The following is a 72,089-nucleotide window of genomic DNA, read 5'->3' on the forward strand; positions in this document are numbered from 1 at the left end:
CGCCACCGGGCCCTCTGACCACCATCAGTAGACAATGCAGGTGAAGTGTCTTGCCCAAGGACACAACTACACTGAGAGTCGGAGTCGGGGCTTTAACCGTCAACCCTTCGATTTCAGGGCAAACTCCTACATCCAACGCCACTGTCGCCCCATTAACAATGATTCTCTCAGGTGTTGAAATACTTTATATATATATATATATACAGGTGCTGGTCATAAAATTAGAATATCATGAAAAAGTAGATTGATTTCAGTAATTCCATTTAAAAAGTGAAACTTGTATATTATATTCATACATTACATACAAACTCATATATTTCAGATGTTTATTTTGTTTAATTTTGATGATTACAAATGACAACAAATGAAAATCTCAAATTCATCATATCAGAAAATTAGAATATTGTGAAAAGGTTCAAAATTGATGGCCCCTGGTGCCACACTCTAATCAGCTAATTAACTCAAACCACCTGCAAAAGCCTTTAAATGGTCTTTCAGTCTAGTTCTATAGGCTACACAATCATGGGGAAGACTGCTGACTTGACAGTTGTCCAAAAGACGACCATCGACACCTTGCACAAGGAGGGCAAGACACAAAAGGTCATCGCTAAAGAGGCTGGCTGTTCACAGAGCTCAGTGTCCAAGCACATTAATAGAGAGGCGAAGGGAAGGAAAAGATGTGGTCGAAAAAAGTGTACAAGCAAGAGAGATAACCGCACCCTGGAGAGGATTGTGAAACAAAACCCCTTCAAAAATGTGGGGGAGATTCACAAAGAGTGGACTGCAGCTGGAGTGAGTGCTTCAAGAACCACCACACATAGACGTATGAAAGACATGGGTTTCTGCTGTCGCATTCCTTGTGTCAAGCCACTCTTGAACCACAGACAGCGTCAGAAGCGTCTTGCCTGGGCTAAAGAGAAACAGGACTGGACTGCTGGTGAGTGGTCCAAAGTCATGTTCTCTGATGAAAGTAAATTTTGCATTTCCTTTGGAAATCAAGGTCCCAGAGTCTGGAGGAAAAGAAGAGAGGCACTTCATCCACGTTGCTTGAAGTCCAGTGTAAAGTTTCCACAGTCAGTGATGGTTTGGGGTGCCATGTCATCTGCTGGTGTTGGTCCATTGTGTTTTCTGAGGTCCAGGGTCAACGCAGCCACATACCAGGAAGTTTTAGAGCACTTCATGCTTCCTGCAGCTGACCAACTTTTTGGAGATGCAGATTTCATTTTCCAACAGGACTTGGCACCTGCACACAGTGCCAAAGCTACCAGTACCTGGTTGAAGGACCATGGTATCCCTGTTCTTAATTGGCCAGCAAACTCTCCTGACCTTAACCCCATAGAAAATCTATGGGGTATTGTGAAGAAGAAGATGCAATACACCAGACCCAACAATTCAGAAGAGCTAAAAGCCACTATTAGAGCAACCTGGGCTATCATAACACCTGAGCAGTGCCACAGACTGATCGACTCCATGCCACGCCGCATTGCTGCAGTAATACAGGCCAAAGGAGGCCCAACTAAATACTGAGTGTTGTACATGCTCATACTTTTCGTGTTCATACTTTTCAGTTGGCCAACATTTCTATAAATCCTTTGTTTTTATTGGTCTTCAGTAATATTCTAATTTTCTGATATGATGAATTTGAGATTTTCATTTGTTGTCATTTGTAATCATCAAAATTAAACAAAATAAACATCTGAAATATATGAGTTTGTATGTAATGTATGAATATAATATACAAGTTTCACTTTTTAAATGGAATTACTGAAATCAATCAACTTTTTCATGATATTCTAATTTTATGACCAGCACCTGTATATATATATATATATATATATATATATATATATATATATATATATATATATATATATATATATATATATATATATATATATATATATATATATATATATATATATATACATAAAATATATATATATATATACACATATTTTTTTTCTTCTGCAGTTTTGAACAAGAATCACCAGGGGGAAGCATTTCGCCATGGAACACCCTTGTGGAGACATGTTCATGGTCAAGGACACCACAAAGTTATTACTTGACATCATCTTCTAGCAAAGCATATCAGCAGGAATGCTGGCAAAGACATACCTGAGTCTTGCTGGATTACAAAATCCAGTTAAGTTGCATTTCAAATAAAGAAATTTATTTATTTTTTTTTTGTGCAAAATATTTCTGAGAGATTTTCCCGCATGTTGCATATCCCAACAAATCTGTTTCATCTTTAATTCCAGAGAAACTAATTTACAGTCACCTCTGCGTGACTTAAAAAAATCAGTAACTTGGGATATCAAGAACCTCTGCTTTCTTAAATGTTTCTTTTCAATATAAAAATGACATGAGTCAGTTTTACATTGCTTTTTTTTTTAATTAGTAAAGAAGAACGAATCATGTTTTGTCAAACTTGGGACATTTGTAGAACTAACTTGCCTTCCATCTACATAAAATCTGTTGCTGATTTTTGCTGAAAGGTCCGTATGTCTACCTGCTTTTTCGGTCGCATCTCTTTTTAGAAAAAACTGTAGTTTCTCATCCAATTAAACATCTATTATGTAAGTTGTCAGCGAACGAGAGAGAGAAAGAGAGAGAGGGAGAGAGAGAGAAATCACAGCGATGAAAACGCTCTGAACACACAGCTGAATCCCTTATTATTGAATTAGCTTGCAAGTTCACATTATCCTTCAGAAAGTTAAATATATATATATATATATATATACATAAAAGAAAAAAAAATATATATATAGACAGATAGATAGATAGATGATAGCTAGATAGATAGATGGATAGATAGATAGATAGATTATTTTCAAGTTATAAACGGTCACCATGGATAGTAAAAAAACAAACTTAGCTTATCACTCCTTGAACCAGCCCCTCTTGACGCAAGGCTGACTAAGAGGGGCTGATTTAACTGAATGGGAGACAAAATAAAAACCCCTCCCATCCAGAAGATAGAAGCCTTTCAAACCTGCCAACTTCAGACCAAAGGCAACCTAACTAAGAAGAACAACGGTTGTGCGAACCTCAAAGTCAAAGGAATCTCAAAGAAGGTAAGCAAAAGAAAAAAAATACCACGTGGGATAATAATATATTTACAAGACGCCTAAGTAGTTGAGTCCTTCTTTATATTTAGATTTATATATATGCTTTTTTAGCTGTTTTCTTGAGGTAATATATATATCTATATCTATATATAGATATATATATATATGATACATTTTATATGTATTTATATTATATATGTTTTATAGATATTTATTTATTATATATTTATAACCAAAATATTGAAGAACACAACTTTCCTTTCATGACTGGAGTAAGGGGTGCAAATAATCTAAGCAAACCTTTTTTTTTTACCAAACATTTTTTATATTTAATAAGTTTTCATATTTTATTATTAACTTCCATTACCAAAATCAGAGCTAATGTGATAAAAATATAAAAACAGCAAAAAATATTTTTTATAATGGGTGGTGGTGATTGATGGTTTTATATTATTCAATTAGATTTTCAAAGTTTTCATATTTTATTATTAACTTTAAGTACCAAAATTGGAGCTAATGTGATTTAAAACATAAAAACAGTAAAAAAAAAAAAACAATTGTTATAATGGGTGGTTGTGATTGATGGTTTTATATTGTTCTATCAGATTTTCTCAGCTCATAGCCTATGCTAGTTTTATACAATGTATGGTAAAACCGTTTTACACTCATTTGGGGGGTAAATATTTAAACTATTGTCTCTGGGTTGTGAAATGCTACTGCCATCAGTTGGTATTTTAAATGATTCTGTTTGAGTGCTTAAATGGTAATTTCAGCAGATCACCACTTGTCTTTGTCTCAAATATTTATAAGCCCTAAGTGAGAGCAAAACTCAGATAAAAGCTCTGCAAACTGTTTTAATGCTGTCAGTTGATCATACTATATCAGAAACCCATTTTCAGGCTTCCTAATTTGAAAAACAAATGCAGTTGAGATTTTTAAAGACTTTTTGATAGAATAACAAACATGCTGTATGTTTTGTATTGCAGAAGAAAATGAAGCTGAAAAATTTATTAAAGAAGCTCGGCACAATCCTACGAGCCATTTTTACCTTCCTTTTTGCTTTGGCGGTTCTGGGAGTCATGGTATGGGCCTATGTGGCAGGCTTCCAGCTGGCTACATCCAAGTATGGGATCATTTCTTTTGGTTTTTATGGAGTCCTGCTCTCTCTTCATGTTCTGGTCCAAAGTCTGTTCGCCTTTGTTGAGCATCGGCGGATGAAAAGTCGCACAAAACCATACAGCTTCACTAAAGAGATTGGATTTACTATCTCTGCTTACCAGGAAGATCCCAATTACCTCAGAGAGTGCCTCAACTCTGTCAGGGCCTTGAAGTATCCCCCGGAGTTGATGCGTATCATTATGGTGATAGATGGCAACTCGGACGATGACCGGTACATGATGGACATGTTCAGGGAGGTTTTCTCAGACCAGGATCCAGGTTTTTTTGTTTGGAAGAACAACTATCATTCATGGGATCCCACAAAAGCTGAGCAGGATGAAGAAAGTGGGTCAGGAAATGGTGCTAACTATGTAATCGGTGAGGATCCTCAGAGAAAGGAAGTGGAGCACCTGATCCAGACCAAAAGGTGTGTGTGCATCATGCAAAAGTGGGGTGGCAAGCGAGAGGTGATGTACACCGCATTTAAGGCACTTGGATCATCAGTTGACTACATCCAGGTATGAACTTTTCTCAGATCCCAAAATGTATTTCTTAAGATCTTGAGAAAGGTAAGGTAGTTTCAATTTTTAAATGTTAACCATTTTTCTTAAACTCTTCTGGCTCTTCAGGTGTGTGATTCTGATACCAAGCTTGACCCGTTGGCCACTGTAGAGCTGTGCAAGGTGTTGGAGAGCAACCCACGTTATGGTGCTGTTGGAGGAGACGTGATGATCCTTAACTTGAAAGACTCTTATATAAGCTTTATGAGCAGCCTCAGGTACTGGATGGCTTTCAACATTGAACGGGCCTGCCAGTCCTTTTTCAACTGTGTCTCCTGTATTAGTGGTCCTCTGGGTAAGGAAATCCATTGCCATTAACAATAAAGAAATATCATTTTAAGTACTAATTCACCTCTGTAGAAACCTGACAAACTGTTCTTGTCTTTTTATGTAGGTTTGTACAGGAATGACCTTCTCCAGCAGTTTCTTGAATCCTGGTACAATCAGAAGTTCCTGGGAAGTCATTGCACATTTGGTGACGACAGGCATCTCACCAACCGTATTCTGAGCATGGGCTATGCCACAAAGTACGTCATTTTTTGCACTATCTAAACAAAAAGAGCTCAAATGTTAAAATATATATAGTTAACTGTAAGGGTTTTTTATTTCTTGTGTCTTAGGTACACGGCACGCTCAAAGTGCTACACAGAAACACCTGCACAGTTTCTTCGCTGGCTCAACCAGCAAACTAGATGGACCAAATCCTACTTCCGTGAGTGGCTCTACAACGCCATGTGGTGGCACAAGCATAACCTCTGGATGACCTATGAGTCCATTGTCTCAGGCATTTTCCCTTTCTTTGTCACGGCCACCATCATCCAATTGTTCTGGACTGGCTCACTGTGGGACATCCTTTGGGTTCTCTGTTGTATTCAGCTCATTGGGCTGGTGAAAGCAGCATACGCCTGCCTTCTTCGCAGAAATGCTGTGATGGTCTTCATGTCGCTCTACTCATCCTTGTACATGACCAGTTTGCTGCCTGCAAAGTACTTTGCCATTCTCACAATTAACAAAAGAAGCTGGGGGACATCAGGAAGACGGAAGATTGTTGGTAACTACGTCCCTCTGCTTCCACTGTCAGTGTGGGCCGCTGTCCTGTTAAGTGGTTTTGGATACACGATTTACAGGGAAAGTCAACAAGACTGGTCAATGCCTGCCAAGATAACGGAGACTAAGTTTCTTGTTTTTGGATCAGTGGCTTACTTATGTTACTGGCTGTTTATGATATGTCTCTACTGGGCTTGGTTCCACAGGTTATGCAGGAAACGTAGCCAAAGCTACTCTCTTAATGTGTAGATCTAAAGACATAATTCAACAGATATAAATTAATTTATTGTATTTATTTTTACAGTGCAAACTTAATAGGGAAAACAAGGACATCTCCTTTTTTTCAAATGTTTGGAATAAAATACAAATAATGTACTTATACTGAGATGCTTTAATGCATTTAAATGCATCTAAACTGAAGTTTGTGGGTTTATGCAATACTCAATCTGTCTTGAATAGGTGACGACAAAACAGACTGTCTGTTATAAGATTTTTGTTCGTAATATTTAAATCAGGGGAGAAGTGATTATTTGTAGAAAGACTTAATTTAATTATTTAACTACTGTCCATGAATTATAGCTGTGTACAAATTGGGAAGAATTAAGACGTCTTTTTTTTCATTGCACTGAATGTTGTACTGCATCTTTGTATTTTTGCACATTTACTTGAAACTTATTTATTACACTGTGAATATCCAAGCAGAAGAAGCCTGTTACAAATGCACTTTTGTCATAGAATTTCATGAATTGATGTAATTATTTGTGACATTGTTCTCATGGCTGTTCTTGGCTGTAAATATTTTGTATTGTGAAACTATGATTTCTTTTTTGATGAAAGAATATAATATAATAAACTTTTGTGAAAAAAGCACATATTTGCAAATTGATTCAATAGACTGAATTGATTAAAAAAAAGGACAGACATACTTTTCTGGCAAATTTCCAGTGTTAAGATGATGTAGTAATGATGGTAAAGGTATGGTGTATAGCCTCACCTGTTCTAAACATATACATGGTCAAACTCCCGATATATAAATGTATCCCTTTATTGTCCCACGATTGGGAAATTCACTCTCTTCATTTGACCCATCCCCTTGGGGAGCAGTACGCCACCATTGGGGGGCGCCTGGGGAGCAGTGTGGAGTTAAGGTTTTGCTCAAGAACTGAGAGCGTAGGCAGTGGGGGATCAAGCCGGGTACTTGCAACCTTGTCAGATCACAAGCGCACTGCTCTAACCACTAATCCAACACTTCACATATGATTATGCTAATAAAAAAAAACAAAGGAAAAAATAAGATAGCATATGAAGAGTCACATATTCCTTTTAAAAATAAATGCAAGATTATATAAAATAGGAAAACAATGTATGCCTTAAGGACAACACATCATTGATTTCTGCCGTAAAGATGCCTGATAGATGTTAACACAATTACATTTCCAGTCCTATAATTTAAATTTGGAAGGCAACATAAACAGCGAGATACATACCGATTCAGACATTATTGGCAGTATTACTATGGGCAGGGAGTTCAACATGCTTATTGGCCTGCTTTCAACAAACCCTTTTCAACAAGAGAGCCTCCTGTAATTTAAAAGCAAACTTTATTGATCTCACAGTTAAGAAATGTACTTGTGACATCAGCTCAATAGTCATAAAGAAGGAGCCAAAAGAAGGAAAAGGTGCATGGGGTATATACAGTGCATACAGTGGTATATATATATATATATATACTTAGATTGATAGATAGTTAGAGAGATCGATTTTTTTCAGTTATAAACAGTCTCTATGGACAGTAAACAAAAAACAAACTTACCTTATCACTCCTTGAACCAGCCCCTCTTGACGCAAGGCTGACTAAGTGGTGCAGATTTAATTGAATGGGAGACAAAATAAAAACCCCTCCCATCCAGAACATAGAGCCTTTAAAACCTGTCAACTTCAGACCAAAGGCAACCTGACTAAGAAGAAGAACGGTTGTGCGAACCTCAAAGCCCAAGGAATCTCACAGAAGGTAAGAAAAACAAAAAACTACCATGTGGGATAATAACATATTTACTAGAAGCCTAAGTTGCTGAGTCTTTATTTTTATATATATACACTTTCCTTTCATGATTAGAATAAGGGGTATAAATCTTAACCAAACACTTTTAATATTTAATAAGTTTTCATATTTTATTATTAACTTCCAGTACCAAAATTGGAGCTAATGTGATTAAAATATAAAAACAGTAAAAAAAAAAATTGTTATAATGGGTGGTTGTGATTGATGGTTTTATATTGTTCTATCAGATTTTCTCAGCTCATAGCCTATGCTAGTTTTATACAAATATGGAAAAAGCATTTTACACTCATTTAGGGGGTAAATATTTAAACTATTGTCTCTGGGTGGTGAAATGCTACTGCCATCAGTTGGTATTTTAAATGATTCTGTTTGAGTGCTTAAATGGTAATTTCAGCAGATCACCACTTGTCTTTGTCTCAAATATTTATAAGCCCTAAGTGTGAGCAAAACTCAGATAAAAGCTCTGCAAACTGTTTTAATGCTGTCAGTTGATCATACTATATCAGAAACCCATTTTCAGGCTTCCTAATTTGAAAAAAAAAAAAAAATGCAGTTGAGATTTTTAAAGACTCTCTGATAGATTAACCAACCTGCTGTATGTTTTGCATTGCAGAACAAAATGAAGCTGAAAACTGTATTAAAGAAGCTCGGCACAATCCTACGGGCCATTTTTACCTTCCTTTTTGCTTTGGCGGTTCTGGGAGTCATGGCATGGGCCTATGTGGCAGGCTTCCAGCTGGCTACATCCAAGTATGGGATCATTTCTTTTGGTTTTTATGGAGTCCTGCTCTCTCTTCATGTTCTGGTCCAAAGTCTGTTCGCCTTTGTTGAGCATCGGCGGATGAAAAGTCGCACAAAACCATGCAGCTTCACTAAAGAGATTGGATTTACTATCTCTGCTTACCAGGAAGATCCCAGCTACCTCAGAGAGTGCCTCAACTCTGTCAGGGCCTTGAAGTATCCCCCGGAGTTGATGCGTATCATCATGGTGATAGATGGCAACTCAGACGATGACCGGTACATGATGGACATGTTCAGGGAGGTTTTCTCAGACCAGGATCCAGGTTTTTTTGTTTGGAAGAACAACTATCATTCATGGGATCCCACAAAAGCTGAGCAGGATGAAGAAAGTGGGTCAGGAAATGGTGCTAACTATGTAATCGGTGAGGATCCTCAGAGAAAGGAAGTGGAGCACCTGATCCAGACCAAAAGGTGTGTGTGCATCATGCAGAAGTGGGGTGGCAAGCGAGAGGTGATGTACACCGCATTTAAGGCACTTGGATCATCAGTTGACTACATCCAGGTATGAACTTTTCTCAGATCCCAAAATGTATTCCTTAAGATCTTGAGAAATGTAAGGTAGGTTCAATTTTTAAATGTAAACCATTTTTTAAACTCTTCTGGCTCTTCAGGTGTGTGATTCTGATACCAAGCTTGACCCGTTGGCCACTGTAGAGCTGTGCAAGGTGTTGGAGAGCAACCCACGTTATGGTGCTGTTGGAGGAGACGTGATGATCCTTAACTTGAAAGACTCTTATATAAGCTTTATGAGCAGCCTCAGGTACTGGATGGCTTTCAACATTGAACGGGCCTGCCAGTCCTTTTTCAACTGTGTCTCCTGTATTAGTGGTCCTCTGGGTAAGGAAATCCATTGCCATTAACAATAAAGAAATATCATTTTAAGTACTAATTCACCTCTGTAGAAACCTGCAGAAACCTGGCAAACTGTTCTTGTCTTTTTTTATGTAGGTTTGTACAGGAATGACCTTCTCCAGCAGTTTCTTGAATCCTGGTACAATCAGAAGTTCCTGGGAAGTCATTGCACATTTGGTGACGACAGGCATCTCACCAACCGTATTCTGAGCATGGGCTATGCCACAAAGTACGTCATTTTTTGCAGTATCCAAAAAACTAGAGCTAAAAATATATAAATATATATAGTTAACTGTAAGGGTTTTTTATTTCTTGTGTCTTAGGTACACGGCACGCTCAAAGTGCTACACAGAAACACCTGCACAGTTTCTTCGCTGGCTCAACCAGCAAACTAGATGGACCAAATCCTACTTCCGTGAGTGGCTCTACAACGCCATGTGGTGGCACAAGCATAACCTCTGGATGACCTATGAGTCCATTGTCTCAGGCATTTTCCCTTTCTTTGTCACGGCCACCATCATCCAATTGTTCTGGACTGGCTCACTGTGGGACATCCTTTGGGTTCTCTGTTGTATTCAGCTCATTGGGCTGGTGAAAGCAGCATACGCCTGCCTTCTTCGCAGAAATGCTGTGATGGTCTTCATGTCGCTCTACTCATCCTTGTACATGACCAGTTTGCTGCCTGCAAAGTACTTTGCCATTCTCACAATTAACAAAAGAAGCTGGGGGACATCAGGAAGACGGAAGATTGTTGGTAACTACGTCCCTCTGCTTCCACTGTCAGTGTGGGCCGCTGTCCTGTTAAGTGGTTTTGGATACACGATTTACAGGGAAAGTCAACAAGACTGGTCAATGCCTGCCAAGATAATGGAGACTAAGTTTCTTGTTTTTGGATCAGTGGCTTACTTATGTTACTGGCTGGTTATGATATGTCTCTACTGGGCTTGGTTCCACAGGTTATGCAGAAAACGTAGCCAAAGCTACTCTCTTAATGTGTAGATCTAAAGACATAATTCAACAGATATAAATTAATTTATTGTATTTATTTTTACAGTGCAAACTTAATAGGGAAAACAAGGACATCTCCTTTTTTCAAATGTTTTGAAATAAAATGCAAATAATGTACTTTATGCTTTAATGCATTTAAATGCATCTAAACTGAAGTTTGTGGGTTTATGCAATGCTCGATCTGCCTTGAATAGGTGACGACAAAACAGACTGTCTGTTATAAGATTTTTGTTCGTAATATTTACATCAGGGGCGAAGTGATTATTTGTAGAAAGACTTAATTTAATTATTTAACTACTGTCCATGAATTATAGCTGTGTACAAATTGGGGAGAATTAAGATGTCTTTTTTTTTCATTGCACTGAATGTTGTACTGCATCTTTGTAGTTTTGCACATTTACTTGAAACTTATTTATTACACTGTGAATATCCAAGCAGAAGAAGCCTGTTACAAATGCACTTTTGTCATAAAATTTCATGAATTGATGTAATTATTTGTGACATTGTTCTCATGTCTGTTCTTGGCTGTAAATAGTTAGTATTGTGAAAATATGATTTCCTTTTTGATGAAAGAATATAATATAATACATTTTTGGGAAAAAATGCACATATTTGCAAATTGATTCAAGAAGCTGAATTGTTTAAAAAAGGACAGACATACTTTTCTGACACATCCAGTGTTAAGACGATGTAGTAATGATGGTAAAGGTATGGAGTATAGCCTCACCTGTCCTAAACATATACATGGTCAAACTCCTGATATGAAAATGTTTCCCTTTATTGTCCCATGATTGGGAAATTCATTCCCTTCATTTGACCCATCCCCTTGGGGAGCAGTGGGCTGCCATTGTGAGGCTCCTGGGGAGCAGTGTGGGCTTTAGGTTTTCGCTCAGGAACCCAGAGTCGAGGCTGTGGGGATCAAACGAGTACTTGCAACCTTCTCAGATCACTAGGCCAACACTTCCCATATGATTATGCTGATAAAAAAACAAAGGAAAAAAAGCATATAAAGAGTCACATATTCATTTTTAAAATAAATGCAAGATAATATGAAATAGGAAAACAATGTATGTCTTAAGGACAACACATCATTTATTTCTGCTGTGAAGATGCCTGATATATGTTAACATATATCAGGCATATATTTATGTAAGGCAACATCAACAGCGAGATACACACCAATTCAGTCATTAAGATAAGATGAGATAAGATTAACTTTATTGTTCCAAAGGAAATGATTAGGGTATAGACACTGGCTGCTACATAGTCTGAACTATATGCCACACTTCATTGACATATAAGAACATTGCTATAATATTCCATTATAAGACAATAAATAAATAAATGTTACATTACATATTATTGGCTGTAATACCATGGGCAGGGAGTTCAACATGCTTATTGGCCTGCTTTCAACAAACCCTCTTTTACCTGGACAAAGCAGGCAGCATTGTGATGATTATGTTGTTTTAATTTCTCTAGTCAATTTCATGTTATTTTTGCCAAATTGAATTCATTAGATATTGCATGAGACACAGATAGAGGCCTAAACAATCGATTTGAAAGTTTTTGAAAAATGAAGAATTGAGTGTCAAAAGATTCTCCTGTTATTTGACGATAGACTTTATTGATCTCACAGTGAAGAAATGTACTTGTCACATCAGCTCAATAGTCAAAAAGAAGGTGCCAAAAGGAGGAAAAGGTGCATGGGATATATATATACCATGGTATAGAAAGTCAAGGTGGTGAAGAATATAAATATTTCAGATTTCATCTTGACAACATGCTGGACTGGAGATGCAACAATCAGCAGTGTTGGGAAAGTTGTCTTTCTACGTGAACTAGTTCAAAGTTCAGTTCACACATTTTAAAATGAACTAGTTCAGTTCATAGTTCATAATTCAAAATTTTGAACTAAGTTCACAGTTCCAAAAAATGAACTAGTTCAGTTCTTTTTTTTTTCATATATTGCTCAATTACACCATAGCCTACTGTAGAACCACAGACAGCAATTATTTTATCAGTTGTAACACTGAAACTGTGCGTCAGATTTCATTTTCATATCCAGTTTTGAATCCTTATCCAACCAGGGTTTACATTAGCATTGAGGGGACAGCATTTCCCCATTGTTGCTTTAACGCTTTGTTGCTGTCCATTCACTTCACACTAGTAGCAGCTGCAGCTTTCACCCCTACAGTATATTCTCAAAAACATCAGGAAAAATGTGCTGCTTTAATGGTCTTTTTTATGAGGAATTATTAAAAGAAAAAAAGGAAAGTAGTCTTTAAGGTGCAAATGTTTTTTAATTTTAATATTTTTTTCAATTTGAAATTCCATTTCAGTACATACTAAAAAGGAATCCTGGAAAATTATACCAGGCAGGTTTAACAAACAAGTTACATGAATAGTAAAACCCTCAAGAACATTTTACTAACACAAGCTGAGGGACCAGGCTGAGGTAGGAATTTAAGGTTACTGAAGTGCGGATTTTTTTACTGAAAGCCGGCGGGCAAAGTTTGCAGAGAAATGTAAGATTGTTGCCATCATCCTCACCGACCACCTGGTCATAAACCTGTTTTAAGTGATCATACTGCTGCTTTTTCGCATCCACGGTCGCCTCCATGCTGCTGTGGCTTCCACGCTGCATTTTGTTTTGATGACGCACGCGGCTGTAGGCTACGACATTGGTAGCTGGTGTTGCCAGATTGGGTGTTTTTCCCCGCTACATATTATGGCCTGTTTACGGTGTGATTTAGCCGGGGTTTCGCCTGGAGGGCTCTATAGAAATTTGGCAACCTATTGAACGGAGTTGAACTGAAAGAGCGTGCCGTTCACAGACACCAGAAAGAACGAGTTCACAATAACGTTCATCAGGCAGTAATACAGTACGTTCAGTTCACGTTCGCCCAAAATATGAACGAGTTCATGAACTTTCGTTTAATGAACGCATTCAGGCACAACAATGACAATCAGATCATCTCAAGAGAAGACCATAGTTCTTGATCAAGTGTTTGCCTTAAATTGGTGAATGTACTATCTGCTGGGAAATGCTCTCAAACCTCTTCTGCCGATTATGAAATGAAGGATGTCTTAAAAGAAACCTATAATATATACAAAAAAGCCTTGTCATTGTTTTCATGATACTTCCATTCAACAGCAGAAGATTTCTGTCAGAGGTTTCTTCTGATTCTCTCAATACTTCAAGAGATCTATATTGTCCACAGAGCTTACTGCCCAAAGAACAACGGAAAAGAACGAACATCCAAAAAAGAAATGAACAAAATAGAAAGCTCCTTTACCATCTAAGAGTGGAAGTGTGTCAGAAGCAAATACAATGATATGAAAGCATACAGCTAAAAAATAAGACCAAAAAAAACTATAAACAGCAATAAAATATCTAAAAGGTAGAATAGTTTGTACACATTAAAGAAAACCAAGCCTAAAAGAAGAAGCAGTCTGCAGCAGGCCTGTCCTGTGGGCGGAGCAGAAGGCTGATGTGTGTGTATGGGGGTGCTCCTGTTCTGTTCAGGTGAGAATAATTTTCACTATTTCACCATAAAACTCAGGACTGTTTGTAGCAAAGCAAGAACGTTAAGATGCTTTTTGTTTTCCAATTAGGCTGTAATTAGTCTTTGTATCAAATGTAAAGTGTTAATTAAGCTTTCCATAAAGTTAATGGCAGAATTAATTGCTTATCATTAGCAGAGGTGGGTAGTAACTAGTTACATTTACATGAGTCACATTTTAAAAAGTGCTATTTTTAGGGGTATTTTACTGCTGTTATGTTATCCCTTTATTCAACACAATTAGTCCATATAAGAAAAAATATTTCTTGACTAATACTATTGCAAAGTATTGATGCTCTTAACTGAATGAAATGTTAGGCCTATTGTTACTCCTCTAGAGATAATCAAGGCTCAACGTCGTTCTTTTGGTTTTAACAGCCATTTATTGTGGACACGTCTTACAAAGCCCCAAAAAATGCCGTCAGAACTAAGAAGGGAAACAGAACCCAAATTAGCTCAAAACAAATATAAAGCTTTACACAAATAAATATAAGTAAAACAAAGTCATACCTCATTGGCCGCATAAACTCCAGAGGAATAAAGATAACTTATAAAGCTTTTCTTAGAAAATCAGTCTTAAAGCTTTCTGGTGAAACTTCTTGAAGAAACGTGCAAAAAAAAGAATTGTGAATCTTCCCATGGGCAACACGTGAAATGCGGAACAAAAAACATAGGTTCCTCCTTACATCTTAATGAGCTTTTTAACCAATGTACATAAACATACATTTACTGAAAGTTATTTATTTATTTATGATTGAACTTTTAATTTCAAAACTATTATGTATTAACTCTCGTTTTTAATTAAGTATTAGAATATTTAAATAAGTTGACTCTGATGGCAGCTACACTCCCACCAAATCACTTGTGATTTCCTTAATAACTTAAAAGAGTGTCTACCCTGCCTCCAACAATGTCACTTTCTTATGAATAGGTCTGTCCAAGTATACTTGTTTAGTCTGTCTCTTGCCATGGTTATCTAAGGAAGAGTCACTGATCAATAGCTGCACCTTTCGCACACATCCATCTTCACTTGGATAAACTGCTGTGACCTTAGCAAGTTTCCAGTCATTTCTTGGTGCTGGTTCATCTTTGATGACGACTATGTCATTGACTTTTGCATTTCTTCTTGTTTTCTGCCATTTTTGCCTTTGATGTTGACCCAACAAATATTTCTTTTTCCATCTGTTCCAGCACTCAGTGGCTAGGTATTGAAGTCTTTCTTTGACATAAAACGGGCCAAAACAAGCGCTCCCACGATGTGTGCATGGGGAGGTTGTTTCCATGCTCTTATTAGGCAGGTTTGCCATTTTCTGTTTTTCTGTTCCTTGTCTGGATTTCCTGCATTTGACACAGTTGTAGATATGGGATGATACTGCTTGACTACATCCAAGTATCCAAATGCCATTTGCTCTTATCTCATTTATTGTCATGCCCCGGCCCTGATGTCTCACACGTTGATGATAGTGATCAATCAGTAACCTTGTGATGTGGCTTGTCTTTGGTAAAATAGCTGGGTGCTTGACGTATGGATGAAGAGTAGCTTGCTCTAACCTACCTCCCACTCTGAGGACACCTTTGTGGTCGAGAAAGGGGTTGAGTCAATGGAGCTTATTTGTCTTGTCTTTCGTTAACTCCTTTCGGGACTGAAGCTCCTTGATCTCTTTGGAGAAGACTGAGCCTTGTACGATGGCTATGATCGCAAGTTCAGCTTCTTGTCTTTCTTCAAGACTTGTAGGTTCATTGGTTCTCTTTTGCTTTCTCTTAAACTATTTCCCAAATCTGATGAGCCTTGCAATAGCTTTGACTAGTCTTGACCAGCTGGAGAACTTCACAAAACGTTCCGCCAAAGAATCTATCCTTGGCAGCTTGTGGTTCTCAAATACTTTCCGTACTTCTGGGTCTTCTGATCCAACTTCTCCCACCTTAGCCTCTCCACTGGGTTGCTCACAATGTCCATCTTCTTTAACTTTAACGCCATCTTCCATTATGGAAATGAAACATAAATCCTCTTGAGAGAGATGAGAATCTTCCACTTTCTTTTCATTAAAATCAGATTTGAGAACTTTAATAACACTTGATGGCGTGAAAACTTCCTTGACCTGAGCGCGGCAAATAAAGTGCATCTCTTTAGTTAGCTGATCAGCTGGTGAAATGGGTGTCACTTCCTTAACAATTATCCTGTGACTACATCCAATAATGTCCCCATTGTCAACACAATGATCAACACCTCCGACTATTGTCCAGCCAAGATCTGTCCTTTGAGCAAAGGGCTCATTGTCGTTTCCTGACACAACTTCTCTTGGTGCCAATGCTTGCGAACAGTTATAACCTATTAACAAAGCAACATCACATTCAATAAGAGGGGCAATTTCTTCAGCCAGGTGCTCCAGGTGAGGCCATGCTCTTGCAGTCTTTGGTGTGGGAATATGGCTTAAATTGGCAGGAATAAAATCTCTAGTATATGTCATAGGAAGAGGGATTCTCTTTGAAGAGTAGAAACCTCTGATTTGTAGCCCCGAGAGCCTTTGACTTGGAACAACCATATCTTTAGATGACAATGTAGAGAGCTTTAAATGTACATCTCTCTTTTCTGTGTCCAGAGCATCTGCCTTTTCTCTGAGAACAAATGTAGTGTCGCTTTGACTATCCAGAAGGGCGTATACTAGCATTTCCTGTTCTGGATTGCTTACTGTGGATAACCAAACTGGAATCATTGTAGATGTGAGATTGCTCTTATCACCTTGGATAACACGGTTTGAGATTGCTTCATTTGATATTTCTTTACCTTGTTCTTTGGTTACTTTCACTTCACTCTGTTCTTTATCGCTGTCCCTGTTTCTTCTGGACTCTTTGTCTCATTCTTCGTGTAAACATGTTGGGTGTTTTCCCTTACAGGTGTTACAAATACCTCTTCTTTCACATTTTTTGGATTGGTGTCCAAAACTGAGACATCCAAAACATAGTCTTTTTAATTTTACAAACTTCACTCTTTCAGGTATGGCTTTCTCCATAAACTTCCGACAATTCTGAATGTTGTGATTTAATTTTTCACAGAAAACACATTTGTTTGTTTCTGTTCTCTCTTCTGTGCTGCTTGCAAATGCCTTAGCACCGACACTTTGAGCCTTTAAAGTTTTCACTTTCTCTGAGTCATTTGCTTTGAGAGCATGTAGCGATGTCACTGGGTTACATGCTATTTTAGCTTCTCTTGTGACAAAGTCAACAAAGTTGCTGAATGTTGGAAATGAACCTGTCTCCTCTTCAATCTGAATGACTATCCTATTCCATCTTGCTGTAAGCCAATCAAGCAACTTGTTGAGCATTCTCTGGTTCTCACTGCTGTCATTTAGAACCTCGAGACTCCTTATCTGAGACATTGCTGCTTCACAACCCCGGAGAAAATCAGAGAACTCTCTCAGTTCAGTACAGTCCTTTGTTCCAATTTTTGGCCATGATGAGAGCTTATCTCTGAAGGCCTTAGCAATTATGAAAGAACTTCTGTATCTTTCCTCTAGAATGTTCCAAGCTGACTGATATGCCGTGTCTGTTCCCAGCAGAAAGTAAGCTTCGATTGCCTTTCTTGCAGGACCACCAACATACTTTCGTAGGTAGTAGATCTTTTCACCCACTGGAATGTTCTTTCTTTCAATCAACATTTGAAAGGAAATTTTCCAGTCCTTGTATTTGATTGGATCACCATTGAAAACAGCAGGTTCAGGAACTGGTAGCCGGCTAATGCTGATGGTCTCTGCTAAAACCTTAGCTAGTACTGCTGTTCCATCTTCCTGTGTCGTAATGTTGGTAGGTTGCGCAATAGAGGTGTCTTGTGGCATGATGAAAGCTTGTGCTCTTGGATTGAGGTTTGAAGTTGGAAGCTTGGGTTCAGACTGGTTTACAACATTGTCTATACTTCTTTGTGATTGGCTCCTATTATGCAAAATATCTGATATTTCTTCATCACAGCTGTATTCCTGATCATAAACTTTCAGTCTTGCTTTAGCAGCATTCATTTGCTTTACAGTTTCTAAACGCTTAAGCTCTCTTCTTCTTTGCTCTAATAATCTTTGAGTTTCAGCATTTTCTGCTTCTTGTTTTGCAAGCCTTTCTTTGTTTTCTAATTCAAGCTCTTCAAGTTTCTTTCTCTCACACTCCATTTCTTCCATCATCTTTAGAGTGGCTTCCATGGCAGCCAGTTCTGCTGCTGCCTCTTGCCTTTTGACAGACAGCTTACTTGAGTGGCTTGAACGTACACTACTTGACTGTTTGGAACTTTGGTAACTTTTTGGAGTGCTCACAGAACTAGCTTCAGTACGGCCCAATGATCTCTTTTCTAGATCCCTATCATCTTCTTTTGCAGCCATATTTTCTTGGGCTTGCTTAATAATTTTTCTGGAAACTGCATAACATGTGTCCACTCTACGACGAGTATCTCTATCAGGTGTTTCAAAACTGCGCAGCTCCTCATAGACTTGCATCACTTCTCCTGATGTATGTTGAATTTGAACAATATGATTGTGCAAACTTGTTGTTATATGTGCTTCAAGTGCTCTTTTAGCTTGTTTAGCAGCAGTTTTCCATTTGTCATAACTGACCATGAAACGAGCATAAAGCTTGTTCATTTTTTCTTCATGCATCACTTGGCCTTTTTCAGTTAATTTTCTCTGTCTTGTGCTTTTCCTTAAGGCTTCTGCTGAAGCAGCTTCACTTGTGGTCACCTCTTCAGGGTTTCCTTTTTGTTGCACCTTCACAGCTTCAGTCATACAGTCTTCCTGCATGGCCATTTCACTGTCCATTTCGTTTATGTGACAAAGGTTTTCTTAAATCTAACTTAAAAATATTTCTATATTAAAATGTAGCTTCTAGCACTAACCTTTCATTTATAATTTTTTCCTTAAATGAACTTAAATTTAGTGTAACTTTAACTCTACTTAAATACCACCTTTTTATTTATTTATTTATTTTTTAAACTTAAATTATTTCTATCATCAGGATGAACTAAAATGTGGTATAACACCTTAAACAGAACAATAAATCTTCCTTCACTTGTTACAAAACACAGAAAAACTTTCATGTGAAACTAAATTATAACTTGCCTTTAAAGTACCTTATTTCACTCTTAAATTGTTAAAACTCTTGTAATAGACCTAAATAGCTTGGTAAAAATTACCGTGCTTCAAACAGAAAAAATTTCTTAAACTTCAGCTTGACTTTATGCAGCACTTATAGAGTCCCTTTCAAAGTTAGCAAGATTAATTCACCTCTTCACATTTAACTTATTTTAAACGTGTTACTTGGTGGTAAATTAAGCCCGCTGCACTCCTGGACATCTGCTGCCTTTGGTTCGGGTCATTTCAGCGTGTGGTCAGTCTTTCCTTTGATGCTAGAGAGTGACGTCACCCCTTAAGGAGCAGCTCCTTCGTCGGCTCTGCAGCGGCTGCAGGCTCCGCTCCCCTCTCTGCACTTCTCCAACCCGAAGCAGGCTGAGTTCTGACTGTTACTCCTCTAGAGATAATCAAGGCTCAACGTCGTTCTTTTGGTTTTAACAGCCATTTATTGTGGACACGTCTTACAAAGCCCCAAAAAATGCCGTCAGAACTAAGAAGGGAAACAGAACCCAAATTAGCTCAAAACAAATATAAAGCTTTACACAAATAAATATAAGTAAAACAAAGTCATACCTCATTGGCCGCATAAACTCCAGAGGAATAAAGATAACTTATACAGCTTTTCTTAGAAAATCAGTCTTAAAGCTTTCTGGTGAAACTTCTTGAAGAAACGTGCAAAAAAAAAGAATTGTGTCAATCAATCTTCCCATGGGCAACACGTGAAATGCGGAACAAAAAACATAGGTTCCTCCTTACATCTTAATGAGCTTTTTAACCAATGTACATAAACATAAGCATAAATTTACTGAAAGTTATTTATTTATTTATGATTGAACTTTTAATTTCAAAACTATTATGTATTAACTCTCGTTTTTAATTAAGTATTAGAATATTTAAATGAGTTGACTCTGATGGCAGCTACACCTATATCTACCATAAGTAGCTTCAGTGAACCAAAAACTGATTTGTTTTGACCAAACCATCGATACACTTAAATGTAGGGTTAAGTAACAGTTGTTGTTTGAGCAAAAGCTATGTTATTCAGTTAATCAGTAGCACACACACACACACACACACACACACACACGTATATATATATATATATTATATATATATATATATATATATATATATATATATATATATATATATATATATATATATATATATATATATATATATATATTAGTGCTGTCAATCGATTAAATTTTTTTAATCGCGATTAATCGCATCAATGCCTGAGTTAACTCGCGATTAATCGCATTTTAATCGCAAATTTTTTTTCTGATTGAAAATCATTTAAATACTCTCGATGACATACAAAAAATACATACAGGCTAGGTTTGTGCCAATGTTCTTTTTTTTAAATGAGAACAGGTCACAGACACTGATTTATGCCATAGAAACATATGGCAAGAAGATGGGGAGGCATGTAGCAAAAAATAACAAATATGTAGCCAAAAAAAAGGCCCTGAAAACAGGCTGATGTAAAAGACAGTCTTTACAGTTAATACAGTCTTTTGAACAAAGATAAGCATTTTACCCTACTGCTATAAAATGTAGTACAGTTAACATTAGATGTTAATTAACCAAGATAATAATGAACAATTTTCAATCAATACATCAAAATCAATAGACCGACATCACTAGATGGAGGTAGTCTATGCTCTAGAAAGTTACTTTTCAGCCTCTTAACAAAAATGAGAACACACACACACCCACCCACCCACACACAGACACACCCACCCACCCACACACACACACCCACACACACACACGATACCGACCTGTGGCGTACACAGACAGCAAGAGTACCGTAGCAGATTCCATTTCACCTCAGTAATCTGTTTTCTCAGCGTATTTCAGGTTGCTACTAGTTACCAGACACTCAACTTGTTTGTTGGTGGTGGGGCTTAAAGAAAAGGCACTAGCCCTACCCAGTGTATGAGCGTCTTTTTTCCTTGAGGAGCTCTGCTCTTGAAGCCTATGGAAAATGCATAGACTGGGGGAAAATAGCCCCGCCTTTCCGCAGGCTGCAGCGGGATGTACTTGGAAAATTTTACCATAAAACCACATAGCGTTAATCTCACGTTAAAAAAATTATCGCCGTTAAAATGGCCTCGCGTTACACGATAATTTTGACAGCACTAATATATATATATATATATATATATATATATATATATATATATATATATATATATATATATATATATATTTTTTTTTTTCTTTTTTTTTACAACAAATATTGGTTTAATAAGATTTATTTTGAAAAAGAAAAGTATTTCTTCTGTACAAATTTGTTATTTTTTTTATTTTAATCAACATGCAACATTTATGTTATAAATCAGAATTGATGATGAATTATTCTTTTATTATATATTATTGTCTCAGGAGCCCTTGTACTAAAAACTTAAAAAAAAAAAACTTTTTTGAAGCAACACTATTTACGTATCACCTCTGATTTTATCTTTTCTGACCAAAAAGGCCAGGGCCATTTTTTGGTTCAAGTCCAGCACTAATGATCTGTCAATATCCTCCCCTTGCAGAGTGCAGAGCTCTTCCCATGTAGTGGAGCTGAAACGGCCCTCCAAAGCTTTTCAATTTCTTTAGAATATATCCTCAATTTTCCTGTCACATCCTGTTCTTTTGTACAAGGAGGTTTTATACACAAACGGTGGTAAGAAATAAATTGCAATTAGGCATTGTTACTTTTAATAGATTGATCAATAAGGGGGACAAATTACCTTGAAAACATCTATTAGATTTTACTGATTTCAATAGAATAGAAACCCATGTTGGTTGTGATAACATTCCCAGCTCTGAGATCCAGCACTAACAGAATGTAGCATAAACACTGAAAATAAAAAATCAGTTTAGGAAAAAAGCTACTTGATCTAAGATGAAAAAAATTGTTTTGTTGGTTTGGCTTGTAACTAAGGGTTGTCCCCAAATTAACATTATTGCTACAAAGTAACAAATGTCTCTGGTTTCATAACTTTGGGTGGGGCAGCTTTATAGATAGTATTCAACTGACACATAAAAAAAGACATATGAACTATTTAAGATGGGATGTTTTTCTTGACACTTGGGAGGAGATTTTTTTAATTACCCTTTAGAGTGTGATAAAAGTATGAAAGTCACTTTTATAATGACGGAAAAAAAAAAAGATTTTCCACAGTGCATACAAATCACATATAAAAGATTTCCTTATCAAACCACTATCTATTACAAACAAACCTTTCTGTTATATTTGTCTTGGTAACATCAATAGAGACAAACCATCGCAGTGATTTATTCTGTGCTGCTATCCTGCTCCTGACCAGGCTAACAGCCAGGAACCAGGATAACTTAATCCTGCAGCCTTAACTGTTCAATCACATCAATCAAAAACCAATGAGTTTTCTCAGTGATTCCATTTTCTTCTTGTCTCGGTTATTATCAGCTGACATAAAAAAAAATAACACGCATAAAAATATCCTTATATAGTCAAGTACTGTAACTTACCGTAATTGTGGTAGCCTATAATTTCCTAAATGGACATTGTTACTGTTCAATTGTGTGTTTTAAAGACTGATTTTGTTCCATGTTTGACTGAAGGGCTTTCAATACACAATTGCTGTGTTGAAGGGATTAAATAAATATTTGCTGAAGAAGGAAAGGACCTGTCCATAAAGACTAGCCAAAAAGCTAGCTCCGAACATGTTCTACTGTATAATAGTGTCCCCATATTGAATTTTTCCCAGCCATTAATTATTGCGGTGCATGCGCTGCCTGTGCAGACTGCTGGGTCCCAAACTTCAGCACTGCACCGAACAGAGCCATGCAGGAGAAAATGGATGGATGAATGGAAGTATGGATTGTATGCAGTAGAAAATGCTGAAAATCTCATCAAATCTACTATTTGCTAAACCATCAGAAGTATATATTTGACATTAAAAGAATACATGCAGATCTTTTCCGACCACAGAAGAATGAACTACGTAAAGGGATTCTACAATATTGCACATAACCCGAATTAGGCTACACATTACAAAAGAAACTTTGGAAGAGCTGGACTAATTTTCATCTTTTGATACAGGTTTCCCTAATGCTATTGGTGTGTGAGACTGCACGCACATTAAGAAATAATGCCCTGTCTGAAGCACATGAAGGTAGGGATGGGCAAATGAAGATTCTGTGAAGCACAAAACCACTTGAGCCATTTGGTTTGAAAATGGTGTAATTACTTGAAGCTTTAAGATTGGTTGGTTTACAGTATGGGGGTCCCACAGGGAACAGTGCTGGCACTATTCCTCTTCACCCTCTACACTCCAAAATTCTCCTTAAACTCCCCACACTCCAGAAGTTCTCTGATGGTCCTGCCATAGTCGGCCTCATCACAGGTGGAGACCACTATTGAGTACAGACAATAGACTCAGGACTTTGTGGTCTTGTGCCAGCAGAACCACCTTCTGATTAATGCAGGGAAAACCAAGGAGCTAGTGGTGGACTTTTGCAGAAAGCAGACCGACCCCACTGACACCTGTAAACGATAGTGGACTCTTGTAATTACCTGGGTGTTCACCTGAACAACAAACTGGCCTGGACTCACAACACTGAGGCTCTCTACAAGAAGGGTCAGAGCAGACTCTTTCTGCCGAGGAGACTGAGGTGTTTTGGAGTGCAGGAGGTGCTCCTAAAGATCTTCTATGACTCTGCTGTGGCATCAGCCATCTTCTATGGACCCGTCTGTTGGAGCAGTGGCTTATCAGTAGCTGAAAAAAGCGGCTGGATAAGCTGATCAGGAGGGCCAGTGTTGTGATTTGATGCCCTCTGGACTCAGTGCAGGAGGTGGGAAACAAAATGACTCTAACTAAAATAACACCTCTGTTGAATAATGTCTCCCACCCCATGCACGAAGAGCTGTGCATGGGGTGGAGAGCTCTTTCTGTGACAGACTGCTGCACCCTAAATGCACCAGGGAGCGTTATCACTGGTCCTTCCTCCCAGCAGCTGTAAGACTTTATAACCATCACTGTTCCCAAGAACCTCATTAAGTTTTCATATTTATAGATAACATGCTGCTGTCATTTTGCAAATCTCTGGTATTGCTACTATTTTCCCATACAGTATATTGATTATATATTATCTATTTTTCAGATGCACAGTATTTATATTTGTAAAAACACTGTATAGTATGGTACTTTATTTGTTTGTTTGCATTTCTTTAACTATGTCACTTTTCTGTTATTTTTATACACTTTTTAAGGTCCACATTTGTATGACCACTTTTGCTATAATCTTTTGTTGCTGTAACACCACAATTTCCCTATTGTGTGAAAATAAAGGGAATTTCTATTCTATTTAATTATAGTGACCTATCCTGGTGAAGTGCAAACCTGTACTGCGATTAGACGGGTTAGTTTGGCAAGAAGGTTTCAGTGACGTGTGAACAATCACCTTCTTTTTGCTTTCACTTTGGAATGAAAGTGTCATTGCTTTAAAATTATGATACACAATAGACTGAATATCATATTTAATGTACTAACATTGCCTTTTAAATGTGTTTATCTTTTGTTGAGGAATAAATGCTGTTGAAAACCTGGTATTGGCTGGCTGTGCTCGTGCAACTATGGAAAGGCTTATTATTCAGAATAAGGGCAGCTAAATATTTCTATTGGGACACATTTTTTTTTAACAGTTTTTGGATTTAGTTCTTTATTTATGTGCTTGGACCGTGTATCGGTTGGGTTTTAAACTGGGGAACGTCATTGTCATATGGTTTTCTTCCATAACAAAGCAGTAGTGGTTCTATGGAATTGGAGTCTAGGGATTGAGGTGCATGTGAAGCTTCAGTGTCGTGCTGCCATCTCTACATGAAGGTGAATTTGTTAACAGAAAATCCCAACTTTCCGGTAAGACTGAGTTATGGATAGTTTTACCTGAAAAATTTTCAGCAACATGGCAGATCCCTTTATAAAGGCCTCCCTATATTTAAATTAAGGGCTAGATTATTTGCTGGCTGGAAATTCTGGGAATGCTGTTACAGGTGATAAAGTAAATTTTATCTGCTGTTTTACAAAGGTGCCATTAATGATGTCCTTGGGTTTTCTACATGTAATAGACTAAGATAACTGAGTCTACAGCACAAACACTGAATGCATGGAAAAACAAATAATATAAATCTAAAACTTTGGGATCTGCATATGTTACGTATTATCTTCCACTATTCATTTTTAAGTTATAAGTGGTTCATTTTAGAAAAATAACAAGTTACACCTTAAGGTAGAATAATGGCACTCCAGCTCCTTTATGTTCTCCTCTTTGAAAATCAGCCCCCAGCTACAGCTTTTGAAAGATTAGATTATATTCTTCAATTTATGATGTTAAATTAAAGAAGAAAAAACCAAACAGGAAAGAACATCTAGATGGAAAAAAAAACTGTTGCTTCTAGTATATCTAGTTTCCCTCTCTTTGTACTTATTTTGAAAAAAATAAATAAAAATAATGTATGGAATAACAGCATGCAGGAAACAAAAAAATATATAAATTATAAATTTGAATTTCATATATTCTATGCTTTTAACATTACAGTGTTTGTAAACTGAAATAAAGTCATAATTAAAAAAAAGTAACAATTTTCTATTTATACCTTTTTTTTATATCGATGATTTTCCATTTAATTGGCTCTTAAAGTAGGATGTTTTCAGTTAAGTTTAAAATATTTATTCATTCAGTGACTCTGCTTTTGTATGCTGAATGAGCAAATCAGGGTTCTACCTCATGGTCTGTCAAAGGAAGCATCAGTTCTGCATTTAGCTTGATTATGTACACCTGGCTTGATGTAGCCACACCTGTTATCCTGGCTTGACCTTGTGAAACGGATAAATCTAGGATGAACTCATTCCACTACGTCAAACCTGACATTATCCTAGATTTTATGATACTGCTTTTTTGAAATAGGTCTCAGAACATTTGTGATGGAAAATAATGCTTGATACACACTCGTTGTATTTTTTATAACTATGTAACTATGAATATACTACATATTAAACATTATTTTCACCCTTAGATCAAATTCATAAAGTATAACTAACTTCTTTCCTACTGGTAGAAGAAGTGTGGGACCAATATGTAATTTTTGACACTACTTTTTAATCACTGTACCAACAAATGACTAGACTAACCATGAAAGAGAAGCCTCAAAAATGTTTTTAAATGCAGTTCTGGTTCATCATCTGTTCACCATAAAATAGAACTGAAAAAAAGTTGATGATGGTTTTATATAATCTCAGCTGCACTGGGTGCTTCTGATGAAATAAAACTCAGCAGTCCATTATCGATTGATAGCTTTTTTGCAACCATCATTTTTGGTTTGTGACTGGAAAATTACATCACAAGCATCTGAAGGGAGGTGTTTGGATATTTTCTATGTAAACGAAATCACTAAAGAGACCCACAACATGACTAAGAGAAAAAATCACTTCACTGGTTTATAGAGAAATGTCTACAGATACCTTCAGCCCTAGATATCTAGGAACTTGTCTTACATCAGCAAAAGTTAAATGGATGCCTATCTCCTTGTTTCCATTTTCAAGGGTGGAGTCCTATCAGCTGGCTGCTCAGCAACAGTTGTTTGGCATCATTCATCTTAGATGAATTGTCACTATTAAATCTGCCAAATATAATCGGTAGGTCAATAGGCCGATCTACTATCTGCTTATCTGATATACTGTATGGCAGGTCAAAGAGCACATAATATACTCACAAAGCTCCTATTGTGTTGACGTGCCCAGTTTATTGTTAAAACAGTACCTGGATGAGGTGCTGTGATTTTGGACCGAAAACAGTTTTGGCACTAAAACAGGCTGGTCAAAGTATTACAGAAACTGCTAATTTGCTTGGATTTTAGCTCATAACCATCTCATGGTTTTACATAGAGAAGTCTGTTGTGTGGATAAACAAAATCGGAAAACTAGTGCTCTTGTAATTAGTTCCAGATCTACCCACAAGAAAATAAATTTGGTCGTAAGATTTCCAAAGGGTGTATTTCTTCTGTACACACTTGTAAGATGTACATGAGAGCACAGTGAGCCCAAACAGTATTACATAGTGATCTTAAAGGTCTCAACTTATATTTCTTCATTGAAATCAGGATTAAACACTGGAGGGATTCCAACAATAACACACATATCATAACACATATCATGTTCAGAATAACTCCTATAAGATGAGATGACACAAAATGAGATAATCCTTGGGCCAATAGACCAATATACCATATTCTACCTATCTGAAATAGGTAGAATAATAGATCTGGTTATGTGGCAGGTCACTCTTGGGAGTGGGTACACCCAAATTGGGTTAGTGTACCCACTAAATCGGAGAGGACAGGCTCTTTTAAAAAATTCTCGAAAATCCTTCAACACACCTTAAACTCTTGCTAGCTGTGATACAAATAAAGCTGTTACTGTTTGCTGTGTTGGCAAAAAACTCGGTATAGGAAGCAGGCACCCAATCAGCTCCAAGAATTTTACTGAATATCTCTTCCTTTTGTGAAAAGGTTCTACAGCAGGCTTTCAAGATAGATTCCTGTAGATCAAATTGAATTCTACATGGTATTATTCTGGCTTATGACAGCTTAGTCCTTCTCTGCTCAGTCTAAAAATGTAGTTTTTTTTTTTTTTTTTACGCCTCTTTCAAACTATTTGTTTTCTTTGTCAAACATTTCTAGATAATTTTCATTAACAGGGTCTTGCTTCTGGAGTGTTATGGACTGCCTACTTTAACTCTGTGTTGATGGCTTTTCTGTGCTATGCCATGTATTTATGAATGCATGTATGTTTAAATATATAGACAAAAGAGATAAAGCGATAGGGTTGTACCTCTGTAGTTTCCCCCCATTTCAACCGCAAGTTTATCTTTGAAATGTATTGTTGAAACCTAAACAAACAAGAATGATGTAAAATGACTCAGAGACTCATGTACCCAAAACAAAAGTTTTCCTTTGGAGATCTCAGTTTGGCCAAACATAATATCAGATGACACTGTACTTGGAGGTTCATACAAGTCTTATCCACATTACTGTGAGAGAAGCAAAGAAGGCTTCAGAAAAGTGGATGCTGCTTACACCATCTGCAAACCAGTGACAAAATTGTCCCATTACACATTTTACAATTGGATAGCCAATCTTTAATTGTTTAATAGTTTATTTAGTTATTCAGTTGTTTAATTATGTATTAAAAAATTGGCAGATGATTTAAATATTTTTTAAATAAATAAATAGTTTATTTGATAATCTAATGTGACAATAAAGGTAGCATTTATTTATTCTATAAATCTATGTCCCCATTAGACAGCATAGTGACACAATGGGAAGTACTGCTGCCTTGGTGTGAGTGTGTGTGTGAACGGTTGCTTGCCCTGTTTGTCTCTGTGTTGCCCTGCGATGGACTGGCGACCTGTCCAGGGTGTACCCCACCACTCGCTCGTAGACAGCTGGAGATAGGCACCAGCACCCCTCGTGACCCCAGCTAGGACAATTGGAAGATTGGATTGAGATGTCTTGAATTAGACAGGGTATATTTTATATTTTACTCCTTTAGGCTTGTTTTCCCATTTGTCTTTGTAGTACATCTCAAGCTTCATTAGAATGAATAAGATATGTCTTGCACTGCCATTTTCAGATCTCCCCAGATATTCAAAAAAACATTAAGGGTGGCCGCTCCAAATTATGTGGCTCCGAAGGCCCTTTTTTGAAATCTGGAATGAACCAGACTAAGGACTCAAGTTCGACCTGACTCCAACAATAAGGCTTAACATATGGGTTAAAACAAAAGCAAGCAGGAACTCAATCAGCAGATTCTTAGTACAAGCTTGACCAATAAGGTTGTTTCTGCTTCTAATAAGTGTGATCCTTTGGAGCCCAGTGGCTTTCTGTGACTCTTGACCCCTGATGTTACCCAACATTTTGGACAGATTGATTTTTCCCGACTTTAGCAACCATATCATGCTTGAGATTTCTTAAGGGCAATTGAAGATGACTGTCTATTGCCATATTTTGTTTAAACTTAATTTTGAAGTTGCCAGACTCTCTGTACTTTTATACCCATTATGAGTAAGGATAGAAAAAAAGGGAGGAGACGTTTGGCGCACACTAATTACATGACAAAGCCAAGAATCACTTCCTTCTTCTGTTAGTAGTTAACTTTCTCTCCTCCACCCTGTCTGTCTGGACTTCTCACTCTGACGTAAACTGTCACGCAGTTTTAGTCTGATGCAGGCCCTAAACACCCACATGGGGCCCCAAACTGCTATCACCTCCCTTCCTTAGTGATGTTCATCTGGCCTCTCAAAGCTCTCAGTCAAGAGCTGTGAGAACCTCCTGGCTACGTTTTAAGGATGAGAACACTTTCTGCAAACACGGCTGGTACTCTTGAGTTTTTAATCTTTTCCAGATGCCACTATATAGTATAACGTCTGGCACCATGATAGAAAATAGTTTGCAGAGAAGATGGAACAAACACTTCTGGTGGATTAAGAGACTTAACTCTCCTATTACAATATAATAAAAGAATTGTCCTTGGTGTGGCTCTGCCTGTCTTTTTCAGTTCTTTCCACATAAAACACTTTCTCTGCTTTTTATTCATCTCCTGTTTTCCCAGCATTGTATAAAAATACATTAATAAATTAAAATATAAATCTGAGATGGAGGAGCTGAAAAAATGTTTCTAGGCACTGATTCAGGTTATAGGAAACTAATTAAAAACTTGTATGTGTGATCATAGTTTTTTCTGGCCTTTAGCCCATCATTGTACTGCAGACCATAATCTATGTGTGGGTTGACTGCAGAGCGAAGACTCATACTGGTGGAGAACTAATTTACTGGAAACTATGCAGAACACACAGAACACGCCAGCTTTATTCAGAGGCCACAGCTTTTCCCAATCTTTATGAAGTCATTGGAGGCCTCTCCTGAGGAAATAGTCGTAGAGTTGTGGAATGCCAGCGCAACCAGTGGCTCACCAGGACTTTTGGAAAATGATCATTAAAGGGCTTTTTATGTATCCTTTGAAGGGATAATGAGCAACATTAACACTGTAGAAATCCATGCTACTAATACAGAAGATGATAACAATTTCATTTGTTGTGCTTGAAGGGGTTTTCCGTTTTATGTAATTCCATGATAAATTGTTACACCAATGGTCTAACCTTTTTTGTTATACCCCTATAAAGATGGCCTAGTTTGTACTATGGAGGACCAACTCTGCCATATTTAAAAAAAATACATAAATAAATAAATGCTCAATAAATAAATAAGCATATAATTAATTGCCCCCAAAATACAATAAACAAATGAATGTAGGTAGAAATTAAATCATAGAGTGAGACATAAATGTATATATTTCTTTAAATTACCTCTTTATTTATTTGCCTTTGTAATAATCACCTTATTTATTTATTGTCTGGTATGATCTTCAACTTTATTTATTTATTACTTATTTTTTAAAGTATTTATTTATGTCAATGATATAATATTTTTGTCTGTTTTATTCTTCCTTTTTACTTTTTTACCCTCTTTATTTTTCCAACACTTATTTCTGCCTGTCGTGTTTACATTTCTTGGCATTTCTGCCTCATTATGCAAATGAGGAGGGGCTGTGTCTTAGAGGGTTATGAGGCAATTAATTCTATGCTTATTTATTTATTTAGCATTTATGTATTTATTTCTAAATGTTGGTCCTCCATATATACCATGCAGCGACATAGAAAAGAACAAACAAACTATTTTGCACCCAGTAAACAAACGTTTTTGGGAGTAAATAATCCCCCCCCCCCCTCCTTGTTAGGCATCAAGATAAACAATTAAAAAATGTTTACATCTCAAAATTAATCACAATTGTAAATTATCGTTTTGAAGAGTTGGAAATACATCATATTTGCACCAAATTGTATATTTTGGCTGCTAAATAAACTGCTCAGCAGACAGTTTCCAGCTTTTAATTTATTCTGTGTCCTGTCATGCTACTTCAGGCATAGAGAACCATTGAAGCAGGCGATTGGCCATATGTAATGCGGCAATTTTACTCTATAAAATGTACATCTCAAGACAGTATCATAACTGTTTGACTGACTTTTTCAAATCCATATCAGTTCAGCATTAAAGTGGGCAGAACATATCGATATAGTAACCTGTGTTAGAATAACCTTCAACCATTTGAAGTATATGTGTTTGAGGTGTAGATGCATAACTATATTTGAACAATAAAGTACCAACAGAGGCCCAGTGAAACAGACCTTCTTATTCTTGCTTCTTACCTATGAAGCAATATTGGAAAAGTGCTGCATGACATTTTTTTGCATGACAAATGCAAAAAAAATGCATGACCAGGCCACCTTGGCCTGGTCATGACATTAAACAAGCTTTTATTAACCAAAAAGTATGTTTTTACCATGGGAGTAGGTTTGCATAGGGACAGGGGCGGATCTAGAAAAATATTTATGGGGTGGCAAGAGGGGGGCAGGAATTTTTTAGGGGTGGCAACATATGGCATTTTTTTACACTGAATTTAATCACAGTTATCACAGTTTGGTGAGAATAGTATGTACAGTACTAGTGTTTCATGTGAAACAGTTCATATTTATAATACATCGTACAATGAGATCCCACTTAATAGGAGATTGAAAAATGATAACACTACTTCTAGAGGGGCATTATGACAGGAAAGGTATTAAGGTAAGACACAGGTGCTGAGTCGCAAATGTGTGAGATTGACTGTCAGAGAGGCAGCTTTGCAGCATTTGCACAAGAAGAAACTATAGAAAGAAAAAGTTAACTATCAGAGATCTATGGACTGAGCTATACTAAAGTGAGCATTACTACACAGTAGAAATAAATGGGTCAAGGCACCCGAACAAGGTACTGGACATCTATGTAATGTTTACTCTGAACACAGATTTACCCCATTTGTTCCTCAGTAACTTGACATACAGCAGTTAAGGCAACATGAAAGGGACATTTCATGCATGTAAATATGCTGTAGATAGAGCTGCATATGGAGGACCAACTCCGCCATATTTAAAAATAAATACAGAAATAAATAAATGCTCAATAAATAAATGAGCATACAATTAATTGCCACCAAAAATACAATCAACCATGGGCGTAGGTTTGCATAGGGACCATAGGGACATGTCCCTACCAAAATTTTGGACGGACCCATTTGTAACTACCAATAATTGGATGTGAACAACATGTTTATAATTTACTATACAGCAGCTGCTTCTTTTCCTCTCGCAGCTTCTCTGCCTGGTAGCTGCAGCTGCTGCTCTTTTCTGTCCCTTTCACATAGCAGCGCATCAACTGTGCTGCGCGGTTTAACTCTCTGATTATTCTGCCTTAAGTTCCGCCTTCTCTCTTTCTGATTGCGTGTTTTCTAGTCTGTATGTGCGCGCGCGCGGGTGCTTGGAGCGCAAAAAAAAAAAGACGCTAAAATAAATTAATATTGGGCTACGAAACTAGTCCAAATTAAAAAACTTATTATCTACGCTAAAACAGGCGAAAGCTTCTGATTGGAGTTCTGTAAAGAAGCAGGAGAGAGTTTTTTGATTTGTGGAACTTGAGAAATGTAAGTTAACAACGTTATGATTTCTTTTATTTTATCTTTTAATTAGATAGCCAAAGGCTCCTTAAAGAAGATCTTTTAAGAAATGAAACCAGGTGAAACAGAAACGTTTAAACGTCTCCTTTGGAGGAGTTCTGGATGGAGAATATTGACAGACAAAAACTTTTTTTTTTTTTACTTCTAAAATGCAAAATGTTTACATATTTTTTTACAATCTTGGTTATAATTCCTGCTCTAAGTGGGTCGCTCTGTCGGCTAAAGGCATATTTTATTGGCCCTATACTCCAGTTTACGATTAATCAATTACTAAATTAGTTCACGATTATTTAAATAATTTGTTAATATGATTGTTTCAGCCATAGATAAAATACATGGAATTAGCTACACAGAGTAACCACAGCCCAGATGTACAACTTCTAATATTAATATTTTAAATGCTCAGTGTCAGTTCCTCTTCTAGTTCCAGTGCACATGTAAATACAATACATTTATTTGCTGTCCCTTGAATGTATTATTTTGCATGATCCAGAGAGAGCATATTAGAAAAAAAAATAAGAGTGGGTTTTACCTCTGCACAATTCTCTATCTTCAAAAGAAAACACAGGATAAATCCACATATTATAGACTATATGTGGTTAAACAGACACTGTCTTAGTCGCAGGTAAATTTAAATGCAATCCTTTTCAAAGTGGAAAAAGTCCTAATTCCACATTCATCAGAGCCAGTGATGCTTTAAATATTGATAAACAGCATCTAGTGCATGTAGTGCTTATAAGATTTGTATTAATGTAGCAAGAAATGCTGCTGTTCTCTTTAAACAAAATGAGCCCTGAAGCTCACATTAAGCATAAAAAAGAGCATGCATATTTTTGCAAAGGACCAATGAAACTGAAGAATAGTGTCCCTACCAAAGTTGAAATCAAACCTACGCCCTTGCAATCAACAAATAAATGTAATTAGAAATTATATTATAATGGCAGGCAGAAATGTTAAAAGGGCAGGCAGAAAGAAATAGTGGCGAAGAAATAACTAGGGTAAAAAAATACAAAGAAAGAATAAAACAGACAAAAATATGATAACATGCACATAAATAAATACTTAAAAATATAAGTAATTAAAAAATGAAGTTGAAGATAATAAATGACAAAAAAACAAATAATGTAAATATTAAAAAGGCAAAGAAATAAAGAAGCCAATTAAAAGAGTTATATACCTTTATGACTAGCTGTATAATTTAATTTCTACTTACATTTATTTAAAATGCAAAGCAGAATGCTGCATCTTTAGACATGGAATATTCAAGCCATGGCCAAGAACTGTACCACTCCCTGTGGAAGCTTCTTTTTGCTGCTCCATGTTGTGTCTTTGGAAATGTCTTTAAATCAGGCTGCACTGCTGCATCACCTTTGCATTTTGATATATCTTAAAAAACAAAAAGTGCCAAATATGATTATCTAATGCAATTGAACAGTACATGGACATAGCTAATGCATATGTGGCATTACATATATTATCCCTCTGTATGGCAATTTATATAGAAGAAGAATAAAAACATACCATGTGGTCCAGGGAGAATTTCAGGTCTACCCTCTTCCTCTCTGTCATCTTCCTCCTCCTCCTGATCATTCCCTGCGTCTGTTCCTCTCTCTGAATCTGGAGCCTCCTCTTCATCTCTCACTGATTCTTCTTTTTCCTCAGCTCCTGCACTTATTTCCTCATTTCCTTCACTCATTTCTGTGTCTCCTTCATGTATTTCCTCTTCTTCGTCACTTATTTCTGTGTCTCCTTCAGTCTTTTCCTGCACTGACCCTCCTGGGCTCTCCAGTTTACTGCCTTCTCCCTCATTTCCCTTGCGCTCTTCCTCTTGTGTACTTGTTGGAATTTTCTTTGCAAAAAAGCTGGTTATATCCCCACTTTTAGCCTTCCTTTTCATGGCTAGGCCTATGAAGTAATATTTGCATGCAAAAGTCAATATGTGAAAACCTCTGGTTATCCTTGTATTTCATTAGCCTACACTGTAGGGCCATGGAACTTATAAGTTAAAGGAATAGTACACCCAAAACATGATTAGCCTTCATTTTCTACTCACCCCATGCTGAACAACACCCTGGAGTACTTTTTTGATATCTCAAATGCATCTGGAGATCTGGGAGGCTTCTTGCTGTCTGCTGACATTCAAATAATGGAGGTCTATGGTGACCGAGACAGAAAGGTCCATAAAAGTCCACAAAAAACGTGTCAATATTCCTCCATACTGCTCGTCCAATGTATTCCAAGTGTCCTGAGTGGGTAGCATCCAGAATTTACTCGAAACGAAGTCATTTAGAATGTTTTTAGAGCATAAACAGTAGTGTATAGGATTTCCTGAAAGCGCGCACACGCGCGCTCACGACGCTACGGAAGCCGGCAGACCAAACCAGCGCATTCAGCTCGGCAAAGAACTCATGCTCTTCCTCAACACTGAAGTCCTCAGATATTTTTCTTTCGTTGTTTCTTTCTTTGCACAGGTAAACAGCACATTTCTTCTTCTATGCTTGCATTATTGGAAGAGCAGACGCTGAATGCGCACTTTCATCTGGTTTGATCTGCCGGCTTCCGTAGCGTCGTGAGCGCGCGTGTGCGCGCTTTCAGGAAATCCTATACACTACTGTTTATGCTCTAAAAACATTCTAAATGACTTCGTTTCGAGTAAATTCTGGATGCTACCCACTCAGGACACTTGGAATACATTGGACGAGCAGTATGGAGGAATATTGACACGTTTTTTGTGGACTTTTATGGACCTTTCTGTCTCGGTCACCATAGACCTCCATTATTTGAATGTCAGCAGACAGCAAGAAGCCTCCCAGATCTCCAGATGCATTTGAGATATCAAAAAAGTACTCCAGAGTGTTGTTCAGCATGGGGGTGAGTAGAAAATGAAGGCTAATCATGTTTTGGGTGTACTATTCCTTTAAGTTTCATATACTACAATACCTATATATATGGTATATATATATATATATATATATATATATAGGTATTGTAGTATAGCCTATATAACAAATATAAATGAGAAAGATTTATCACATTCACACACCAGTTATGTTTAGACTACTTAATTCTATTGTATTTGTTATTTCCCCAGTTATAACCTGGTTTCATTGCTGCGATATCTGAGAGGAATTGGATTTATAGGACTGCTCAGCTAATCAAATCAACACTGTAGCCTGCGTGTTGTAACGTAACGGCGGCATAACGGTTACCATCAGTAAATCAGTTAACGTTATGGATACAAAAAATATTTTGTATTTTTTTATTAAGCTGTTTTTTTCTTAACATTAATCAAAGGGAAGAGTGCTCTTACAAATCCCGAGGGAAGGATTTGACCGACACACTAGCTGTTTTTGCTAATCGTCTTTAGCAGATATTGACTACAAATGTAACTTTTAAGTGAAACGTGTGTTTAAACTACACCTGGTAAAAGTCACTTCACCTTCAGATGCCCTGGGACAGCTCAGTCTCTCCAGTTGGTTTGCACACTACAGAGCCACCGCGACGCTGCAGACTGTGTGTGTGTGTGTCAGACAGACTGAGCGCGAACTGCGCTCTGCACGTTTGAATCAGGGGTATAGCTAAGTATTTGAGGGAAGGTGGCAAATAATACAATAAAAATAAAAAACTAAATTGCAACCTTTTGGTAAATGTATTGTTTTGAGAAGCCTGTGAACATAGTGGCAGGTTGTTTTTACAGGTACAGCTTTTGGATCATCAAAGTTAGGGGGGCAGCTGGGGGGGCAAGGCTCTATATTGGGGGGTCAGCTGCCCCCCCTTGCCCCCATGTAGATCCGCCCATGCATAGGGACCATAGGGACATGTCCCTACCAAAATTTTGAACCGACCTAATTGTCCCTACCAATAATTGGATTTGAGCAACATGTTTATAATTTACAGCAGTAGTTGTTGCAGCAGTGGCTTCTTTTCCTCTCGCAGCTCCTCTGCCTGGTCTCTCCTGTCCCTTTCACCTAGCAGCGCATGGAACTGTGCTGCGCTATTTAACTCCACTCTCATTGGTTGTTCTGCCTTAGGTCCCGCCTTCTCTCTCCTTGATAGCCTGTTTTCTAGTCCGTCTGTGCTTGGAGCACAAAATTGAAAGTTTATTCACACTAGAATGCCGCGGTTACTACAATTAATATTAGGCTACAAAACTAGTCCCAATAAAAAAAAAGGAATATCATGTGCACTAAAAAACAAAAACCTTTTTTTTTTTTTTTTTAAACGAAATATTCTGAGTCAGCCAGGAGTTCTGAAGACTGCTGGAAAAATGGGCAAATAAAGGCTGTAAGCCATCAACATTTCTGATTCTTAGCCACAGCCAATTAAGAAAGAAAATGTGAGGGTTTCCTTTTTACCGATATTTAGTTGTTATTACTGTTTTCATTTTTTGATGACTCTTTCAGGTATAATTATTAGCAGGTGTTATTTCTTTTATAGAGTAGCCTATAAGAACAAGAAATGGTGCCTAAACATCTGCTATTTTTTGTTTAAAAAGCATAATTAGGGTTCCACATAATAATAGTAATTTAATTGACTATTTATACTTCTAGAAATAGGATAAAGACAAGAACAAACAGAGGAAGAATATTAACATTGATTTTATCTTACATAGATTTCCACACAGTCTATAAGTAAATTAGTACAAACATTAATGTCTGGTAAAAATGCTTGAATCTGACTGTTTATTTTGGATATTATTAAATTACAGATAAGATAATGTTATATTGTCTTTTATAATTGTTAAAAGTGATTTTATATTTTAATACACTTAGGCTCATGCTCAGTGTTGTGTAAGCAATATAGGACAATGATAAAAGGTTGTGTTACATTTAATCCTTTACTATTAAAAATGCACTTATACATTATATGATTATAGTAAACACAGATATCCAGTAATAATGATGCAGGGCAGCTTGTAGGTGAAGCAGCTGGCCCTTCAGTGCTTCAGGTGATGTCTAAATAAACCAGGTGATACTAAAATATTTCCTCTTGATGAGTTCTGGATGAAGAATATTGACAGACAAAAAATTTTTTTTTATCTTATATATTATATATATATGTTGTATTTTTAAAATTTTGGTATAATTACTGATCTAAGTGGGTTGCTCTGTCGGTAAAAGGCATATTTTACATTTGTCTTATGTTTTAGAGTCTCTATTCTCCAGTTAATGATGAATCACTCACTAAATTAGTTGACGATTATTGAAATAATCAATTAATATGATTCATTTTTTCAGTCCCAGATAAAATACCTAAAATGGGCTACACAGAGTAACTACAGCCCAGATGTTCCACTTTTATAGTGAAGTTAATATCTTAATGAATGTTTTATTTTGCTTGATACAGAGAGAGCATAGTAGGTAAAAATATAAGAATGGGGTTTAACTCTGCACAATTCTTATCTTCAGAAGAAAATACTGTATTTACCTTCTCTCTTAGTCGTTCAAATGAAACCATTTTCAAAGTGGAAAACAGTCCTAATTCCACATTGATCAGAGCCGGTGATACTTCAAACATTAATAAACAGCATCTAAAGAGTGTAGTGCTTATACAATTTTTATTAATGTAGCAAAATGATGCTTTTCTCTTTTAACAATGAATTCCTCTTATCAGTACGGATCCTCACACCGTGCATAAAAAAGGACATGCATATTAGGGTTGTCAAAAGTATCGATACTCAAAAAAGTATCCGGATACAATACTCATTTTCAAAAGTATCGATACAGCCATCTAAAGTGCAGAATAGTGGAAAATGCACTTTCTGAACACTGTGTGATTGAATAATTCTGTGCATTTTTCAGTTTCAGACTTTTTTTTATAACAGGTGCAGTTGCTGAGAATTATTTTTGTTTAACTGGTTTGGCCAGTGTCATTGTTATGTCTGCAAAACATAGCCAAGGAAGGAACACTTAATTTTAATTTTGTAAGTTTTTGTTATCAAGCTTGGTTAATATTGTGCACAGCATACAACCTCAAAATATTATTCTTATTGTTTTTTTTAATTTATTTCTTGTATTTTTTTTAGTAATGAAAATATTTCTGTTGAATTTTAGAGTCTTTGTTTTTATTCTTGTGGTATCGAAAAGGATATCGAGTATTGAATATTTTACTTAGTATCGGTATCGAGTTGAAAAGTTTAGTATCGTGACAACACTAATGCATATTGCATAGCACCAATGACAACCGACTGATAGTGTCCCTACCAAAGTTCAAATCAAACCTACGCCCTTGGTTTTTACTATATGTTTGAGTTCACCTTCATCTTTAACACACATCAAAACCAAGCGGAGGAACAGACTGGATGTCAAGAACAGCCTGGTATCAGCTGTTTTTCACACTGAGCTATTGGCACTCATCAAAGCCAATCAGGTGTCTGGATGAAAACAAATAAAACAAATTAAGTCAGTCTGACCATAATTTTTGTTCCCAGTTAATCAAGTTTAAATGTGATTATAGGGAATCTCAATTTTTATAAACACAGGTTTATAATAGGATTTTACTTTGTATTTATTTTGATTCCTTACTAACTTCCAGACAACATATTTATTTATTTATTTTTTGAGAAGGAAAGCATACTTTTATAAAAAAAAATATTAAAAGATTAAGTAAAATAGTCTTTATTTCAGTTATTGTATGTTCCACTTTTGGACAATCATCAATACTTTTTACTGAGACAGGAACTCAAATTACAAAAAATTGCCCAAAGAGGAACAGAAGTCAAAGAAATTTGGGAAACACTGATCCAGAAGGACCTGCTCTAATTTCTAAGGTTAGAATATACTATAACTTTACTGCTTTAATAAATCTGTTACTTTTCTGCATTTTGCCACGTCCTCCTCCTCCAGCACCTTTCTTTTTTGTCTTTCTCCCTCTCTGCACTGCCTTCCCTCTTCTTATACGTTCATAGACAGGGTTCTTTGCTATTTATCCTCACTTGCACTGCATGGTAGCTACACATCACAGCAGCCAGCACCAAACAGACATCACACAACTTCCTACACACTCTGCTAGCTGTATCCCTCCTCAAATGCTACTGGCCGAAGTGGCCTGGTCTGTCACTCTCTCTGACAGGCACGCCACTGCTAACTAAAAAAAAAAAAAAAGAGAGAGAGAAGCAGGCCAGCAGGCCAATCCCAGGCCAGTGCTTCCCAGTGCTTCAGGAAAACTCCTGATTCTCCCTTTGGCCAACCCAGGTATGCGTGAAATGGACCAGCTGTGTGAAACACCTTTAATCAACAAAAATTGTGAATTAAATGACGATGCAAACCGAAACTTATCCAACTGTTGAGAAATAATAAACAGCAACATGCACTAGCTCCTGAACAGTAGTACTGTAGGTTGTGTAGCAAAAAAATATGCTCAAGTAAGGGTAGTTACAGTACTTATGAATTAGCTACATCTTAGGATATTTACTCTTTGTATAAAACACTTTTGAGTTTATATAATTAGACATGGAAATAAGCATGATGTGCTCTTCTTATGTGAATTTTTTATTTCAGCATACATGCCACCCTGAGCAAAATCCCTACTGCTGACCAAGATATCTAGTAGAAACACTTAACACTTAAACCGGTATCCACATGAAAAGAGGCAATGAGAGCTTTTTTTTGGAATTTTTGATTTTCTTTAGAAACACCTATTCATTTTTAATTTTTAGCTTTGGAAAAAAAAAAGCGTACTGTGTAAGTTTTAGCCACCAGCGGGGGATTGACCAGTATTTTTTATATATATTTTTTGCTTTAGTTGCCCTAAGGCAACTGGCGACACTGTACTGTCACAAAATTCTCTCCATGTTTTGGACTCTCATAGCGAGACATTTTGGCCATCATCCACAGGTGGCTGCAGGTGCAAACTACACAACAAGTTACAAAAACATGTGCGATGCTAATTCCAAAATACGCAAATACTAAGAAAAGCAGGCAAAATAAAATACTGCAACCACAGAAATAATAAAAAAATAAATAAAAATAGTGAGAAAGCAGATTGTAGAGTAAATTAAGAAAGTGAGAGCAGACCAAACACCAGAGGCTGCAGACACATGCAGTGCCTTATTTATGAAATCGTGAAAGGATTTTAAGGAAATTGTTGCCAAAGGGGCACCTCATGCTAAGGAACAATTCATTAAAATTTACAAATGATCCAGATCATATGCAAATTTTAGTTATGGATACAAGTCAAAATATGAGACAAAATTTGCTGCTGCGATTCCTTTTTTTTAGATTTGACCATTTGCATAATTTCCTCATTTATTTATTTTAATTTCTTTTTTCGTTTTTGCCTCTATTTTCAGTGTCAAACAGAACACCTCTGATGTCATCACTCTAAGCAAAGGCTCTCCTCAGGGCTGCATCCTGAGCCCCCTGCTGTTTACAGTGATGACACAAGACTGCATCCCCTGGTTCACCACCAATCGCATTGTGAAGTTCGCAGATGAAACTACGGTGGTGGGCCTGAACAGAGATGACAACGACCAGGACTACAGAGAGGAGATGGAGCAGCTGGTGAACTGGTGCAAATATAATAGCCTGACTCTGAACATGAAGAAGACGAAGGAGATCATTGTCGACTTCAAGAAGAACCGGGCTAACCACGCTCTACTGCTCATCAACAGCTCAGCTATGGAGGTTGTATTAAAGCTGTACTAAATGAAAAGTATACAATCTGTGTATACAAAATGACAATAAAAGTTGTCTAAGTCTCTCCACATAAAAAAATAAAATAAAAAAATATAAAATACACGTACATAACCCTGTATCCACTCCCGTGAGGGAACGTCTATTAAACTCATACGAGCCCATTTATCCTTGTGCACACTTTTTAAAAGTTGCTGTTTGCATCGCTCATACAGGCATACTTTCAAAAAGAAGATTTGCAATATTTCCACTATGTCAGAATCACCCATGCTAAGTGAAAATGGGGACAAGCACGTAGGAGGCCCTTATGTAAACATATTACCAGAATGATTGACAATTAGGAGGACCGCTTATTTTGATGATCCACCCGGAAAAAGAACATCCTCCTTAAGTTTCTTTTGAAATTTACAAATGTTCTTTTTATTCTAAAAATATATAGTAATGTAGGTATATTACACTTTTTTTGAGAACTTTTATAGAAAAAATAACATACACCAGTTGTGTCTCTGTCCACACTGAATGTGTAATAATTGGCACAGAACGCAAATGCTATCTGGTTGGCTGTGTTTGTAAAATTAATTGCCATAATAATTGCCAAAATTGTACTTTAGAGAAACAAATATATGATGGATTAGTTGAGTGTATTATCTTTTTTGTTCTCTGACAACAAGCCAGACTTTTGCTCAGTTTATTTGAAACCTTTTGACAATTAACTAGGAGTTCTATCAGCCTACGCCAGAGCAATCTGCAGTTGAAGCACTGATGTTTTTAGATAACATGGAGGTCCATCCTCCTCGTTAGTGGAATAATTTTGTCTTGTATGGGTTTTGTGTTTGGCCAGTTGAATCATGATGAGTGTTCTTGTAAAACCTCTCTGGAAAGAGTTGTAGATGCTTGTGAGCTGAAACTGCAAAATTAATTCTCTGCTCAGCGATGGCCATTTTCTTTAAACAAAGATGGCTTCCTTCAGCCTTCTTCAAACCAAATGTCCTCTGTGTCAAAAAGCTGAAAATTATAGTAATTAAAGTTGTGTCCTTTGTTTGTGTCCTTTATTGAGGTGATTGCTACAGATTGCTATATGAGCTATGAGCTATGATTATCAGAACAAAAAAAAAAGACTCCTCGATACTGTAGATGTAAAACTTTCTGAAAAAATCAAGCAAAATTCCAATTTCCCGTGATTTAAGTCTGTTTTTTGGTTGACAACTTTTATCTTTGCTAGCTCTAGTGTTTAGAGCAAGCTCAGACAGCTGTAAAACAGCGCTGTGGGTCACAAGACTGAGGGATCTGACACTCAAGTTACATAGGCAAGTTCATGAGAATGAGATCCAAGTGATGTACATTGACCTGAAAAACAGCATTTACTTTAAGATTTGTATTATTTTTATCTTATGTAACATTATTTTATATCTGTCAGAACAGACCTTTCCAGTTTCGAGGTGGGGCCTCCATATATGGGACATGATTGAACAACCAGCACTGATCAACCTTTGCTCCTCTCAAAGATAAAAGGTTTATTTATTTAACTGATTACTTTATTTTGATTATGAATTAGTTATTTAATAATCTTGGTGTATGAAAATGCCAAAGTGCATCTAAATAGCTAATGTTTTTAGCTTTCTATAAACACATCAAAAGGGGCAAAATACAGAAGAATGATAATTATAAAATACTGTATTTGCAGAAGGTATGGTTGAGTTAAGAAGAAAGAAAAAAACCTTAGACAATAAAAGCCTATTTATTTAGCATTTAATGTGAATCAGGTGTATTAATATTCACAAACTACTTTTGCATCTTAACGTCAGAAGTTGTGCGCAAATCTCATTTGTGGCTTTATGACGTGTTGTCTCATAACACTACCGAGCCTTTAGTAAGTTTGGACTGAAAAAAACAAACAAACAAACAAACAAACAAACCTCTTAATCGATAAGAAAAGCATGCCTTATTGCTCTGTTATGTTTGAGATATTTCAGAGGAGTTTTGCTGATGTAATGCCTTAATGATGTTTAGCCAGGCCTCAACATTAACTGTTGCTTTTAGTAAAGTACACAGCGGGCCCCAGTTAGGAATTATTCAACTAACAGTAAGAATAAAAAAGAAGAAATAAAGTAGAATTAAATGAATGACCATTTTCCAACATGACTAAAAAAACATCTGAAACCAAAAAAAAAAAAAATCACACCCATTCAGTCTGTAAATCCGGTCAGTTGTGTCATAAGATCAGTTGCCCTGGCAAATAGCAGGTTTATGGAAACATACAACGTTCTGCTTGAGTCATGTCTGACTATTTTTAGGTATGCCAGAGGGCTTTATAAGGCCCTGCAGGTCCTAGTCTCTGCTTACATTGTGTTTTCCACCAAGAGAAAACTCATTCTCCCTCACACTGTAATGAGAACATACACATTCTGATAAAGGACTTTACGTCATCAGCAAATGTAGATAAACTGAATAAAAACACAAATATATTAATTAAAAAAGGCAAGTTTTTCACTTAAAAAAAAAAATAAATGTTTTGTTCCTTTTCTGTAAAAGGGAATCTCCTTATTAAATCTGAGGCTGTTCAGAAGAGTTTCCACATGCTCATTCATCAGCTTTTATCAGGGTACTACAGTTAAGTTCCTTAGACTCTCTAAGTTGACTGTATTATTAAGCAGGTCTGGCCGTCTTGTATGTCTCTGTTTGCTCTATAATGCGCCAGTCCACTGAATGCAGAGTTTGAGCTCCTGCTAAACAAATAAATCAAGTCCTAAATCAAACATATAAAGCCAGATTTCTGTTGCTGTTTGGCCTTTCAACAAGCCAAACTACCTGTCACCTTCAAATCTATTATTATAATTCATTGATGTTTGACTTGTGTGGCATGGTCCTATATAGCCATTTTAATTTATTGTCTGCTGCTGTATACTGCTTGTTTTATATATGATATGATTGCTTTCTGTTTGCACTCTCACTCATATTTTACAGAAAATGTGACGAAGAGGATAAGCACCAGTTTGCACTACTTTTTTAAATGAATCAGACTCAATATGCCCATGTATGATGTGCAAACAATACTCAGTCCAGCTGTAGATTTTATTTTGTACTTGTAAAGGAAAAAGAGCATTTTCAGGGTATTTTTTTTTTACAACTAAAGATTCTATTATAAATGCTTAATGTGTTTAGATTTTTATAATGTATATATATAAAAAATAACTATACTATATATGTTGTGTATGGCGGAAATGAATGTTTTAGATATATGAAGGTATGTTCATATTTAGTAAAACATTTTACAAATAATTATGGTAACTTTTGAAAACAAAGTTCCAGCATGTATTGAGGATATTTCTGTATTAAAAATGTTTTCTATTGGTTTATGATAATTGAATCTTTAAAGTTGTGTCATTAATCACAAATCTTAACAATTAACAGAAATAAAGGCTATGAAACTCACTCTATGAGTAATCAATTTACCTGGTGAAATTACTTTGGATGTCATGATAATATTGTAATTTATCAAATATGAAAATCATACTTTTATAAGGACTTTCTAGTCTCTGTACTTAGTTTGTTGCTGTAATTAATTGACCCTCATTTCACCAAATGAGTTACGTATATACTTATTAGGTCATTTGATTGAATTAATAAACTTTATGTTGATTAATGCAATAAATCAACAAAATATTATAATGTTATAAATAGGAGCATTGCTTCTGACTTCAATTTATTCTTCTACATTTGTTATTTTGTGGGATAGCCTTAATTGAAGAAATCTTTTTTTTTTTATACTCTTGCACTTTTTTCTCACACATAACAAGGGGCTTAAAAGTTCAAAAAGTTGTCTTGCAACTTTGCAATTTAAACAGAAGGATCAACATGTTTCCTTTTTATATTTGTTAAAACATCTAAAGATTATCGCAAACAAAACACATTGGTTTACATGAGACCTATCTAATGGACATTGTGACAATTAAATAAAACTAGAAAGAAATATTTTATTTATCTTTTAATTCTGATTAACCATAGCTACTGATTAACTTAGTAAAAAGTTAGGCGCATCTCCTCTTGTCTCCTGACTACGGATATGTATTTAGCCCACTGCTCTACAGTCAGTTAAAACATGACTTCTCCACCATTTATTGGTCAAATCATATTGTTCATTATGGAAGTTAATTGACAACACTGCAGCAACAATGAGACATCATGCAGGACTAATGAGCAACAGCTGTCCTTTAGTGTTTCCTTTGATCTCCCCATAGAATGTAGTCCTCATGAGAAATGAATAAATGCATTTTTATTCTCGGTGTGACAACAATAACCTGATCTTGATTGTTCACCTTGCAAATTATCTAAGATCTGTGCAAGAAAAAACTAAACCATTATTTTCTCTCCATTGGCAGCAAGGAGGTGAAGAGAGTTTCTAGCTTTAAATAGCTAGTGGATATTTTGGATGATCTGAAACAACAGCACGATGAAAAGCATATCAACACATGCAGGACCTGGATTTTTAATGTGGTTTTCCAGAAGCACTAACGTTGACCAGCAGGCACTCCAGTAGGTGGTAAAAAGAGCAGGGAAGGTGACTGGGACCACTTTTCCAGAGACCAGCATTATCTACATCACATGCTGAAAGAGCCCACAGAAGCATTTGTGAAGCATTGGTGACATCCAGGTCATCGCATGTTTGACTTTATGCCCTCGGTAGGAGGTGCAGGAATATAAGACCCTGAAACACCAGACTGGTCCACAGCCTGTACCCTCAAAACTGTTTGAGAGTTCCCCCCTTCCTCTCTCTACCTCATCAAATACAACCAATGAATTCCACTGTTAGAAATGGTGTGAACTGGAATTTGCATTACCGAAAGAAACAGGTTGCTACTCAAATAACAATTTCTGTGTTGATATTCTTTGTTGTCCTAAAATTATTCCTTACACTTACGGTGTGGTTATACGACCCGGAGCAGGTTTTCACACTACTTTTTCACTTTACACATTGCTATATATCTACCGGTATTATGACAATGGCAATAAATCAATTGAAATTAATTTAATTGAACTGAAAAGAATGTGAGAAACTATTTGAGCTTATTTAAAAGCTACTGTACATATACCCCTTCATTTACCACTAATCTGCTGAAGAATCTGTTTTTAATGAGCATGAAGCTATTTTTTTTTTCTACAGATACATTTAGGACTCCCTACCCTTTACAAATGTAGGGGTTGGTGGTACTACAGGAGGCAAGATAATACATTAGATTCAGCCAATTTAAAACCAAAGGTTTTTTTTGTAATCCCCATATGATATAGTCAGTATGAAAAACTGATAAAAGCATTTTTCCTCTTTTTACCTTGAGACAATGCCTGTAAAAGTGAAGGATGCATTGTCTGGAATTTATTTCATGAAACAGCTGTGGACCAGTATTTTAGACTACAGATATTTCTGGTAGAGATTTGTTTTTGTCTTTTCTTTTCTTTCACTTTTATCAAAAACACTTGGCTTCTGTTATCATGAAACTGTTTTCTACAAACATTACTCAGGTATATTTCTTTTCCCAAAAATCAATATTGCAATGCAAAATCCAGAAGGTTGATCCGTGGTAGTGATGTCCGACATCTCCTCCATGCACTGAAAACACTGTTTTCAGCTCCACTGTGTATTACTGCAGGTATTAGAACAGGTGGTTCTGCAACAGCCTGTAACTGCACATTACTGCTGCTGCAGCCTTATCAATACTATGACTTTTGCCACGGTGTGCCTCACTTAAAGAGCAATTTCAAACACAATGTTCTGATTTTGGAGACTTTGAATAAGTTAAACAAAATGTTCCTGGGATTTATTTCGTCATTACTTCCTCCCACTATTGTGTTCGTTAAAGCAGGACTAAACTAGAAAAAGCTGTTTCGGAGAAACAGCAAAGTGGGAATGCTTTTTTTGCTGAATGAAAAAAGCTGAAATTACCTGAAGAACATATGAAAATGTGATAGGAAGTCATCAGAAAGTTCAAACTGCAGAAAACAATTGAATCATCTGAAGATTTTGTAGGGTAGAATCATTTGGCAGTAAAATGGCAGAAACAAACTCATCTTAAAAGCTGCACAGCCAAACCATACATAATATCAAAAAATGTCTTGAATGTGTGCACTAGAAGGGTCTTAATATAATGTCTCCCAAGTTTCTAGAAAAAATTCTAAAGAAATTTTGAAGGGGGGCCACCTACTGCCCAGAAACATATGAGGTGTGTTATGAATAGCAGCAACCAGAAAAGCTTTATTCCTGTCCAGAAAGAGAGTAGAATGAAGCCAAAGTTCTCAGCATAGGCTGAAAAGTATTAAATTAGCTGAATCAGAAAAGAAATTACAAAGAAAAACTTGAATCTTATCTGGTTGAAGAAAAAATGAGTAGCTCAAGGATGGGAAGTAAAATGTTGAGGAAGATGGTATTGAATAAGTATCAAAATGTAGAAATTGTGGAAATGTCAAGACTTGGCAAAACAATTTGAAAATATTTAAAATGTCGGTTGATCAGCATAAAGTAAACAGGGTCATCATTTGAGGATTGAAAATCTACAAACCTATATGCAAGACTGACCATTAGAAGCAGTGAAAGGACAGAGAGAGAAGCTTATAGAAAGAGAGCTAATACCACTTAAGGAGCTGAATTTATCAAAAAATTTAACTTGCATGTTACAAGCCGCTGTGTTGATGACAGCGACGTTGGCAGGCTTAGGCTGCATGTTACGAGGTTAGCAGATGCTTTATTACAGTGTAAATCTTAGAACCTGATTAAGAAATATGCACTGAGGTGTGTGGTCAACAGGCCTTGGTAGTGTAATTTGAAGAAATTGGTTGAGTTTGGGTCATAGCTACGAGCCATACGGCACAATGAATGAGTGTATGTAAGGAAGAGGCTTTATTTTGTAGAGTCCCTTTAGTCTTATTTCGAAAGTCTATCATGGATGTGTGTCAAGGGAAGGGTCATGCCCAGCAGTGATATAGAATCCATTTCTAAATATGAAATCACTGGTTTTCCATGTTATTGGGTGAATAGATGCTGTATTAGAGCGTAAATGGGAGACTTTTATTGTGAAATTTGCTCTGGGGTATGTTTTGAAAAGGTCCCTAGAGTCTAATAGAAACAAGCTGGTAGAGTTTCGGTCATAATGCTGGGCCATTTGCATCAATTAATACACGAGTACAATATGGAGGCTTTTATTTTGAAGAGTCACTGGAGTCTTATTTTGAAAGTCTAGCAGGGTTGTGTGTAGAGAAAAGGGTCAGACCCAGCAGTGATACTTGATGACTTTCCAATCGTTAAATCACTCTTTTCCCTTGTTATTATGGCAGTAGATGGAGTGGCAATGGGAGGCTTTTATTTTGAAATTTTCTGTGGGGTGTGTTTTGAAAACCCCCTAGAGTCTCATTTTTACAAAAGTGGTTGAGTTTGGGTCATAATGTTTAGCCATATGCTGGGAACAAAAATATGAGTTTAATGTAGGGGCTTTTGTTTTGAAGGGTCCCCGGAGTCTTATTTTGAAAGTCTATCAGGGTTGCGTGTGAAGGGAAGGGTCATGGCCAGTAGTCATATTGTATCCATTTCCAAATGTTAAATCAGTGTTGTCTCCCTCCATTAGATTAAAATGTGCTGTTTAAAGTGGCAGAGGTAAAATCTCTTTGAAGCTCGGTTACCTTGACAACGCTTAACGAGCCTGTCAGTGAAAGAGAGAAACGCGCTTCACTTTCGTTCCTTTCCTCTCAGGCTTTTTTGAATGGGAATATCAGCTCCGAACAAACGAGTGCTGAAGACAAACTGTAAATGGTATCTAAAAAATTCTTTCAGTCTAAGCGACAGCTATCCTTTGTCTCCAATTGGGGTAACTTTCATGGATGTAGCTCATTTACAGCCTTAATGGGAAGGAGAAATATAAAGGTTTGTAAATCCTGCTGGTCTCCTTAAATAACATGCAGCTCAATGGTAGAGCAGAACTCTCAAAAGCAAAACTTTCCCTCCGAACAAACGAGCGGTGAGCCAAAACCGTAAAAGGTATTCAAAAAATTCTTTCACCGTGAGCGTCGGCAAACTTTGGACTACAACTGGTGTAACTTTCATATTTCTACAATATTTGGTCTAGGCGTGGTGACGATGTAAAAAAGTGTATAATTGTCAAAATCTTGATTTTGGGGTTCGGACAGATTTGTTACCCCCGAACAAACCTTTTTCCTAGCTAAACGATAAAAGATATCGACACACTTCCTTCAATGTGAGTGCTAGGAAGGTCTGAGGAACAACTTCCACAAGGCTCATGTTGCTAGGTCGAATGGTTCCCGAATGGGAGCGATACGAAAAAGTCTGTTTTTTTTGAATTTTCAGTTCGGACTTTCAGAGAGCTCTCATTGGATTTCTATTGGGGAAGTGTGGACTTCTTCGTGGTCTGGGCCAAACTGTCGGAAAACTGTAAATCCCACACAAAAGAGGGTTACATTTCCTGAATCCTGACAAAAATCCCTACGTTTTGATGTAAAATTTATCTAGATAAAGTAAAAAATGTGCGAGTGAGTTGAAGCTGTTCGGCATGAGTGAAATGTTTGAAAACGCTAGAGTGGCACACTCTAGCAGCTGAACATTCCGTCCATAGACTTCCATTATAAATTTGAAAATCTGTAAAAATTGTTTAAAAGTTAGCTGAAAGCCGAGTTAAACAGTAACAGCAGAAAGATACGGAAACATTTTAAAAGTTGAATGGTGTTTCTAGCTGAAAGTATGCTGAAGTAGTTAAAGGTCAAAGATGATGAAGTTTTAGCTGAATTTTGCTGAAATCTAAGAATTCTACATGCATTTCAATGGGACAAAAAAATTGCAGAAAAAGTTGAATATCGCGAAAACTACGGAAAACATCTTTACCAAAAGACATAGCACAATTCTCCTGAACAAGCTGAACGTTTTGATACCAAAATTGTTGAAATCGGTGGAAAACTGGGGGACTAGTTAGAGTCAGAAAAATTTAAAGTGAACAACAATAAGTGGGAATGCATAAGCATTTTCTTTACTTCTGTGCAAAAGTCATAAGGTTTTACAATGCTGTTTTTCTAACAGGTCTGGACGTATGGATTTTTAAAAATCGATGTTATTCTGCATGCCTGCTTACCCTTTATTTAATTGTTTTCTCTCCTTGTCTTTTGTGAGAAATAACTGCAGACACGCCCCCCCCCCCCCCCCCCCCCCCCTGTTAGTCTGTGGTTGGAGGAGCTGTCTGACACATAAAAAATATATTGTAGTGCTTATGAGTCTTGGGTTGGATATGAAGAGTTAATATAGCAGTTTAAATTCCACTTGCCTAAACATAGCTCAAGGATATTCAAACAAAATCTATTCAGTCAAGTTCACCCTGAATAATGTTTTCCTTCTAGAAATAGACAAAAACAAGACTCTGTATAACCCCCAACCCCCCATACATACACACCCAAATCAACCAATTTCAGTAATGATAATCTATGCATAGATGAAGCACAAGACTATGTGCACCAGAATAGATAATATATGTTTGAAATTGCTCAAACATGGTATTTCAACAATTACTTCACAGCTGTTAAGCAAAGAGGTGGAAGTGCCATGGGTTGGTACCACTTTGTGGACGCAGGATCAGGGATAAATCTACAAGATGGATGGATGTTCAGAATAAATGCATTCAAAAATAAACCCAACAAGCTAAACACGACTAAGCAGATTATCTGTTACTGTGTTACCCTTTTAAACTGATCCTTGGTGTCAATTTATTCTTTTAATTATGTTGAATAATGGTGAGTGACTAATTCAGTCATGATGTTTGATTTCTCACGTAGTTGTTCCTACAAGCTGACAATGAATCAGCCTCAAATATTTACATTTACTTTTTAAAGTAGTGTAATTGTGAAGCTTTTGTCCCCATAAGAATATAATGTGTGCAGATCTCAACGTTATATAACATTTTATATAACAAATATCAATTCTAACCTTGCCCATGATCCACCTTATTGGCATCATAGCTCAAGAGAGGCCTGACCTTTTTATCACGCAAATCCTAAAGCTGCTGTTCTCCTGTTTGTCTAGGACTCCACTATAGATCAAGGATGTTGACCAAAATCACACTAAATAAAAATAGTCACCTGAAGTTCTTCAGAGTTAGGAACTCTTTTGTCTGAAGAGAGAAAGTGTCAAGGGCGTACTGCATTAGACATTCAAACCTTGAAATCAGTTAAAGCCATAAACCTTCTTAGTTGTTTTATGCAGAAACTGGCAAAATGACAGAAGAAAAACTGTTTTCTGCCTTAATATTTGTTCCTGTTTAGGCAGACCTGGTTACCCATTGATACCTGATATAGTCTTGGGACCAGAGGTATCAAAAGTACACACAAATGTACAGATATCTGTGTAAAAAAGATTTTGTTAAAAGTAAAAGTACCTATTGAACTAATTGACTTAGGTGAAAAATTTACAGGTTCACACTGTACATAAAGTACAAAAGCAAAATTAAGTTTTTGAGTTAAATCATCCAAGATAAACTTCAAAAACGATATTCTCAAATAAAAGTTATATACACATAAAAGAGGCTCCTTTTCCTCTTTTGTTCACTTTGTTCTTACATAAAACATAAAAAAAAAAAGAACAAACTCAGTATTGTTTTGTTTTAAATAAAATAATTCAGACAGGATAATATAGATCGAACTGAACAGAAATCCTGATTAAGCAGCTAAATACTCTAGAACTGTGAAATTTACAGCATTATTGCAAATAGCATTAAAATTGAAATAGAACTTGAAACATTCTTAACTTTAAATTGAAGATCTAATAAAGCCGGAATGTCTAGCGTCTCAGAATCGGATCATGCATCTGCAATGTTTTTACAATTACTGTTTTTTATAAACAAACTAAGCTTTTACTGGACAGATTCTTTATGGCCATTTGACTTTTGACATTTTGTTGCAGCTCCTCCTTACTTAATCTGTTTGAGAAATTGAAGAGTTGAAAATAAAGTTATTTGTATTTAAAGGTAGTGAATAAAAGTGACAAGTCCTCCTAAGAATAAATTCTACGGTAAGGTACATATACCAAAAGAACAAAAAAAAAAAAAAAAAATCCAAAAACCAATTTAAGTACTGTGATGACATAATTATACTTCGTTACTTGGCCTATGCTCTAGATTTCTGCCTTGTCACATTTCATTGACGAAATAACTGGTTATGCACTTGGTTCTCCTTTTAAGATTTTTTTGTTTTATGGTGTTGCCTTTAGCAACCACATCATTTGAGGGTCACAACTTCTATGTAACCAAAAAACAAAGTTCAAGGAAAAGTCCAGATTGATGCTGATGTTAATCTAAAGTATCTGCCCATTGAGGTGAAAATCTGGCTGTATTTGTCTGCCCTCTGGTGGTTATAAGGGAACTGTCATAAATTCTGCACAGAATCTAAATCTCATTCTATGTAAAAGATCTATGGTAATTAAGTTTAAATCAGAACATTTTCAAATAAAAACTTCATCCAGGTTTTAAGAAAGTAATTCAGGTCATCCTCTGTTCTGGGTAAAATGGTTGCCTCCTATCCTGACTGGGTATCAATTAATAATTTAATGCACAGTTTCTTGTTTTTTATGCATTTATCCTCCACTTAATCTTTTTCTGATAAGAACTCTATATCACATATTGCATTACAAATGTGATCACATATTATGGGTTACAATAAATAAATTTGCTGTAGGAAGTTGAGTTTGCAATGGTTATTCAAGCTAATTTCTTTCATATTTCTTATGCCTAGAAATAAAACAGAAAATGTGGATTATTCAGGAAACTAAACACAGATATCTTTGCATGGCAAAACACATTCACAACCAAACATTAAGAAGATGAACCTCACAGTCTCATGTCGCTTGCATCCTGAAATGCTTTTTTTCCAGAAATGTTCTTTATTTAGCTCCATCGTTTGTCCAACCATAACTGACCAGCCTAATTGGGTACCCTGATAAAAAGAAAAAACCCTCTCATCACCATGATCTACCTGCACCTATCAGTATATAACCAGCCTTCAGACCAAACATCAGTGCCAGATTATTTCGAGCCATTGGTGAGATCTATTTCAGCATTCTGATTCCTGACTTCCTGCCTGTTTGCCTGACCTGATCCCTGTCTGACCTGACTGCCTGCTTATTCTTCTTGACCCTGATCAGTTTGTCTGCCTGCCCGTTGCCTAACCTGGGGCTGTTTCTCAACCTCGTCCTGGATTTCCCTCTGGTGCTTCATTGGACCTCTGATCTCCCGACTCTGACCCTGGACTTCAACCTATAATACGGATTCTGGTTTGTCCTCCTGTTCTTCCAGCCTACTATTGTCTTCACGGTTCTGACCCTCTGCTCTGTTAGTGACCATTACGTTTGTGATTGATGCACACCGTAAAGCTAACCTGGTCACAAACTTTCTGTCTCCATTTCCAGAGGTTCCTGCCCTAGTCGCTGACACTACGTGCAGCAGTTTCCTTTCAAAAAACTGTGTGAAACTTTCGAACTGGTTGTTTGGTTTGTTTTCTGGGTCCATCTGTTCTGATCATTACGATTATTATTCTGACACTCCTTCTTCCTGATGTGGACCACATAAAGGATAGTGAATTTGTTCAAGCAATGTATAACTCAAACGGTTGAGCCCATGAATCAATTTCTTTCTTCTCCATAACTATAGGACTTAATAGATATCAAGCCTAAATGAAAGCAGTCAATAAAAGTAATGTTAATAGCTAAGATGGAAGAAGAAGGCTTACATTGCTCTGTCCAGTCAGTCAATAGACATTATGAGATTGGCTAAAACTAACAGCTATGATGTTGAACCATCATACACTTTGATTTGTCAACTGTATTACACACTGACATGAATTCTTCTGTCAGTTCAGCATACGCTTCATGTTTTAGAGATCCAAATATGTAAATCTACCTTTTGGAGAAATTATATTTTTAACTAAGTTTCTTTCATCAGGAGAGAAATGTAAAAAAAAAAAAAAAAACTTGTCTGGAAGGAGGCAGGATTCAGACAACCAAAGTTAAGAAAAAAAATAAAATAAACTTTAACATATAGAAGAAGAGTTCTTTAATGGCTCCAACACAAATCTGGGCCTTTTCTTTTCTTCCAGTCAAAACCTGTAAGTGAATGAGAGGTATATAAGGGATTTTGTAGCATGGAACTTGCCAAGCTCTCTTTAATGTATTAAAGCTAAAATGTGTTAAACCTTTTAAGAATAACAAAATGGTACAAAAAAAAAAAAAAAAAACATGATACACATACTTACAGAAGCACTGAGCCAGGTGGTACTCCACCACTGACCGTGGAGTATATTAATGACAAAACATATTGAAACCTGTCAGACAGATCAGGTTTAAACCCACCTAGCAGTGTTCACTTGATCCTTATTGCTTGTTCAAAGCTCTCTATGAGAACATTGGGCCGTATGCAAGAAATAATTTGCCTAAACAGGTACAGGTTCTTCATGAGTTGCTGTCATATGTACATATGCTTTGTGTCAATTTGTTTAAATGTTGAATAAAAAGGTCTACCCTGACCTCTAGTGGAGAGAAGAGTTTAACATATATGTTCACATTTATGAAAGACATAATGCCTTTAGTGAGTATCCTGACATTTTTGTTCATTCTTATTACAGTTGATTCATTTCTTTATGCTTTTCATACCTATGACATTTCAAATTCAAAGTGATCATCGTCATCTGCATCTCCCTCATTATGGTCTTCCTCTGATGAAGACCAGTACAGTACCCTGAAACAGCCAATGACAAAAATGCAATATAAAATACAAGAAAAAAAAATGCATGCTCTGGTTATAAAACATTACAAAAAAAAGCTATTCTGTGTGAAAATAAAAAATCTTTATTCACCCCAGGGTGAGGAACAGCAGCAGCAGTGAAGTGGTTAAACAGGTGGTGAGAAGAACGAGGAGGAGGGGGAGAAAGGAGCGCGGAGCAGCACCAGGCGCAGTGAGTAACTGCCCTCCTGGGAGCAGAGACAGGTCAAATATCTCCTGCAGCTCTGTGTGGCCTGCCACAAGCTGGGGGGTCACTTAAAGACACAGAGAGAAGAAAATGATACAGTAAAAAACACTTACAGGAGTGTTAGAGTAGCAAAATAATGTTATAGCAGCTGTTACGGCAAAAGTATTCACACACCCAAAATATTCCCACAATTTGTCATATTACAGTCACAAAGGTCAGTGTCCATCTCTGCATATTTAAGAGAAAATATCATTGCGCTGTTGGAATGTATTTATATGCAGGCAGGGAAAGACAAGCTTTGCAGCACTGAGAAGTAGATAGATGGAAGACATTTCTAGAAGAAAACTTTTTAGAGGCTGTAAATCAGTTGAAGCAAGCTAAAACAACAACAACCCCAAAATAGGCCTAGAGCCACAATGGAAATCCAATGCAAAATCTATGAGAAGAATTGAACATTGTAGTTCACATGCATTCTTTCTGGGGTTGAGTTTTTTCAGTTACTTGTTCTGCAAAGATTTTAGAAAGATACACCAAAATACTTTACAGGTAAAGAAAAAGAAAACCTATGTTTGGTTTTTCTTCCAGCTTACTACACTTTGTGTCACCTGGTCAATAAAATCCCAATAACATCCTTTGACATCTGTGGTTATGTTCAGGTAAAACGTCCAATTACTAAATATCTGTTTACTTTTGCAGAGCTGATCATCATTTCTTTTTCAAAAGTTGTATTTAACATGTTTTATATATTCATGTACAATATTAGTAAAAAGTCTTGAGTCTAAACGCCCCCCCCCCCCCCCCCCCATGCTTCTGATGTTTGTGCCTTCAGAATTTTCATAAAACATGTTTCTAAATATTGTTAAATTATTTTCCATACCTAATTGTTTTTCGAAAACTGTTTTCTGGTTTATTAAACAAAACGTCCATACATAGAAAATGCTTCAGAATAAAGGATGTTTAATTGTTACACAATAGTCAACTTAGCAAAAAAAAAAAAAGAAATTTATATTAACACATTAGATAGAAGATTATTACATATACATAATGTGTTCTTGTTTATTTTGGTAAATTCTGATTTAAATAAAATGTAAGAACTGAAGGAAAAATGTGCTAGCTAAGTATAATTGAAATCACGGATGATCAACTATAAGCAGAGACTGCTGCCTAAAGTCCAAGATGGAATTTTAAACACGGTCAGAAAACCTGAAACACTATTGATCATTTAGACTTTGAGGGAATTTTAAGAAAAGATTTCAAACTTCAGGAAACCTTATTCAATTTTAAGTTTTTTCTATTTTTTTATTTCAAGCTTTTTTCAAATTTTACATGATAAAGGTATTGGGACTGAGTCTATATTGTTTTACCAAACTGTCCCCAGCCACAGTTAACATAAACGTCTAAGTTTAACATAAGCGTCATAAGTTTCTATTCTGTTTCTTGAAAAGTGGCAGCTGTGGTGAGGTGGTTACCTGTAATGTAGAAGTAGATCCTGACAATAGAGCGACTGCCTGAGTAAATCTCACACTGGTAGGTGCCCTGATGCTGCAGGCTAGTTGATGGAATGGAGTAAAGTCTGTCTACACCTGCAGTCACCTCTATAAACTGGTCCATTTCCTGTGTTTTGATCTGCAAAGGAAGAAAATGTTGACCACTTTATCAACAGGAGTTGCTTCTGCAAAGAAAGATGCAGCAGCAGATTTCTTTTTGGAAAATAAAGGATAATGCTGAGAGAACTGAAGTTCAAAGTGACTAAACAAATAAAATGGGAAAAGTCCTTTTCTTCCAAATTGCATTTTCAGCTTGCCATGTTAAGATAATTCAGTTTTACCTTTGAGTTAATATCTAATAAGATATGGAAGTGAAGTTTTTCTTATTGGGAGTGGCTAATATTAACTATTCGTTTCAGGCCCAGTATGGATAAAAACTCTCTCCCCACATTTGTGATTCAGTAAGGAGAACACAGGATAAGCACAACAAAAGATATAAATAGAATAATAAAAAACTTCTGTCCACTGTCTCTTTTTTTTTTTTTTGGAGGGTTTATTGTTTTTATCACTTTTAGTGTTTGGTTGACTTGTGCTTCTGCTTGTCTCCATGTCTTTTCTTGATAATTTTTCTTATTCATATGTTTGTCATGAAAACTGCTTTGAAATTATTTTTATAAGCTATCTTTGTAAAATCTTTATAATTCACATAAACTGTTGCTTTTGATAGATTATTTTTATTTGTTATATTGTAGTTAGATCTATGAATAGTGTATTCCTTTTAAAAAGCTCATATGTATTGTTATCATTATTATTTACATCCTTTGCAGATTTGGATTTGAAATAACTATGAGACATCTAAAACAAGATAAACAAAGTTACAGATGTATTGATGAAAAGATTTCCTCATAAAGGAAAAATCTTCACTGGTTATGTAGCTATCATCCACTGCTTATAATTTCTAAACATATTCCCCTGGTAGATTTGATCAGCTTCAAGACTTCAGATATAGAAGGCCTCCCCGCCATTACCCTAATTATTATGTCCTCGACAGAAGGTCTGCTAGATTCAATTCAGGGCTGCAGCTGGCTTGTACCAAAAATGTGATATTATAACAAATCAGAACAAAGACTAATTATCTTTAAATCTGCCTCGGTTATAAATTATTTTGAGCTCACTATTGTGTTTTGTAAATAAGTCACATTAAACTTGTTGTAATCCTTTGTAGTAATATGGCATTTATTTCTTCTGATTTCACATTTTGAATAGTTTTTTTTTTTTCCCCCTTCTGGTGGATTTTGTAACTTTTAAGTTTGCTTCACATTTTAAGAAGTAAATCCTATCCAAAAAAGTTCTAACACATTAATTTATATACATGTTTCAGAGTATTTTGTTGCTGTCTCTTGGAATCCTTAGTATACTATTTTGGACAAAAAGCTGATAGTATGAATTATTTATGATTATAGTACATGATCCCAAAAAAGATGTTTAGCTAATCTTTCCAAAGCACATCTATTGAACTTCACAGTCTGTTATATTTTTAACATACCTCTTCTGCAAACCTCCAGATCACCTCAATATCACTTGGTAGGTCAAATGCCACATCACACCACATTTGGGCCTTGTGGTTCTCCATTACTTCAATTTCTTCAACTGAAATAAACATACAGCCGCCCACATGCACACAGACAGACGCACGCACACAGATAAGATTCAGAGAAGGCAGCGCTTGCAGTCTGAGCCTTCCTTAATGATAATACTTAAGCCTAGTCTCTGAGGAGTGCAGCAAAAGTGATGATATGCTAAACATCGGCTGAGCTGTACAGGGGTGATATGAACACCACGGTGTGTGGGAGTCAGCTGTCACCCCATATAAAGAAGTCATCGACTTAAAGCGAACCTTGAGGGCTCTGCGCAAAAAGATATAATGTATGGAAATAAAACCTTTCCACCGTCTCATTTTCAAATCCTGACTTTTTTTCTTTTTTTTTTTGCTGAGAGCATTTGAAGGATCAAACACGGAGCATTTCGGGGATCAGGACTTATGAGGGGAATATAAGGCCTGTCAAGTGTGGATTAGCACATCTTCTTTAGCTGTGATGTAACAAAATCGGTCGCCTGTAAAATGATGTGCTCACCTGGACAGTCGAGTGGGAATTCACAGGAGTCGTATTGGCAGGTGATGCAGTTGTACACAGCACCTGCATTCTGGAAACCTAATGGGAGCATAAAACCAGCATTAAAGGTATGGTTCTAGATTTCTAAAGTGAGGTTTCATTAAAAAGGTATTAAGGCTGAAGAGATAAATCTCTTGACGTCTTTATTTAGGATAAATCCAGCTAGTCTAAAGCTCACAGTTAGCGTGAAACAATTTAATCATATCTAGAAAACATCAAATATATATATATTTTTTTTGTAAACATTTATGAACCTCTTGATCACTATCAGATTTGCATTGGACAGTTATTTAAACTAAAGAATATAAAATGTGTGAAAAAGAAAATAAAATGGTGTGTGTAGAGGTGGAGCAAAGAAATGTTCACAGGGTGACCAGGAAAGGAACAATGTGTGCTGAAGAAGGCAATGGGTCAACATATACTAAACACACAGTACTCACAGGAAAATGAGCAAGCATAATGTCTGTATTTTCAAAAGAAATCACTGAATAAATCACTGAAGACAGGTTAGATTTTAATGTTTTTTTTGTCTCTTATGATATAGAAGACTCCTACTTAACTTGAAGACATTACTTTTATCCATGTCTGATAATACAATAACAATTTTCTAGAATAAAAAAAAGCATAAATTCTGTGATTGTCATCTATGTCATCATCAATATGTTAGTATGTTAATGTGAATAATAAATCACTCTATTTTTTTTCTGGGATTATGGTTATTATACTAACAATTAGGAGTATCACTGCCGCCATCCTCTGTGTCAGAGGGGAACTGCTTGGATAAAAGGTGGTGAATTATGTCTATGCAGGAACAACTAATAATCTGCTGATTGGCTGAGGAGACCAACACCTAGCTCTGCCAACACCTGCTTAAAAAAGCAGCTGATCCCGAATACTATCTTTTGTGTCCTACTTCCTGCTCCTAGTGTAGCTGCTGTCCCTTTACTTTTCCTTGGGTCAACAGTAAGAACAATCTCCAGGGTAGGAAAGGAACTCTGGACTTATGTGCTAAATCTGAATGACACACGCATAGATCATGATTGTCAAATTGGGAATAGAGGGTTCCAGAAAAGAAATACAAAAAATAAAAGATACCCCAAAGTAAAACTGACACCTGAAGCTCTACCTTTGCATTGGGTTAGAAAGAGTTCACGTGAATAAATAATTTAATCTTGTTAAACTTCAAGAGGTGGTCTGTGCCTAGACAACCTGTCATGCAAAGGATTGTGGGCAGTCGTCGGTGGTGGAAGATTCTACTTTAAGTCTCTGTAGGCTGGCAGCTGTGTCATTCTTTCCATTTTCAGATAATGCATTGAACAGCATGTAGTAGAGCTGGAACATACGGTCTTAATCTTATCACAATATTTAGTGGCAATATTCTGATAACGATAAGCTTGATGATAAAAACACTCTTAATCGGTTCTTTGAAGTCGTTCTTTGGTAACTGCTTATCTGTAGCTATAGATGCATGCCAAAGCCAACATTGGAAAAAATAGAAAAATTTTAATCAATTTTTTCAGGCAACCAGCTACATAAAGAAGTGTAATTTATTTTACCAAACACCCCTCAGTAACGGCCTTTAACCATATTCTTTGACTTTGCCAATCCCCAGATAGAAGAAAGAGGAAAAACATGACAAAATCTAATTCACAATTCACCCTTTTCTGTCATCACTAAATCTGATTTATGATTTAGACCATAAATCTACATTATAATCATGGCTAGAAATGTATTACAACACCGTTTAACGATGCGATAAACGCCCATCCCTAGTATGCAGGGAGTATTAGATGGGATATATTTTACAGCCCAACTTTGCTCTAAACGTCTCCAAAATGTTATCCTTGACCTTGTCTGGTGAGCTCATGGTTCATCATGAGCTCACCAGAAAGGTTATATTCTGTTTGTTTGTTTAAAAACAGCACATTATCTCTATTTTTTTAAATGTAATTATCTTCTACTTTGTTCTATTTTGTTGTAAAACTACTAACAAATCATGAAGTTTACGGCTGTCATGCAACAGAAGGTGAAAATGCCCGAGGTATATAAATGATTTTAAAAGACACTGCATGCCTCTAAAGTAGGGGAAGGATTTTATTTACCAGGTTGAGTTCATTAAAGAGACAAAAGAATGAAGGATGCACTCACCACATGGAGGAAAGCAGCCAGAAACTGTGGAAAGAACGAAACATTTTACAATTTGACTTAATGCGTGTGCAGCACTGCTTTCAACATTATTTAAAAGCTGTAATTACGTAAGTAGATTATCACAGAGAGATTAAAGAGATCAGAGAGGGAGTGGTGATGATCTGGTGTGAATTTCAGATGAAAAGATGAAGGAAACGTGTAAGAGACCATGTCTCACCTCTAGGCAGTTTGGAGGCAGCTGCAATGAAATTGTCTGCTGCTGTCTGCAACCTCCTCTCGTACACAGTGTCTGATAGATGGAGGAGGATATTTGGCTGAAAACATCTAGGTGAATTGGATGCTTTAGGGCATCATTTCTGAAATGTGCCATTTCTGGACCTTAACTCATTTACTGTCTGCTGGAGCAGGTGTTTTATTTACCCATATTCAGGTTTTGGTCAAACTCCTCCACTATGGGCAAAATCTCTGCCTCTAGGATCTCCTTCAGCTTGATGTCGAAGCCTTCACCTGGACAGGGACACACATCACAGCATTGCTTTGGTGGAAATTAATGATATAGAGAGTATGTCCCATACCCACTCTCCCAGCCTCTATCACTGTCTGGTTGGTGTTAAATATGCGGTCCAGCTTCCTGAAGCATTCGTCCATGTTTCTGACGTTGGTGTTTGTCAGAACGTGACCCCAGCACAGCCGAAGACTCTCCTCGACGTCGATGAAGCAGTCATAGCAGCTCAAAGAGGGGCAAATCAGCAAACAAACACTTGCCAGCCACACAATAGCCCTGCACATTTTCAATTGGAGCTCAAAATGTAACTAAATGTTTGTTTTTATTCAAACCTGGGTTCCATGGTGACAAAACGGGACAGCATTCTAATTTTTCTGGTTGCAGACATTTGCAGACAGAACCTTCTGTTCTTCTCTCCATTCTATTGTTTCTAGTCCCCATTTCCTGCTGCCTCAATGCACCAGTTTTACTGCAGAGCACAGAGATGGCGTGAGCTGAGGAGGGAGGTGGCGCAGATGAGGAGGAGAGGGGCAGATAAAAAGGGAGTTGAACGCTCACGTACGTGTCAAGAAAAAGTGAGAAGGGTATCAGCGAGAAAAATCAGAGAAAATATTTGAATTTTAATTTATGTCCAGATTTATGGAAAGTGACAGATGAACAGTCAGGCCCAGCTGGAGGAGAAAGAAGAACAAAAGATAAAGAAAATTAATGGGAGAGATGAAAATAACATATTCTTCATGTTAAAGTTCAGACGGTGTTAAAGAGAGAAGAAAGTGATGAAACAAACAGCAGAGTGGGGGTGGTAGTCAGATCAGACGAGTGACAGACAGAAATAAACGAAGAGGGAGTAGGACTACAAATCAACTCCACTACCTCATCGCTGCCTGTATCCCCCACTTGCGTCCTTATCCCTCCACACCCCCCATCCTTTTCCCCAATACCTCCTCCTAGTGCATCTCCATGGTAACCAGACAGGGTGCCTAATACATGAACTTAATATATTTCCAGTGGCGGGGTGAGCTGGGTACTAATGCATTCATCTGTCTCAGCACAGACAGGCCAATCAATAACAAGCAAGAGTGTTCTCCAGGACCGCCAAAGTCTGATTGTTAGTCAGATGGCTGAACACAGAAACCCCCAAATAAACTGGAGTGCATTTGTGTGAGTTTATCTGACATTTAGCTAATTCCTCTCATTCAATCGATACAAAAGTTGATTGGTTTCTAATTTTCCTAATTTTAACGAATTTATTGGATAATTTTTTTGATGGAAGCAGTACTGCTCCTCCCATAGCAGAGTCAAGACAGCAAATATACATCCTCTGGATGTGTAAAGTTGTGGGTTTTCTATATGTCTACACCAGTGGTGTCAAACTTTAATCTTCCTGGGTTGATGTTCTGCAACTTTCAGTGTTTTCCTTGCCCTACACATTTGAATCAATTGGCTGCACTGTCTCATTAGCATGCAGTCTGGTTCTACAGAGCTCTGCTAATGAGCTATATGTCAGTAGGATGTGTTGAAGGACACCTCCATAAGTTACAGTACACCAACCCCTGAGGACTAGAGTTTAAGACCACCGTTCCAGTGTAAGGAAAACTATGAAATAAAAAGATCTTTTCTGAAGAAAAGATTTAAAAGGTCCAAATTTGACAAAAAAACACACATCGAGCTTTGCCAGGAAAACACAGCTACAATGAAATATAGTGGTGGCAGAATCTGATGTGAGTTTCTTCTATTCAAACTTTCTTAAATCATGAGTTCTGACCCCAACCCTTTGGATTAAAAATAGGATAGTCAATAGAAAAAATATATTAGTGACAGTAAAAAATCCCTTTGATAGAGTTCAACTGAAAAGGTCTTTAGCTCGGATAAAAGTGGAGAACTTTAAAGCTAGATTGTGGAGAAATATTGGAGAAGTGGAACACTGCTCTGCTCCCAAAGAAGGCTAAAAGTAGAAATGAAATCAAAACGTGCTTCAACAAAATGTTATTTTACATCAGAATATTTATCAAAGTTTTTTAACTTAATATATACTTACTATTTTATCATGATTTTTGTACACTTTGGAGATCTATTGTAGATTAAATTTGATGATGCATTTAGACTACAGAAGTGGGCAGTGATCCATTTCATATCATTTACATGTTGACAATTTTAAAGCTCTTTTTTAAAGGGAGATGTTTAAATAATTCATAGGCACACATGTACGCAAAAAAAAAACAACAACTTTATTTGAGATTTATTAGCATAGAAAAAAATGTAACCATTCTTAAGACTGAAGAAAACTTGAGCTTCATCTCCAAAGTTGAAATATATGGACGGGGTCACAACCCTCGGCTGTCTTCCCATTGGCCCCCAATCAGAGGCCATAACACAAAGGCAGCCAATAGGTTGGCCCCCTGTGAGCGTCTGAGGCTGAAGAAAATGTAGTCTTCCTCATCTTGCACAGTCGAAAGACTCTTGATAGTAGCATGATAAACTTCGAAACAATCTGCTGATTGGACCCGTGGTGATACTGCACTGTTTGATCCTTCCTTTTGGCTAAAACAGATGACTTTTCATGGAGGAGAGGAAATATGATTTAAGTGTTAAATATTTCTACATTTTGCAAAACGCTGAAACTGAATGCAGCCCTGTTCCCGAGGACCTCACCTGTGACCTGCTTTAACCTCACAGGTTAAGGGTCTCAGGGACAGAGGGGCATACTGTAAAATGAATTAAAAAAAAACCCAAGAGGTTTTAAAATACAGCTGCTTAGTGTGGGAAAAAAAAAGAAAAAACAGAGACAAAATCAAAGATCTTAATGGAAATACCCGCAGAGCCGCAGCACTGAGACAAAGACATGACCTCATCTGACATTTGGATTCTGCTGCAGCACCGGCCTGGTCTCCTGCTTCGTGCGGATCAGAAATTAACCCGAAATGGTCCAATTAAAGCTGCTGCATAAACACCAACATTAACCCTTCCACACTAATCATTTGTTTTGCATTGCAGCAAATCAGACGTGAAGACCATTTTTCAAAGCAGGGTGACAATCTCTTTAATGAATCAATTAAATTCACAACAAAGGCATTAATCGAATAGAAACATTATCTTTAAAATGTTGGTAAATATAATGAACATCTGGAGCATGATTTATTACGCAAATTCACAGTTTAATAGGTTTTCTTAGTCCAGGAAGTTGCTTAAATGTAAAAGACATCAAATAAAGAACAGGCAAAGATACAATCTGATATAATAAATCACAACTGAAAAGTACATTTTTCAAAGATGCAAAACTAGCCTCATTTTAAACTTTAATGAACCTTTACACTTGTCACCTACTATATAATATCTGCGGAAACATGTCAAGTGTTTTTATATATATATATACATTGAAAATATATTTGTTTTAATGAAAGCTATAGAAGGCACTGCATGTTGCATTTTTCATGATGCTTCAAATTGCAGCTGCTAAACCATTAACTGAATTAAAAAGTTGGGGACTTTTTATTTGGAAAACAAATAACAAAAAAGGGAATATCTCAGTGATTTCTTATGGTGTAGTAAAACCATTGCATTAGTTTCCATTGATGAAAGAAATAACGGATGGCGTAGAAACATTTGAAGATGATGCCACCCACTGGCAGACAGACGGAAGCACATGGACAGACTGCTGAAGACTGCATATGTTCAAAGGCGTTGGGGAGTGGGGGGGTTATGAGCGAAACCATTACTTTACATGCTAAATCCATCAAGTAACCATGTTTTATTTTATTTTATTTTATTTATTTTTCACTTTACACAACACATGAGGAGAAGTTAACTGCAACAGTTTATATATTCTACATCATATTCTACATCAAATCAAACTACTGAACATGACTTCCATGCTTTATGAAACAGCTGTAGTTCATAAGCTTGCAGGCCAAGATTTGGGAATGCATAGGTGGGATTTTGAAGGGCTTCCTTTGTTAATGTTGCATGTGTGCAGCACAGCAGCTGCATGGAGCACACCACAGGGGATAGAAGGCATTTGTCACAACTGCCCTGATGGTGCATTTACTTTCTTTTTAAATATTTACAATAAATTTTATCAAACAATAAAAAATAAAAAAAATTGAAAGTGCAAAGATCAACTTGCAGATACTCATCGTTTCTGCAATGATGAATGAACAGAATACATATCGAACCGTAACATCTGCCAATACTGAAACATCAAATCTATTCTATTATATTACGCAGTCATTTCTTTTGGAAGAAAAGGTGCAAAGTTAGCTTTAAACAGACCAACTGCAGCTTGGACACTATAATTACTGACAACAAGTGAATTGCAAACAATTGCTTACAGAATTTAGTAATTTCATGCATATTGAATCAAATTACTTGTTAGATTACTGTCAGTGGCTTTACATGCATTAGCAGTGAGAAAAAAAGTTGCAGATAAAAAAAAAAAAATGTTCCAATTATCTGCATTATCCTTCTTAATGAGAAAGCAAATAAAACAAGTATTCACCTCAGAGTCAGCCTCTTCCTTTCCTTTCTCTCACAGCCAGAGTGATTCTGTTTCTCCTCTCAGCTCCCTCCCCTTCTCGTCTCTCTCTCTCTCTTTCTCTCTCCGCTTGATGGTCTCTGTCGGGGCCAGACAGGGAGCCCAGCAGCAGGTAGGTTGCAGACAATAGTTTTGATTCCATTATTCTGCTCTCTACCTACCTGACAATGTCTTCGTGGCGCTTCACCTTTTGTGTCTGCAGGGCTGTTGTCACCAAACGTGCTTTCCTGCAAATGGGAGAAAAATTAAAAGAAGGAAAGAGGATGGGCTGGGGGGGCTCACTCAGTTGTGTGCTCATGAAAGCACCCATGTGCCTTCAAATCTCTCTCTCTTTTTCACTCTCTAGTCACCATCCTCTCATTTCCCCTCTTTTTTTCCTCCCTCGTGTCTCTGCAACCCAAGTACCCCCACCGCCCCCCGCCCAAGAAGGCACACACACAGACAGATACGCTCCAGTCTGTGAGCTGTGTTTGTAAAAGTGCGGGAGATGGAAAGAGAGAGTGCAGCGAGTGCATGTGTGTGCGCTTGCAAGTGTGCAAGTAGGAAAGAGGGGAGATGTGTGTGTAAAGAGGGGGGAGGAGGGGAGGATGGGGGGGGGGGTGAGAGGAGCAGCTACAGCACCGAGTGAGGATGGAGGGGGAGGGTCAGAATCTCTAATAGGATGTGAATTGAGAGAAAATATGAAGCCTGGGAGTCTCATGAACCTGAGAGGCTGACATTACTGCCTCCTTTCCATGTGTACACCAATCACACCGTCAACAAATTGATCATGGGATTTATGGTGCAGCTCCAGTGCCGCCGCAAATTGCAGCTGGAGTGACATCAAACACATTAAATAAACCCATCACTGGAAGCTTTGCCAATTAGAAAATGTGTCTTAATCACGCCGCTAGTCATCAGGGGCGAGACAAAATACAATAAATTCTGCTCAGAAGCCTGTGACTTTTTAACCAACCCTGCAACTTTACAGCCTTTCTTTGTGTTGCACACACCTACAAAGGAGTTGCAACACTTTTTTTTTGTTTGCATTTTTAATGTTTCAATACTTGCTGCTCGATCTGCGCCCATGTCCAAAGGCGGTATGACTGCAATATCAGCGAGGACGGAGAGCCGTGCTTGTGTTTGCTGGATAACAGAATCATACAGCCCCAAGGGGGGATTCAGAAATGAAAGGAAATCTAATTTGGTGCCAGTGATTGGCTGTCTGTTGAGCGAGCTGGAGCGTAAACACTACAGCTGATGGCTAAGCGTCATTACGGCCCTGAAGTGTTCAGACCGTGTTGTATGATCGAACACACTGCCGTCGTCTGATACAAGAAAATAGTAGGAACTGGTGAAGCCTTTTTCTTGAAACAGGAGAAGGTATAACCTGTGACGTGATGGAGAGCTGCTAACACTCAAGCTAACAAAGGCAATTAAGGAGGGTATAAAATTAGTTAGATTATCCATGCTTAATAATGTAACTCCCATAGATTATAACAATATAAGGGGATGATATACTTAAATATTTTTTGACAGACTTTAAGAGCTTTAAGACAAGTTCAAACAAAGATAATGATCTTGTCATGTAGTAACCGTTAACTTTATCAGACCACTGGGTTTAAAATGGGATAGACCAACATAAGCTGCACAATAGTATAATGAACAGACATAAGTGAACAAACAGCATCAAGATCAAAGAGCGCAGCAGGATGAAATGGTGGAGAAGTTTAAAGGGTTAGCTAACAAAATAAAAAGCTTTGGAAATAGTACAGAACAACTGCAGATCTACCAGAGCTTGTCTGAACACCTGAACACATGGACTGCACAAATCAGAGAAGTCGTGATGTTCACTGTGGGTAAACTGTAGAAATCTAAAGCTCATGTGGCCCTAGCTATCGTTAATAGAAAGCCATTAGATCTCCTATTTAAAGTTTGCTGCAACTCCTCTACAGGTAACAGTAAATATTTGGACAAAGGTTCTCTGGTAAAAGACAAACACGGAACTTTTTATCAAATATGTAAAAGACTGTGTGGAAGAAAGTTAACATCAAACACAGCATCCCCACCTTAACATAAGGGGTTGATGGCATCATGCTATCAGGGGAATTTTCTGGAAAAAGGAAATGAGAAGCTAGGAATATAGACAGACCTTAAGGCGATCCTGATGGAAGATCTATTCAGTTTCCATTCAGTTTATTTATATAGCTCCAATTCACAACAGATGACATCTCAAGGCACTTCACAGAGACAATCAGATCATACAGTCAGATTGGTTCTACGTTTTTTATCTAAGGAAAACCAGCTGATAGCATCGACTCATTGACTTGAAGGCAATCCCTCACACCAAGCATGTTTGTAGCGACAGTAGAGAGAAAAAACTCTTTTTAACAGGGAGAAACCTCCAGCAGAGCCAGGCTCAGTGTGAGCGGCAATCTGCTCAAGTTTCAAGGAGACAGAAGCAGAATACATTAGATTGGTCACTTCCAAGGAAACTGAGTCAGAGCTGCACCTAAATTATGATAATAAAAGCCTGTTTGTCTGCTAGAATGGGTACGTCAAAGCCCAAACTTAAGTCCAACTGAAAACTTGTGGTGAGAATATGTAGAACACAGAGCAAGAATCGTACTGTTTTTGTGAAAAGAAATACAGACATACCTCAAAAAACTGCAACATCACTGCAACATTTCTGGTTCAACAAAGTGCTCAGTCAAGGCATCAACTGCAAAGACACATATTCACATTAGGTGTCTAAACAACAAAAAATATCATAAAACCATGGATTATTTCATTTACTTTCCCAATTATCAGCTATTTATGGTCCAGCACATTAAAATAAAGTTCTTGGTTGTGACAAAATGTGGATAAACCCATGGGATAAAAATGCCTTTGCAAAGCTCTGTTTACCACAGAAATCTGTCAGGGGTTCTGTTGGATTATGGAAAAGCTTGATAATGCTATACCTACCGAATAATCATAATACATCCACTGTCTGTATCCTAGCATTTTTTTTACCTAGGCAGCATTTTACGCTTTGATCCTGCTATGAACAGTTGTCTTTTTCAACACTCTGATGCAACAAAAGCCTTTGAGGAGCATCTTCATCTCTACAGTCATACTGTAAAACCATGGCACTCCAATTTGCATAGGAAATAACAACCTGAATGTGTTTACAGTATCTGCTGGTGTGCTTTGAGTGTTCTCCTCTGCATGAGCTCCTGATGCACATATCCTTTTGTTTGCTCCTGCTTTGTTGCCACAAGACAAACTCCTGCATGTTTACAGCACATATATGCGATTTGTGTTGTTTGCAGACTGGAGTGTGCAGTTGTTACTGGTCCTCCTGGTCACAATGGAGCACCTCTCTCCAAGATGCGTGATATCTGGGGCGCCATTTTGCTGCAAGGCTGAGGGAAAAAAGCAGTACTCTTTGGCTCAAGCAGCCTTCGAACCTGAGTGACAAAAGCCGAATGTCACAGACAGGTGTGTGAGTGAGTGTGTGTGTGCCTGTGGCTGTACTCTGCAGTACTGCTGAGAGACAAAGCACTGGAGGTTCTCCACGGGGATGACATCACCAGTCTGGGAGGGTGTCTGCCTCATCTGTCTCAGGACTGGGATGCTCCAGTTCGCTGTTGCATCCCAGGAGGTTCTGCACAGTGCTTAATATTGTTACTCTGCTGCTCATCATCACACCTGTTTCTGTCAATTGCTATAGCAAGAACTGCCGTTTGCCAGGTCTGTGTGAGCAGACGCCTAGAAGAAACACGGTGGCGTTTTTTATTAAATGGCATTTTTTTATCCTTCTCAAAGGATGATTGCATGATATCTGCTCACATATATACGCAGTATGCACAATCTGTAAAACAAAACAAGCCGAGCACATCAAAGAAGCGAGTAGAAAACAATAAAGCTTTCCTCCCTGAGACCTTTTCACTTGCCTGATGTTTAGCTGTCTGTTCTGGCAGGAGAATAGCCTTGTGTGCTGGTAATAAAGAACACCACAACTAGCGGTGCAGACTCAGCAGATTTTAGATATATGCCCTCTTTTTTTCACCCTTCCACGCAGGGAGGAGAACTAGCTGTAATGCACTGCAGATGGCTGCTGTTCGAGGCACCAGCCTGACATGCTGAGATGAGGTGGTGAAGTAGTAAAAAGAAAATAGAGCAATAGTGTGTAAATGATGACATTAAAGTAGAAGTAGCATGTTTAATGTAGAGAAAACAGAGCTTCTCTAACAGTTGCTGTAGTGTTTAGCAAAGCACTGACCTCCAAATCATTCACATATGATTTATGACTTATAATTTTAAGCTATATTTGCCAGCTGTGAGTCATAAAATCTATGGTCATTAGTTTAAGTACATTGTGTGTCATCATATTTCTAATCAATTATTTCTCTGATATCAACCTCCAGTTAATGGCCTATTAATGCTTTCACTTAAATAAAAAAATGTATAGCTTTTTGAGCAAATGACAAGTCTGCGTTAAATAAGGCACACTTCTCTGATGTTTAAGCATTATAGAAGTTTGAAGAATCACCCAGTTTAAAAGAGGAAAGCAAAATCAGAATACTATTAACTACCAGAATCAAACCTTCAGTCTTGACTAGACTGGACCTGTGACTGGTCAGCAGAATTTCAAAAATCCAATCTCCCTTCTATTACCTAAAGTCCACCATGTTGTGGAAAGTTTTGGGATCGATGGTGGTTTATTAAGATGAAATGTTAGCTATTTCTAGGAGCAGTGGGAGTCTGATCATAAAGGGAAAATGTTAATGATCAAGGAAGCCACATTAAGGATAAAGATCTACATAGCCAGTATAAAATATATACACAACACAATGTTGTCTTGTTGTCTGTCATTAAATCAAGCTCAGCCTTTTTTCACTTTTTAGGACAAATAATTAGTCTAAAAGACCTATTTGTGCCTAAGCTTTATCTTTATGGTATATGCACTTCTTTTTTTATTCACTTTTGTGGTTTACTGGTCCTTTCTGCTGCAAATGCCTGCACAGCATGGGGCTGCCATCTTATTAACAATTTGGGTGATGTTTTAAGGCTGTCAAGGTTCCTGTTTTCCCTACTAATTTAATAACAGGCATCATGGTCGAACACAATGAGCTAAATTACACCACAAAACATTTTCAAAACATCTGGGCTTGTATCTTAAATGGTCTAACTCTGTAATAATTTTCTGTATAAATATTAAGTTAACTTTGTGAATAATTATTAATGCTATTTTATAACAACTGTTTTCTCTTATAGACAGTGGGGCGTCACATTTACTGCAAGTATATACAATGAGACACTGCACAGTGTAGGAAGACTAGATAAAAATATGTTGATTATTAAATTCTTTAAGCCAAATTGAAATATTGAAAAGTGTTGTAGGCTTAGAGGTTTAAAGAAATCTGTAAGACATAGTCAAAAAATTAAGTTTTTAAATTATTTGGATCTGATTTTGTTGTACAGTTCCCTGATAGGATGTGTGGTGCTATTAATCTCATAGAACATCATTTATCTTTTTTGATGAAATGAGAATATACTGCATTAAAGATGTATACTGAGTGATCAAACCCTTATTTACAGAAGTTCATTTAAACAAAACACAAATATTCTTAATAAAGCTAACTTATAAGTTTAGTAATAATAGCACTTCTCATCAACAGACCTGATTCATTTGATCAGTTTAATGGCTGCTCACCTTTGACATTCACTTAACTCGTTGTTTGCCAGGAGGAAGAAAATGAAGCCAAACAACATCATCTGT

General features: G+C 36.9%; 4 protein-coding genes across 4 annotated transcripts in view; 2 read left to right on the forward strand and 2 right to left on the reverse strand.

The window, feature by feature from the left end:
- Positions 1–2,974: 2,974 nt before the first annotated feature.
- On the forward strand, positions 2,975–6,638 carry LOC119783796 (hyaluronan synthase 1-like). The gene is made up of 5 exons (XM_038285479.1): positions 2,975–3,074; positions 4,055–4,744; positions 4,856–5,081; positions 5,181–5,313; positions 5,407–6,638. Exons 2-5 carry the CDS (start codon positions 4,061–4,063, stop codon positions 6,080–6,082), a joined length of 1,719 nt encoding a protein of 572 aa, XP_038141407.1. The 5' UTR covers positions 2,975–3,074; positions 4,055–4,060; the 3' UTR covers positions 6,083–6,638.
- Positions 6,639–8,514: 1,876 nt separating this feature from the next.
- Positions 8,515–10,668, forward strand: LOC119783795 (hyaluronan synthase 1-like). Its single transcript, XM_038285478.1, has 4 exons — positions 8,515–9,198; positions 9,308–9,533; positions 9,645–9,777; positions 9,872–10,668. Exons 1-4 carry the CDS (start codon positions 8,515–8,517, stop codon positions 10,545–10,547), a joined length of 1,719 nt encoding a protein of 572 aa, XP_038141406.1. The 3' UTR covers positions 10,548–10,668.
- Positions 10,669–34,071: 23,403 nt separating this feature from the next.
- Positions 34,072–34,865, reverse strand: LOC119783730 (cilia- and flagella-associated protein 251-like). The gene is made up of 2 exons (XM_038285373.1): positions 34,392–34,865; positions 34,072–34,256 (listed from the first exon to the last, which is right to left on the reverse strand). The coding sequence occupies exons 1-2, from the start codon at positions 34,765–34,767 to the stop codon at positions 34,090–34,092; spliced, it is 543 nt and encodes a 180-aa protein (XP_038141301.1). The 5' UTR covers positions 34,768–34,865; the 3' UTR covers positions 34,072–34,089.
- A 19,660-nt stretch (positions 34,866–54,525) lies between these two features.
- Positions 54,526–72,089, reverse strand: part of LOC119783828 (sperm acrosome membrane-associated protein 6) — an 18,617-nt gene continuing 1,053 nt past the window's right edge. Inside the window, exons 1-12 of the mRNA XM_038285518.1 lie at positions 68,981–72,089; positions 66,308–66,570; positions 61,883–62,483; positions 61,728–61,814; positions 61,525–61,596; positions 61,308–61,331; positions 59,121–59,198; positions 58,532–58,635; positions 56,968–57,124; positions 55,385–55,565; positions 55,182–55,266; positions 54,526–54,635 (exon numbers count right to left, since the gene is read on the reverse strand). The exon at positions 68,981–72,089 is cut by the window's right edge and continues 1,053 nt beyond it. Coding sequence (XP_038141446.1) covers positions 55,182–55,266; positions 55,385–55,565; positions 56,968–57,124; positions 58,532–58,635; positions 59,121–59,198; positions 61,308–61,331; positions 61,525–61,596; positions 61,728–61,814; positions 61,883–62,096 — 1,002 coding nt within the window. The 5' untranslated portion in view covers positions 62,097–62,483; positions 66,308–66,570; positions 68,981–72,089 and the 3' untranslated portion in view covers positions 54,526–54,635. The remainder of the gene's footprint in view (positions 54,636–55,181; positions 55,267–55,384; positions 55,566–56,967; positions 57,125–58,531; positions 58,636–59,120; positions 59,199–61,307; positions 61,332–61,524; positions 61,597–61,727; positions 61,815–61,882; positions 62,484–66,307; positions 66,571–68,980) is intronic.

The sequence above is a fragment of the Cyprinodon tularosa genome, unplaced genomic scaffold (genome assembly GCF_016077235.1).
Source record: "Cyprinodon tularosa strain WSP-4 unplaced genomic scaffold, ASM1607723v1 ctg210, whole genome shotgun sequence".
Lineage (NCBI taxonomy): Eukaryota > Metazoa > Chordata > Actinopteri > Cyprinodontiformes > Cyprinodontidae > Cyprinodon > Cyprinodon tularosa.

Coding starts and splice junctions, on each gene's coding strand:
- LOC119783796 (XM_038285479.1), top strand. CDS start 4,061: ATGAAGCTGAAAAATTTATTAAAGAAGCTCGGCACAATCCTACGAGCC. Junction 4,745..4,855: donor CATCAGTTGACTACATCCAG/GTATGAACTTTT, acceptor CTGGCTCTTCAG/GTGTGTGATTCTGATACCAA. Junction 5,082..5,180: donor CTGTATTAGTGGTCCTCTGG/GTAAGGAAATCC, acceptor CTTTTTATGTAG/GTTTGTACAGGAATGACCTT.
- LOC119783795 (XM_038285478.1), top strand. CDS start 8,515: ATGAAGCTGAAAACTGTATTAAAGAAGCTCGGCACAATCCTACGGGCC. Junction 9,199..9,307: donor CATCAGTTGACTACATCCAG/GTATGAACTTTT, acceptor CTGGCTCTTCAG/GTGTGTGATTCTGATACCAA. Junction 9,778..9,871: donor AGCATGGGCTATGCCACAAA/GTACGTCATTTT, acceptor CTTGTGTCTTAG/GTACACGGCACGCTCAAAGT.
- LOC119783730 (XM_038285373.1), bottom strand. CDS start 34,767: ATGAAAAGGAAGGCTAAAAGTGGGGATATAACCAGCTTTTTTGCAAAG. Junction 34,257..34,391: donor AATTCTCCCTGGACCACATG/GTATGTTTTTAT, acceptor TTGTTTTTTAAG/ATATATCAAAATGCAAAGGT.